At 36.5% G+C, this 68,089-nt stretch overlaps 11 protein-coding genes and 1 non-coding gene across 17 annotated transcripts; 6 read left to right on the top strand and 6 right to left on the bottom strand.

Moving 5' to 3' along the window:
* The first annotated feature begins 14,580 nt into the window (after positions 1 to 14,580).
* On the top strand, positions 14,581 to 18,154 carry LOC116113052 (transmembrane protein 53-A). Its single transcript, XM_031399200.1, has 4 exons — positions 14,581 to 15,387; positions 15,481 to 15,583; positions 17,098 to 17,306; positions 17,455 to 18,154. The coding sequence occupies exons 1-4, from the start codon at positions 14,777 to 14,779 to the stop codon at positions 17,717 to 17,719; spliced, it is 1,188 nt and encodes a 395-aa protein (XP_031255060.1). The 5' UTR covers positions 14,581 to 14,776; the 3' UTR covers positions 17,720 to 18,154.
* A 4,184-nt stretch (positions 18,155 to 22,338) lies between these two features.
* On the top strand, positions 22,339 to 24,587 carry LOC116113118 (phosphopantetheine adenylyltransferase-like). 2 transcript variants are annotated; one of them, XM_031399266.1, is made up of 6 exons: positions 22,339 to 22,570; positions 22,652 to 22,718; positions 23,267 to 23,326; positions 23,639 to 23,733; positions 24,049 to 24,118; positions 24,211 to 24,587. In XM_031399266.1, exons 3-6 carry the CDS (start codon positions 23,300 to 23,302, stop codon positions 24,349 to 24,351), a joined length of 333 nt encoding a protein of 110 aa, XP_031255126.1. In that variant the 5' UTR covers positions 22,339 to 22,570; positions 22,652 to 22,718; positions 23,267 to 23,299; the 3' UTR covers positions 24,352 to 24,587. The 2 variants fall into 2 exon arrangements, with proteins under 2 accessions (XP_031255126.1, XP_031255125.1); XM_031399265.1 differs by having other exon boundaries at positions 22,648 to 22,718.
* Positions 24,588 to 25,056: 469 nt separating this feature from the next.
* LOC116113117 (syntaxin-112) lies at positions 25,057 to 26,448 on the top strand. The gene is made up of 2 exons (XM_031399264.1): positions 25,057 to 25,127; positions 25,523 to 26,448. The coding sequence occupies exon 2, from the start codon at positions 25,549 to 25,551 to the stop codon at positions 26,446 to 26,448; it is 900 nt and encodes a 299-aa protein (XP_031255124.1). The 5' UTR covers positions 25,057 to 25,127; positions 25,523 to 25,548.
* A 417-nt stretch (positions 26,449 to 26,865) lies between these two features.
* Positions 26,866 to 28,798, top strand: LOC116113173 (pentatricopeptide repeat-containing protein At5g66520). The gene has a single exon (XM_031399333.1). The coding sequence runs from the start codon at positions 26,889 to 26,891 to the stop codon at positions 28,755 to 28,757; it is 1,869 nt and encodes a 622-aa protein (XP_031255193.1). The 5' UTR covers positions 26,866 to 26,888; the 3' UTR covers positions 28,758 to 28,798.
* LOC116113175 (putative glucose-6-phosphate 1-epimerase) lies at positions 28,796 to 31,853 on the bottom strand. The gene is made up of 10 exons (XM_031399334.1): positions 31,734 to 31,853; positions 31,505 to 31,618; positions 31,297 to 31,410; positions 31,031 to 31,082; positions 30,471 to 30,608; positions 30,147 to 30,245; positions 29,757 to 29,854; positions 29,502 to 29,609; positions 29,322 to 29,403; positions 28,796 to 29,043 (listed from the first exon to the last, which is right to left on the bottom strand). Exons 1-10 carry the CDS (start codon positions 31,799 to 31,801, stop codon positions 28,978 to 28,980), a joined length of 939 nt encoding a protein of 312 aa, XP_031255194.1. The 5' UTR covers positions 31,802 to 31,853; the 3' UTR covers positions 28,796 to 28,977.
* A 660-nt stretch (positions 31,854 to 32,513) lies between these two features.
* On the bottom strand, positions 32,514 to 34,900 carry LOC116113055 (laccase-11-like). The gene is made up of 6 exons (XM_031399205.1): positions 34,781 to 34,900; positions 34,522 to 34,673; positions 34,162 to 34,406; positions 33,936 to 34,064; positions 32,895 to 33,818; positions 32,514 to 32,765 (listed from the first exon to the last, which is right to left on the bottom strand). The coding sequence occupies exons 1-6, from the start codon at positions 34,886 to 34,888 to the stop codon at positions 32,635 to 32,637; spliced, it is 1,689 nt and encodes a 562-aa protein (XP_031255065.1). The 5' UTR covers positions 34,889 to 34,900; the 3' UTR covers positions 32,514 to 32,634.
* Positions 34,901 to 37,810: 2,910 nt separating this feature from the next.
* On the top strand, positions 37,811 to 40,257 carry LOC116113038 (tubby-like F-box protein 5). Its single transcript, XM_031399175.1, has 5 exons — positions 37,811 to 37,942; positions 38,342 to 38,720; positions 38,821 to 38,908; positions 39,367 to 39,496; positions 39,585 to 40,257. Exons 2-5 carry the CDS (start codon positions 38,367 to 38,369, stop codon positions 40,255 to 40,257), a joined length of 1,245 nt encoding a protein of 414 aa, XP_031255035.1. The 5' UTR covers positions 37,811 to 37,942; positions 38,342 to 38,366.
* Positions 40,258 to 41,329: 1,072 nt separating this feature from the next.
* LOC116113043 (tubby-like F-box protein 5) lies at positions 41,330 to 42,228 on the top strand. The gene has a single exon (XM_031399184.1). It carries the CDS (start codon positions 41,354 to 41,356, stop codon positions 41,996 to 41,998), a length of 645 nt encoding a protein of 214 aa, XP_031255044.1. The 5' UTR covers positions 41,330 to 41,353; the 3' UTR covers positions 41,999 to 42,228.
* A 1,044-nt stretch (positions 42,229 to 43,272) lies between these two features.
* On the bottom strand, positions 43,273 to 45,574 carry LOC116113153 (anaphase-promoting complex subunit 10-like). 4 transcript variants are annotated; one of them, XM_031399308.1, is made up of 6 exons: positions 45,302 to 45,574; positions 45,163 to 45,223; positions 44,898 to 44,990; positions 44,684 to 44,754; positions 43,728 to 43,853; positions 43,273 to 43,625 (listed from the first exon to the last, which is right to left on the bottom strand). In XM_031399308.1, the coding sequence occupies exons 1-6, from the start codon at positions 45,454 to 45,456 to the stop codon at positions 43,556 to 43,558; spliced, it is 576 nt and encodes a 191-aa protein (XP_031255168.1). In that variant the 5' UTR covers positions 45,457 to 45,574; the 3' UTR covers positions 43,273 to 43,555. The 4 variants fall into 4 exon arrangements, with proteins under 4 accessions (XP_031255168.1, XP_031255169.1, XP_031255170.1 ...); XM_031399309.1 differs by having other exon boundaries at positions 43,732 to 43,853; XM_031399310.1 differs by having other exon boundaries at positions 43,728 to 43,832.
* Positions 45,575 to 47,763: 2,189 nt separating this feature from the next.
* On the bottom strand, positions 47,764 to 49,353 carry LOC116113012. The gene is made up of 6 exons (XM_031399142.1): positions 48,893 to 49,353; positions 48,726 to 48,821; positions 48,493 to 48,630; positions 48,333 to 48,395; positions 48,014 to 48,226; positions 47,764 to 47,921 (listed from the first exon to the last, which is right to left on the bottom strand). The coding sequence occupies exons 1-6, from the start codon at positions 49,280 to 49,282 to the stop codon at positions 47,856 to 47,858; spliced, it is 966 nt and encodes a 321-aa protein (XP_031255002.1). The 5' UTR covers positions 49,283 to 49,353; the 3' UTR covers positions 47,764 to 47,855.
* A 1,215-nt stretch (positions 49,354 to 50,568) lies between these two features.
* TRNAN-GUU lies at positions 50,569 to 50,642 on the bottom strand. The gene has a single exon. It is a non-coding gene; the product is annotated as a tRNA-Asn (tRNA).
* Positions 50,643 to 52,342: 1,700 nt separating this feature from the next.
* LOC116113046 (U-box domain-containing protein 5) lies at positions 52,343 to 57,965 on the bottom strand. Of its 2 annotated transcripts, none has more exons than XM_031399188.1 (6): positions 57,435 to 57,965; positions 57,013 to 57,085; positions 56,615 to 56,813; positions 56,051 to 56,158; positions 54,065 to 55,200; positions 52,343 to 53,442 (listed from the first exon to the last, which is right to left on the bottom strand). In XM_031399188.1, exons 3-6 carry the CDS (start codon positions 56,786 to 56,788, stop codon positions 52,659 to 52,661), a joined length of 2,202 nt encoding a protein of 733 aa, XP_031255048.1. In that variant the 5' UTR covers positions 56,789 to 56,813; positions 57,013 to 57,085; positions 57,435 to 57,965; the 3' UTR covers positions 52,343 to 52,658. The 2 variants fall into 2 exon arrangements, with proteins under 2 accessions (XP_031255048.1, XP_031255047.1); XM_031399187.1 differs by having other exon boundaries at positions 56,615 to 56,800.
* Positions 57,966 to 68,089: the final 10,124 nt, after the last annotated feature.

Below are 68,089 nucleotides of genomic sequence, written 5' to 3'. Positions count from 1 at the left end.
AGCAGAATTTGAAGAGAACTACCCAATTCTCTTTAGAATTGCTTGATGAATTCTAGAGACCAGAGGATGGAGGTTGTTAGTGAAGAGTTAAGTGAGTGTCTAAGATACTTAAGAGCTTTACCACCCTTAGGTCGTCCCGAGGGTAAATGATCAGAGAATTGGAGCTGTGGAGCCTCAGTCAACTCTAACAACCATGAAGGCCCTACACTTGAGCTCAAGCAACTACATCTATTTAAGGTATGCATTTTTAGAAGAGGATAAATTCTTTCCAGTCATTATTAATGCTTCTTTGAGTGTTGTAGAGGAAGACAAAGTTGCTGCGCATTTGAGAAGGTAAACAGACCTTGGATGGACAATTGCGATATCAAAGGTATCAGTCCTTCAATCTGCACGCACAAGATCTTAATGAGGAAAGTTTCAAGCCTACTGTCCAACCACAACGAAGATTGAACCCATCAATGCAGAAGTGGTCAAAAGGAGGTGTTAAAGCTTTTAGATGGGCATATTTTATCCAATTTCAGATAGTGCATGGGTGAGTCCAGTTCAGGTGGTACCAAAGAAGGGAGGGAATGACAGTGGTCCGGAATGACAACAATGAGCTGATCCGACACGAACAGTCACGGGATGGAGAGTATGTATTGAATATCGCAAGCTGAATTCGCGACTCGTAAAGATCATTTTCCATTGCCATTCATCGATCAAATGTTAGAGAGGTTAGCAGGCCATGAGTTCTACTGTTCCTAGATGGATATTCAGGCTACAACCAATTGCAATAGCGCCGGAAGATCAAGAGACGACTTTCACGTTCCCATACGGAACATTTGCCTATCGGAATGCCTTTTGGCCTATGCAACGCTCCTGCAACTTTTCAACGTTGCATGATCTCGATTTTTCCGATATGGTTAGAATCCATTGAAGTTTTCATGGCGATTTTTCTGTTTTTGGAAATTCTTTCGATGATTGTTTAACTAATTTGTCAAATGTTTTGCAGAGATGTGTGACACTAACTTGGTGCTCAATTGGGAAAAATGCCATTTCATGGTACGAGATGGGATCGGGTTGGGTCATCGGATATCAGCAAACGGCATTGAGGTGGATCGAGCGAAGATTGAAGTTATTGAGAAACTACCACCTCCAAATTCAGTGAGGCTGTAAAAGCTTCCTTGGGCATGCAGGCTTTTATAGAAGATTCATACAGGATTTTTCTAAATCTCTAAACCCTCTTGTGAATTATTAGCTAAGGATGTTCCTTTTAATTTCAGTCAGAGTGTTTAGATGCATTTAAGTGCTTGAAAGAAAAATTAATTTCTGCTCCTATTATTGTTGCGCCCATTGGGCCTACCTTTTGAACTCATGTGTGATGCGAGCGATTTGCTTTAGGGGCTGTTTTAGGACAGCGAAAGGTAAGGTATTGCATGTGATTTATTAGCCAGTAAGACGTTAACGGCCCTCAACGAATTATGCCACTACTGAGAAAGAATTTTTAGCATAGTGTTTTCTATTGATAAGTTTCGTTCTTATTTGCTATGTACCAAGGTTATCGTGTACACGGACCATGCTGCACTGAAGTACCTCCTGGCAAAACGGGATTCCAAGCCACGATTATTGCGATGGGTATTACTCCTACAGGAATTCGACTTGGAGATCAAAGACAAGAAAGGAACGAAAATCAAGTAGCCGACCATTTATCCCGATTGGAATCCAATGAAGAAGATCGAGAGGAAGAAAAGCCAATCAACGAATACTTTCCTGATGCTTTTTTGCTATTCAGGAAGGACCATGGTTTGCGGACTGCGAACTACTTGGCAAGAAAGGTTATGCCCCCTGGAATGAACTCCAGAGACGAAAGAAATTTTTTGCAGATTTAAAATACTACTTTTGGGAGGATCCATTTTTGTACAGCATTGCGCTGTGAAATGATAAGACGATGTGTGCCAAGGAAGAGGTGACGAATATAATTCGTCACTGTCATTCTATGGAAGTTGGTGGTCATTTCGTTCGACAAAGACCCGGCAAAAGTTCTTCAATCAGGATTTTCTGGCCTACTCTTTTTAAAGATGCATTTCAATTGTGATGAGTTGTGACGAGTGTCAACGGTTGGGAATATTTCTAGAGAAATGCTATGCCTTTAAATAATATCCTAGAAGTAGAATTGTTTGATGTTTGGGGGATAGATTTTATGACCTTTTCCTTCTTCGTTTTCTAACCTTTCATTTTGGTTGCTGTAGATTATGTGTCGAAGTGGGTGGAAGCTGCGCGTTGCCAACAACGATGCTCGTGTCGTTATCAAGTTCGTAAAGAAGAATATCTTTTCAAGGTTTGGCACGCCAAGAGCCATTATCAGTGATGGTGGCTCTCATTTTGCAATCGCCTATTCACATCACTGTTAAGCAAGTATGGAGTTACACATCGAGTTGCAACCCCATATCATCCGCAAACCAGTGGCCAAGTCGAATTTCGATATAGAGCTGAAACGAATCCTGGAGAAGACAGTGAACGCATCCCGAAAGGATGTGGCAACTAAGCTTGATGATGCACTATGGGCATATAGGACGGCATTCAAAACACAACTAGGAATGTCGCCCTATAGATGGTTTACGGAAAGCTTGTCACTGCCAGTGGAGTTAGAGCATAGTCTATTGGGCAGTAAAATTTCTGAATTTTGATCTACAAGCTGCGGGCCAAAACGTCTGCTGAAACTTATGAGATGGAAGAGTTTCGCAATGATGCCTACGAGAATGCCCGGATTTACAAAGAAAGACTAAGCAGTGGCATGACAACACATTGTGAACAAGGAATTCAAAGAGGGCGACAAAGTCTATGTTCAACTCGAGGCTGCACTTTTCCAGGAAATTGCGCTCACGATGGTCTGGCCCATTTATCATTCATCAAGTGTTTCCGCATGGGGCAATAGAGCTGCCCACCCACGAAAGCACATTCAAAGTCACGGGCAAAGATTGAAACCTTATATTGAGAATGGCAATGCAACGAGAGGTTTCAATTCTTCTTCGAATCCAAATTGATGACAGAAAAGAGTCGAGCTTAAGACTTTAAACAAGCGCTTTTGGAGGCAACCCAAATTTTAGATTCCGTTTGAGTTTATTTTATGTTATTTAATTTAATTTTGTTTTTTCAGTGCATTCTTTTTAGTTATAAATTTTATTTTTTATTTTTTTGTTAATGCAGGATTTCGGATTGGTTTTCAAGTGACTGACAAAACGCACTCAAGGATCAGGCAGAACTACACGATCGCCGCGGCGGTAACATACATCGCTGCAGCGAGCGTGATCTAAACAACGAGGGTCTGCATCTGGATAAAATCACGCTCGCCCAGCAACGAGTTTCATCGCTCAGCGAGCGTGACTTACAGCAACGCTGCGACGATAACAACGATCGCCGCGGCGACGCATACCATCGCCGCAGCGATCGAACCATGAAACAGAATCTGCGTTTAAAACCAGCAGTTTTCCTCTTTTGCTTTCATTTTACATTACGAACTCATCCTCCTCACACTGCTCTCCCAAATCTTTGGCTCAAATCAATCCTTTCCTTACTCCATTGATCACTAACACATTCCCTCTTCCATCCCATTTCGCAGATTAAAGAAACAAGCGGAGAAATTGCGAAAATACAAGGTTAGGGTTTTCAAAAGAGATTTGGGGATTTCGAATTTTCATCTAATCCATTCAATTCAAGGCGTTTTTGGACATAACACGTTTCAGTAGCGTTTCTCAACCATTTGCATTGAAATTTTGAGTGTGGAAGGGTGAAACCCATTGAATTGAGTTGTGTGGAAGTGTGGATGGTTGTGAATAGTGCTTGCGTGTTGGTGATTTTCGTGGGAGTGTTTGTATCTTGTTTATGACTATTGAAGAAGGGTAGTGCTTTTGTGGGGTGAGTTGATTTCGTGGGCAGTATTCGTGTTGACTGAATTTTTTTTGGGTGAGTTCGACATAGTGATAAATGGCACCCAAAAGAAAACTAAAAAGTGTAGGAGAGAAAAAGGTAAAGGGCAGGCTTCCGGTGATCCCTCGGTTTTAGCCGGCTGCCCAAGACGTATGAAAATTTTGCAAAACAACCGGCAGATTTATTGAAGAACGAGGGCTGGTGTTTACAGAAGCTTTGGAAGGAATCACTGATGTGATTCAAGCTCTGGGTGGGTGAAATTCTGCAAGGAGCCTCCGGCGCCTGCTGTTTCCTCTGTTGTAAAAGAGTTTTATGCCAACGCCCGGAGAGCACTGACGGAGAACCTTAGTTAGAGGCAAAGGATAGTGTTTAATGCCGCTGCGATCAATATTTCTATGAGCTGCCGCAAGTTGGGTTTGATGACGATCCTATCCGCATTCAGCAGCAAGTGGATTTTGTGCAGTAATTAACACTCTGACTGAGGGAGAGCTACATGGTTTATTGCAGCTGGGGAACACATCCGTTTTGAAAGTAAGTTCCTGGACTCAATTCCCGCATGTGGTTATCTTTGTATCGTCCCGATTAATGCCATCCAAGCATATGAGTACTGTAGCAAAGCTAGGCAATCTTAACGTAGCTATCCGCCAGAAAATGAGATGAATGTGGGTGAAATTATCTTTCAAGAGATTTCTCATTCGGCAAACGTACCAAGACAGGCTTTTATTTTCCCCACCTGATTACTGCATTATGTACGAAAGCGGAAGTGCCATTGAATGCTGAAGAAGTTTTTATTCCCAAGGAGTGAGCCTCACTGAGCAGTTTATGCACAATTTACCAGTGGGGGCAGAGTAGAGGTAACCAGGACCAAATCATCTTCATCGTCAAAGCTTTCCCAAAAAGATCAATTGCTGAAGTTGCATGAAGACATCCAAATAGTGAAACAGCAACAGAATCGTCAAGAGGCCTGGATGTCATGGATGAGTGGGCAAATGCGGGTACAACATGAGATGCAGAGTTTGCAACTTGCACATGCTGGGATAGTAGCCTGGGTGTGAATGGACTGATTTTGTGTACCCACAGATGAGGAGCAGGGTGATGTTCCTGATGAGGATTCTGAGAGAGTATGGAGGAGTAAACTTTTGTTTTTAGTATTAGTGCAGTTTATGTCGGTCGTTGTTTACTTTTCTTTTTTTTTTGTACTAACCGTTGTCTCCTGTGTTGTTTAGACATTTGTGAACTTTTGTCTGTTTGTTTTTTTTTATATTTGTTTATTTTTGTTTTCTTTGTTCCTGCTCCTTTTATCCATTCTTTTATTTGCATAACTCTAATGGTCGACAAAGTCTATTTAGCGGTTTCTCTGAGTTGATAGAACGACTGGTGTTACGACTGGACGGCTTTATTTTGTCGAGGAATGTGGTAACGTTTTCTTTCTTTTGCTCTTACGCTTAACATTGGGGACAATGTTGATTTTATTCGTGGGGGTAGGAATTAAGAAATTTAAATTGAGCCCATTTGTTTTTGTCTCTTGATGAAGTCATATGTCTATGATAGAATGTAATTGTAATAACATAGAACTAATGGAGGAAATTAATTTTTACCTTTGCTTACGATATGTGTGAACATTAATGACATGGAGTTGAGACCCTAGTGAACTGTGGATTGAAAGTGGTTCAGTCACCTACTTAGAGACGTGTTATGTATGAATTTTCATGAATTTTATTGTGATTTCAACAAATTCTAGAACTCATTTGTAATCACTCAAGGCAAATCCTAGAATTCACATCACTTAGGAAATGATTTAGGCTGTTTTGGATCGATTGAGCCTTTCAAACCAACCCTTTTTATCATTATCACTAGTTAACCCTTTGAGCCTTTATTTTTAACATAATTTAGCCTTGTTTTTCGTCTTTGAACTTAATGTTTACCCTATCCTGATTTTGAGCCTAAACACAATCCGACCCGCTTTATCATTAAGAGACTTTTTGTTCTTCAAGCTTATTACGAGTTTTGTTAAGAAAGTGTGGTTATCACAACCCATGCGTGCGAAGAATTGATTGGGGGTTGCGAAGTGTTTGTAAAATCAGTGGGGGATGTGCATGTTTCAGCATTCTTATTGTTATTACTATGAAAAAAAAAAAAAAAAGGGCATTCTGACTAGTTTAAGGTATTTCGGCTGGAAACCAGAACCCGCCTTAAAAACTGTCTAGCATACTTGGCAACCTCTGGTATAACAACGCCACGATACCTTAGACGCATCTCCCTTGCCTTATTTAAAAAAAAAAAAAAAAAAAAAAAAAAAAAAAAAAAAATTTTACAAGTTTGAGGCGTGTAAATTAGTGGACACACTGGTTGGTAGTTGAGAAAAGTGGAGTTCGATTTGATTTTAGAGTTGCATGAGGAAATTGAGTCTCTTACTTTGTTTTTCATATCATTTTCCTTGGACCATACCCTGCCTAAAGTTACAACCTTTACAAAGACCTATTGATCCCAGGGATGTGAAATTCTACATTGGGAGAGTGGTTTGAAAAGTGACCTATGGAGTTTGATTCATGATTCACATATAAGTCATAACCCGAATACTGAGATCAAATTTTATTCATGAATGTTGTGCATAACACCATCCGAGTTGTAGACAATGTGGTTGTGGTTGTATGGATGTTCTAGGGTCGATAACGAAAATGAAATGGATGTTTGCATTGTCTGTGAGTTTTAGGTGATTTTTATTAATCTATTTATTTTGTGTATAGCAATTTTTGAGATGTCTTATGATTGATCCAAGATTTTTCTTTTAAGAGTGTTCTTGTTATGTTTATGTTTTTGTTACTTTTGGAGTTAGGACAAGTTTGTGTGGATGTTTGTGGGTGTCGTCACTAGAAACCCTCGAGACTACAACTCGTCCAACTAGGGCCGCCTAGGGGTTTAAAGGCTTGTTGCATACGCTAAATCAATCGTGTCACCTACGAAAGTGGTTTAGAATAGTTTAGATATAGGTTTTATTGGTTGTTTTATTGTCAAGATTAGAGACTTATTTTATCGCTTATTTTGCTAGAGACTAGCAAAAAGCTGGTTGGGGTTGTGTGATAAGGGCTTGATGTTGATATTTTGTTAGTGATTTAATTGGTTTATTTATAAAATGTGCTTAAAGTATGGAATTTGGATTATTCTTTCATAATACCATTATGGGATCACGGTGCACTTTAAGTGTTTTTCAGGCTCAACAGGTTATTGAAGGAAAAGAAATCACGATAGGATTCAACGCCAGCAGAACAAACGGCACAAGAATCGGTTCGAAATGAGAGTTGTGGTACGCGAAGATGTTACGAAAACTGGAAATTCTTCATCATGAGTATGCCTCGATGTTTCTATCATAACTTGAGCTGTTAGAAGTCGGAATTTGACGATTCTGGTGGCGTTGGAAAGCTTATTCAAAGACTACAATGTTCGTGTTGATTACTTCATCTAATTCTGAAGTTTACAGATTCTTTGGATAGAAGAACGATCGCCGCGGCGATCATTCTCACCGCCGCGCGATAGGTTGCGGGTTTTGTTAATTCATTATCCTAATCCAAATCTGAATGGGCCGAGTTTTCTAATATTATTCCTAAGCCGACCAAACCCAAGAGGATATAAAGAGAGTCTTGAAGAAGTTAAAAGGACTTGGGAGGGGAGAGAAAGAGCGGCTACCAATTGGAAGATCGGGATCCTGACAGCTCTCGTTCACCGATTAGAGAAGTTTATCTTTTTCTTAGATCGATGTATTAATCAGAATGATGGGTTTTATTATTTTGATATGAACTAACTTTCTTGTCTAGGGCTAAGATGTAGCCCGATTTTGAACATATGTTGACTTGAATGGTTTTCATCCTTATGAGTTTATGATTCTAAGTTTTTATACTATCATAATGCTTTCAATTCTCAAGGGCCCAGGGTTGAATGATTGTAAGGGTTAGGTTGAGATCGAGGAGAAACCTGATTTGTCTTAGGTAATAAACCATAGATTGAGCGAACGCTAGAGATAGGTTACCGCGATCTGTGAGGCTCCGGTAATTCCATAGAGCTTAATGATCTCTTAGCTCCTAACTCCAATTTAGAGATATCTGGTTATTGTTTAAGGGTTAATTTGCTAATTGCTCAGAGAGAGTTAGTGGAATAATGGGATTTGGTTTTAGAATACACTCGATTAGGTTAACACAAAATCAATGTATAGGATTAAATTGTGTGAAATCTATGCCCTAGTTTAGTCATATTGATTTTTATTTCAAAGTGTTTACAAGTTTCACTTCATTCAGTCATTAATTTTAGTGGTTAGTTTGTTTACTTTTTCATAAAATCATCCTTAACTTCAGTTTAATCAAATAGTAATAGAATATAATAGTTTTGTACTTGGTAGGTAGTTCTCTTGGGATTCGACACTCGTTTACTCGAGTTTTACTACTTGCGCGATTTCGTACACTTGCGAATAGCCTGTCACCAGCCAATAGATCGAATGTAAAAAACAACCAAGCACACTTTTATCTTCTCTTATCAGTAAATTCAACTGTTTCTAGCCTTTTCTCTAGTACCTGTGCTGTAATAGACTTAGCCCCCTGCAAACCTTATTATAAAACTGTTTGGCTCCCCGACTATTCTTGACTGCCTCTGCCTTCTTACCTGGCACTTCCCCACATTCTAAGCCCGTCACTAGGGCATATCCATCATGCCAAAACGTAGTGGCTTTTCGCCCACCACAAACCACATTTCTTTTTTTATTGCATCTTACTGAGTGCAACAACATGTAATGCACCCCTGCCCCAAAATGCCTTATTTCAATGATTTCCGAGTCCTAAAAACTGACCGAAACAAGTGCGACTGAATTCTCTTTACCATTCCTAATTCCATCTAAAATGTCCTGTATTTTGTCAAAAACTTCCCAACTTGACCTGACCGTCACCCTTACAGAGAAGTAGGGCACCTTATCGCTTATAAGGTCCAGCTCGTAGTCTGTGTGTTTACGGTCCGCACAATCTGCACAATCGATATAAACAAATGTCAGCAACAAAATTAAACAAAACAACTAATAAACAAAATATCAGCAACAAAAAATTATGACTGTGGTTGGTTAAGCATTTCAGATCGCTTAAGAGATCTTGACCTCTGCCTCGTGCAGATAGGGTTTAGGGTTCAAGAAATCGATTTTAGGGTTCAAGAAATCAATAGAAAATCGTGACTTATCACCGAAAATCGTGACTATATTCCGTTTAGGTCAAGAAATTGAGTTTACGATTGAATATGGTGTGGAAATTTGCGGGTTGGATCGGAAATCGCTTGTCCTCCTTTGGTTCAGAAATCGATTTTGCCCTAAGAATTTCGATTAAGCGAGGTGAATAGTTAGTGGGGCTTATTTTGAGAAATTTCAAATTTTAAAAACTTTTTTATGTCTATTCGGCCCAAATATGTTTTAATCCTTTCATTTAACCTATTTTAGTGTTTTAGTTAGTGGCTTGGTCGCTTAAGCGATCTCTTCCAAGGCAAATAAAATATGCCCCAGATCTATGATTGCTTAAGCGATCCTCTTGTATCGCTTAGGCGATTCCTCGGTTTTACTCTTGGTCGCTTAAGCGATCTCTTCCGAGGCAGAATAACATCTGCCGAGGTCTATGATCGCTTAAGCGTCCTCTTGTATCGCTTAAGCGATTCCTCACTTTACTCTTGATCGCTTAAGCGATTTCAGATCACTTAAGCTATCTCTTCGAGGCAAATAAAATCTGCCTAGATCTATGATCGCTTAAGCAAGCCACTAGTATCGCTTAAACGATTCCGGTTTTACCTTGGTCGCTTAGCGATTGAAGATCGCTAAAGCGATCTCTTCCGAGGCAGAATAAATCTGCCCAAGTCTATGATCGTCGCTTAAGCGTTCCCGTTTTACTCTTGCTTGCTTAAGCGATTGAAGATTGCTAAAGCGTCTCTTCTGAGGCAAAATAAATCTGCCCAGGTCTATGATCGCTTAAGCGATCCCTTGTATCTTAGCGATCCTCTTGTATCGCTTAAGCGATTTCTCGCTTTACTCTTGGTCACTTAGCGATTTCAGATCGCTTAAGCATCTCTTCCGAGCAGATAAAAATCTGCCCAGATGATGATCGCTTAAGCGATCCTCTGGTATCGCTTAAGCGATTATTCGCTTTTACTCTTGGTCGCTTAAGCGATTTGCGATCGCTTAAGCGATCATTTGAGAAAAAATCTTGGTCCTTAAGAGATATTGTGGTCGCTCATATATCGCTTAAGCGATCATGACAAAAAGAGAAGATCCTACATTTCTCCTATATATGTAATAATCTGTCATTTATAACTAATTTTCCTCCCAAATTCGAAAAGAATAGCAGCAAAATGAAGTCTTAATCAATCTAATCCATCACAGATCAAAATATAGAGAACATCATGTAATTGAAGTTTAAACTTAAAATCATTCATAATAGTGCCAAAATAAATAAATCCTAAGCCACTTTGACAAGTTTTGGAATTCGGTATAATCATTTTCTGAGATCATCTTTGGTACCATGCCTTGCCGCAGCCTTGATTGCAGATGCCGCCATTTTGAGAAGTTTTCAAATTCGGTATAATCACTGTCTGAGATTATTTCATGGTCCCATGGCTTGCCAGCAGCCTTGATTGCAGATGCCTCCTCCTAGCCAGCAGCCTTGATTACAGATGCCTTGCCGGCGCCTACTCTGACAGCCCAAGCCACTTTGAGAGTTCCCTCTCATTGTTTGCCACAACTTACAAAATTATCCGCACACCTGCAGCCACGTCACTTTTCTAAATAAAACACAAAAAACAAACGTTTTTCAGGCTAATTTGTTAATGAAAGTTGGGATGTCCGGGAGTAAAATTTTCTCTCTTCACGAACCCAAGTTATGGAGTGCAAGATTGAAAAGTTCACTGAGTCTGTCTATTTCGGTAAAGCTGTGTATAAGCATGACACCTGCAGCATCAGCACCACAACCCAAGTATCAATATCAACATCAACATCACTAAACTACAAAATTAAAATACAAGTTCCAAACATTTTCTTGGGTTGTGGTCACTCAAAACGGATCCATTTCCCATGGAAGCACTCAACAGCCCAACGCTCCCGAAAGATGGTCATTGTTTTGTCATTCAATCCGTCTATCGGGCTCTTGGTCATGTCGAACTGAATAAATTCAGGGCATATCCCCACAATCAGCACTGCAATAGAAGATGACATTGCATTAGAATCAGCTATAGAATAATTCTATTATGTAAGTTAGTTTTATACAAATTTACCTTACTCATTTTTGGACGGGAGCGCGCTTGAGTGGCCACTTTCCCGTCAATGCTTCATCACCGAGGTGCTCAAACATCACGCTCTCTCGTACAGCCAGGGGAACAACACGGACAGGGGCTCCAACTCGGCCTCCAACTGCTTGTCTAACAAATTGTTGGGTTGCAGTCAAGGATCTTCACAACCTCTCCTCTAAGAGCACTATGACTGCTATCCAGTGCATTCCTTGACCAAGATGATGCAGTAGACACTTTTACCTTTGCCAAACTGTGGCTATATTTGGGTCTGTCCCCATTACATCTGCATCATCCTGTCATCAAACTTAAAATCATTAGGGACGCAGTCCAGTCTTCTGTGCCTGATTGTTTTCGCTTGGCTCCTTTTGCTATAATGTACCAATGGCCTTTTTCTATAAATTACATAGTCGATACCAGTGTTTGGCCAAAGGCCACATCATTGATGGCCCAATCGGGATATAGTAATCACCATTGCTGGTTTGTCGCAGCCTCATCATTGCCAATACTTCATCGATGTGCTGCATCAAATAAAACAACATGATAAGTATACAATACCTCATGGAAAACATAAGCAAAAATAAGGAAAATTAGCGAAAATACTCACCGAGTCGTGAAGCCAGCTGCTCATCGTCAAAATCTTTTCAAACCATCCCGAGAATAATTCCCGGTCTTACACTTTACAAGGACATCACTTCCAGATTCATTGAATAGCATAGAAGGTTTTTTTCTTTCCTCTCTATTGGCCTATACAAACGATAGTGGACTCCATTTTTGCTTGCCCGCTTCCTCCATTTGTACATCCCCGCTTCCTTCGCCTCCTACTCAAACTCCTCCATATAACTGCCCCACTTCCTCCAGAATCCTCTTTAACCCCCTCAATTTTGGCTTCTTCCTCAATTTGTTTCTTTGTTTTCCTCTTAATTCCACGTGTTACTACGGTGTAAGCGATTTCACAAACCTGCTCTTTCGACCTTCTCTTTTCAGCCCAGGTTGCACTTTAACCGTCTTCAATACTCCACCACTTCCTCCTACACCCTACCAACTTCCTCCTCCACCCAACAACTTTCTCTGCCACCTTATCACTTTCCCTCCGCCACCCCTTTTCAATTGCTCTTCCATCTTATCAAACAAACTCTTTATGAGGTCAACCATCTCACTCTCCCGACCCCGACGCCTCGGCAAAGCGGTACTTGTTGTACCGGTTTGCTGAGGCATACGAACCTCTTCCTCCCTCCCCTCCTCCTCCCTCCCATCGATTGCGCCTTCATCCTCCTCGGCGTCAACCACATTCTCAAGCAGTGGCCCTGCAACTGCCCTCACATGTGTGACCCCTTGTAGGTCTCGCGTCAGGCGGTCTATCTCTTCATCCCTTTGATCCTCCAATGCTCGGAAAGATGTAACATAGTGCTGTTGCGCTTCACCCCCGGTAGCGATGAGGAAGGGACGGACAACCCCCTGCAATAAGAAACAAAATCAATCAGATTTAATCGACATTTTAATGCAAGTGCATGTTCAAGCTTAATCCTTTAATCTTACCCGAGCTGATTGAATTTCAATCTCTATTTGCTCATAATCTGAATGGGTACACTTTTTTTCTTGCCATCTCAATATCCTAGGAAATGTCTGTTGCACAACCGAAGCCCTAATCCTCCCCCTTGCCTTAGCCAGAACAGGGATGGCCTCATACATCCAAGCCTACATTGTAAAAAAACAGTCCATATCATAATTCAAACTCATATATTAAAAAAAATATAACAAAAAGCTATTAATATTTACCTGCATTGCCCATGGGAAGCCAAACAAATTGTACATCGCCGGTCTTTTCTTCTCGGCCCATTGGGAGTGCTTTAACACCAGGTCTTTTGCTTACAAGGACTCCATGGTTCGCTTAAATGATACCCGTCCCCACGGATAAGCATTAAAGAAGTTTAAGTTGCTTACAAACTTCACCCAATCAATATCAATGGCTTTTGTTGAGTCACTAGCCATTAGGATCGAATGTAAGAACAATACCAAGCACAGTTTGAACGTCTCTGAATCGTTAAACTCACCATCTTTTAACCTGTCCTCTAATTCCTGTGCCTTAANAAAAAAAAAAAAAAAAAAAACAAAGGTTGGGCAAAATGTCAAGTTTATCAATTTTCAAGTAGGTGAATGCCCAATTTTGCATTTCTCCGGTCCAAAGAGCTAGAGAATGTTGGTAAGGTAACGGTTGTGAATTCGATAAGTATATCAAATATGAAGATTAATAATATGTGAAATAAATCACCAATTATACAAAAGACAAAATACCAACAGTTGTGAATTCGCGGAAGTGTATCAAACATCAAGATTAATAATATGTGAAATAAATCACTAATCACACAAAGGACACAATATTTAAGATGGTTCGACATAAAGTCTATAACACGGATGAAAAAAGAACATACAGTTAAACCTCTTTATAGTCATAATGATAAGATCAAACTAATTTATTACTATAAGAAGGTTATAACTTAATAGAGGTGTAGTTATAAAAATTACTATTTTAATTTCTTATTTTATAATGGTATATTATAACATTTCAATTCATTTTTTTTAGCGCTCCACCATTAATGCATAAATATGTATACCCAGCGCCAAGTAGCATTGTCAAAACGCTCTCACGAAGATCATCGATTAAGAATCTCTCCAACTACGGTGGCTGCGCTGTAAGCCTGTAACAGTAAAAAAATCTCAGGGGGTTTACAGTTATTATCACATTGTTTTGAATTTAACATTATAACGTTTAAATAACAGTGGGTTTATGATATTGGGTAAACTCACTTTTCAGTGAGTTATCACTACCTCAGGGGGTTTACAGCTATTATCACATTGTTTTGAATTTAATAATTATCAAGCCATCAATTAGGTTAAAAATCTGGTTAGCCAAAAACTCTTACCCTTTCTTATATAGTTAAAAGTTTTTATGTACATTTTTATAATATTATGTGAAAATAATAAACAAATTTAGATCCGAAAAAAGTGGGGCAACTTTGAAACTAAAAAAATGTAATTTTAAAGTAGTCGTCTTGAAATAGTTTTATTAAGCCTATTTAGAAATAATTTGATTTAATTAACAGTAATATTATACTCACAAACTTTTTTTATTAATTTTTTCTTATAAACACGACGTGTCAGTTTATAATTAGTCAACTCACAATAGATCATATCTCTCCCATAATGGGTCATATTTGATCAAATATGAATTGACCAATTACGAACTACCATATCAACGTTTGTGAGAAATATTTATTAACTATCTATATTCTTTAATCTAGGATGTAGTTTTATTATCAGTTAAATAAAATAAGATATGATGAGTCAAGACAAATTAGACAATATGGCCAAGTTCTAATAGTTGACCGTCGGTAATCCATTCTAATTTCTGATTTTGGTTAACGTCTATCAAATGTTACTATGACGGGTAGGCAAGACTCTACTGCCGGCTTAATATTCATGTTACCGGCTACGGCTAGCTCTTTCTTTTTCGATTTAGTCGAGGCAGTTTAATTCTGAATCACTATAAACTCCTCTGCTTTCTTCATTTCAATCCATGGAAGCTTCTGTTAGGCTCTTCAATGTCTCCACTCTCAACCGTCGTCTCTTCTTCACCACTACTGCAATCAAATTCCCTCCAAAGCTTTCTGTAAACGACGTCGTTCCTCGACGCACCTTGTGCCACTCTCGTATTTGTTCTTCATCTTACCCCCTCAATCCTAACCCCTTTAACCTCTTCCTCTCACTTTCTTCGTCTCAACACTTTAATTACTCTCAACTTCCACCCAATAATAAATTTAACCCCTTCTCCCACCCAAAAGACATCGGTTTCAGATGGCATCTAGCTCCGAGGAGCGTGACTGACGGCGAAAATGTAGCTCTCTTTGGGGACAAACAAAGGGTTGTTACGGTGGTCTTGTTAGGTTGGCTTGGAGCCAAACCCAATCACTTAAGGAGATATGTAGAGTGGTACAATTCGATAGGATTTAACGCAATTACATTCGTCATTGACCCCGCTGAGGTGTTATGGTTCGATTTAGGACATCGGGTTGAAAACCGTGTCTCCCAGTTGGCAAACGAGGTCGTTTCATGGGTCTCAGATAAGGAAGAAGATGGTAGAGATAGGTGTTTGGTTTTTCACACTTTTAGCAACACTGGTTGGTTTGTGTACGTTGACTAATCATTCTTGTGGTTTTAAATCCTTGTGCTTGTCACCTATGTTTCTTTTTTTGGTCATTAATTTTTTCAATCTTTTTGCAGCTATGGTTCCATTATTGATGGTTTGCAGGATAGGCAGGAGGTGATGGACAAGATCAAAGGAGTTATTGTTGATTCTGGTGCAGCTGAACCATTTAATCCTAAGGTTCTGTTTAATTCATTTATAGATTCTATGCTTTTGCAGTGAAATTTACTTGCTAGTAAAAATGTTAATCTTTTATTATTATTATTCAGTTATGTTTTACGTTGTTGCATTCCTTATTTTACAATGTTTAGTTGTCAGCATTATTTGACAGTTATGTTGATTGAATTTGTCTATTAGGCTAGGGCTCCAAAGTCACATTTATCAAATTGCTAAGCTGGATTCTTAATTTTCATGCACTTGCTTTTTTGTCATATGATTCATGCATTGAATTCGGAATCAACTTGCAGTAGGAGTACTTGGGTAATTTATCAAGTATTAAAGAATTGAGAAGTAATGTGGATAGTACTCATCAAATTGTTCTTGTATACAGCTGCTAGATAGATTTTTTTGTTTACTTGTGCCAAAAATTTGACATCGCTTATCGATAATAGATGTGACTGTATTACCACTATCAGCAAAAACTAATTTTTACCACTTGGGCTGTAATTAGGTGGTGACCTCTGTTGTGGTCTGCCCTTTCCTCTGTGACTATAATTCCCTGCCGTCTATGCAATCTCCTTGAGCTTCTCTTTTGGCAGCTCCACAGAACTTGGAATATAGGGCTGCTTTAAATGAATAACCTCTTGCAGTCTAAGTGGACCATGACTTAGCTGATTTAGAATAATCAGGATGAGCCCTACATCTAAAAATTTTGGGGATTGGTCTCACCAGGTAGCCATTCTTTGTGGCTTTATTAAGTTTTCCATTTGTACATTTATTCTAAACTTTTCTAATTCTCTGAGAAAATTAATTTGGCTTTTTATGTAACTTATATCATTGATATACATATGGTTTTTCTAACAAGGAAAGACAAGGCTAGGGGGAACAAATAGAAACAAAAGAACGATCATTTACATATTACCTCTGGTAAGGAACATTGACTTGAGTGTGGGTGAAAAATTTATTTATAATTTTATATAAACTAGAGGCAGGTATACAAAAAGTGGTGTGAGGCGCAAGCAAACAACTGTAGAATGACGGTTAAAAGTTCCCAACACACTAATGGAATGTATTGTTGATAGCTAAAATTGTTTTATTGTCTTGAGTAATTTTATGGTTCTGTAACTAGAGAAATGTGGCTGCCGTATAAGAATCCCAATTTGGTAAGATTATAGATTAGTAGAATCTTAATTTCGGAGTGGGAGAATTACATTATGTGGGAAAGTCCTTAGATGAAGATTTTCTTCTACTTTTCTTTTTGTTGCAAATACTACAAAGCCTAAAGTAAGCTACACATACAGTGTAATGTTTAAGCTCTTGCTTTAACATGTATGCTCTGATGTTCACATATTTGATTGGAATTCCTTTGCTCACTGGTATCTTTTGAAGCCAGACTTGTGCGCACAGGGAGTAGAATTTGTCCTTGTTTATTTCTTCTGGTTATAGATCCTGTGATTTCAAATTTCATAGATTAGTTTGCAATTTAGCTAGATGTTGCATTTCATTCTTTGATAACTTCTTTTCAATTATGACAGGTCTGGGCGGCCGGATTTGCTGCCGCTTTTCTGAAGAAACGTAGCTCTTCAGCAAACCCTATAGTAGAGGTCGGAAAAGTCAATGGATTAGAAAGTGAAGTAAGTGCATCCAAAGTGCAAGAAAAGGGGCCAGAAATGATAGAAATTATGCTGTTATCATTATTGGAGAAGCTCTTCTCTTTTCTTTTGAATTTGCCTGATGTGAATCGGTAAGTTTTTATATGTGGCCCTTTACTTCTATGTTCAATATGAATGACGAAATTCTGATGATAATTAATTGTCTTTCCACATGTCAGAAAATTTGTATGTCATCAATAATTCATTTTTTATTGCAATTATTTCTTTCTTGTTCTGCAGGAGATTAACAAAGGTTGTTTCTGCTCTCAAAAAGAATCAGCCATCTTGTCCTCACCTTTACCTTTATAGCACGGGTGATAAGGTGGTACCATTTAAGTCAGTAGAATTGCATATTGAAGAGCAGAGGAAGATGGGAAGAAAGGTGTTTTCCTTAAACTTTGGGTTGTCTTCGCATGTAGATCACTTTCGGACTTTCCCCAGCAGATATTTATCAGAGCTCCGTAATTTCTTGAAAGAGTGTTTTACAACTGTAAAGCAGAAGTGAATCCTGCAAATGCAGATTACTGGGTATAGATTTTTAATTATAATTTCTTCCACTGCTACTGGGTGGCAGTGAGACATGTTGTAGTAAGATCACTAGGAAATATATGTGAAGTAAATCAATCATCTTCCAATAATGTTGTGGGAACCAACACTAATTTTCTTTTGAAAATGGAAAAAGTAAAATAAAAATAAAAATTCTTGCTTATATTCTGAACCTACTTCAGTCAATTTAGTCTCCACTGTGGAAATGGTGCAGAAGGTTGTTGTTAAAGGAATAGTTAAGCGGGTGGGAATTTGAACTGTTGAACTGTCCGATGGGCTTTATGGTTTGTATTGGATGTAGAATGTAGGACCAGTTCTTAGTGGTTGGAATAATGCCCTGCGGATTGGATACAAAGAATTTAAGGATCTTGTAAGTTGTTATTCTGATTATTAAATTAACATCTAAACAACGTAATCGAAACTTGTGATTTAATTTCTTTTGGGTTGTGAATGAGTAATGACTTGATCATGGGATTCTATTGTTGAAGTCAGTAGTCTTGAGAGAGATTTTAATGTTGGGATAATGATGTGTTTGTCAAAATGCTTGAATGGTAAAATGTGATGTTGGTGATCATCATCTTATGTTAATTCGACTGTTTTTTTAAACATAAAACCAAATTCACTTTCTCAAACTAAATCGCCAGTCGCCACCCGCTACTGCTGAATACGCATGGTTGCCATCACTATCCCTTGCTTCACAGCCAGTTTCTGCACCTCCACCTTCCATTCACCTTTGATTCACGCGTCTCCACCTCCGATTCGCAGGCCACCACCACCAACTTCGCAAGCCATGGCCGTAGTAGGTACTTGACATATATTTTCTATATTATATACATTGGCTTCTCTTTCCTATGATCCCTTTTTTATATTATATAAATGTTTATATTCCTATAATCTCTTTTCTTGACAAGATAAAATTGTGGTTCAGTGTATGTTTGCAATAAGGAAAAAGTTCATAGCTCGAAAAGACTGGCTTGTTTGTGATTCTGATGACAAATTTATTCCTGTCTACAATTACAACACCATGGAAAAGGTTAAAGAATTCGAGCCACATGGAGATTCTTTAGGTGTGTGGTTGTTCATCCTCCATTCCCATTTGTGTTATCGTCCTCCAATGACAAGCTTATAAAGCTTTGGGACAGGGAGAAGAGTTGGGAGTGTACCCAGATCTTTGAAGGGCATTCGCATTATGTAATGCAGTGGCATTTAATCCAAAAGATCTCAATACTTTTACAAGTGCATCACTTGATTGCACCACAAACACAAAGGTATACTTTTATATTGCAAACTTTGGTTATACATTTTCTTTCTTCTATTAAGTCTCCTATTTATGCTCCAGTATTGTTCCTCTATTTAGATTTGGAATCTAGACTAATCAGCTACGAAGTTTTCATGTGACGCACCTTCGAAACGGATAAATTGCGTAGATTACATCATAAGTAGTGATAATTTCTCATAACTGGTTCTTATGACTATAGTACTAATGTTTGCAACACTGAAAACTTGTTCATCAGGCAAGACTAGTTTATGTTCGTGTTGGGAATGAGTCTAGTAATATAACATACTAAGGCTACACAATGTTACTGCGGTGTGCATCCATCCTGACTTTCCCATCTTAATTACAGTCTTCAAGGATAAGACTGTCTGCGTATGGGATGCTACTAATTACAGGTATCGTGTGTTCTGAACTTGTGATTGATAATTTCTAAATTTCAAATTACATGACTGAGCAGTCAGCCTAGTTCATGCTTGCTCTATCTTTTCAAAAATTTGACGAATGTCCTCTCGATTTCTCTCTAACTTGTTAGTTACAAATATTGCACTGTCAATATCTTTTATCAGTGTTTTTGCAATTTGTCATTAATTTGCAGGCTTGAGAATACACTAAACTTTGGTCTTGAATGAGTTTGGGGTGTTGGATACAAGAAAGGCTCAAACCAGTTAGTTTCTTGCTTATTTTTCTCAGGAAAATGTTTAGTGGTGTATGACATGTTTCGCTTACCGATAAGCGTACTATACATCATCTGCATCTTTGAACGAGTTGTCATGATGAATCTATCATTTGATTTACCTTATAAAACAGTAAATGACCTGCTTCTGTTACTTCTCTTAACAGGATTGCATTTGGTAGTGACAAAGGAAACATAATGGTCAAGATTTTTAGCACTTGAGGTTGCAATTCTGAGAATTCTTTGCTTGTGAAGGGGAAAAAAGAAGGGTCAGTATTATGGTGTTATGAAGAAATAACTTTGCCTGTCTCTGAGTCTTTGATATGAAGAGAAGATCAGAAGGAATAATGTATCTTTTCTTTGGTAGCTGCTGATGCAAGGAGGAATGACGTCTAATGGCCAGTATTGTACTACAATATTATGTCTCTGTTTAATCTGGCTTTGGTTCTTCAAGGCTCAAATAAATTTCCTTGACGAAGAGTAAGTTCTATATTTAGAGTCTTTTTAAGATTACAAACAACAGAAGAACAATCATAAAGAAAATGTGACAGAGGAGCAGGGCAACCATGGCTGGAAATGATACTGAGAATGTTATCTTTTTAGTGGTTATGGTGATGATGATGCTCTCAGAAACTCCGGTCCTGGACGAGTCAAAATCTGCTCAATCCTTCGCTTCTGTTTTAATGGTCGCTCAATCCTTCTCTCCCGACTCTAAATATGAAGAAAAGAGAACTAGGCATCTTATTATTTCATAAATTTAAATAAAGGTAAATATTTTAAAATTAGTATTTTGATACATATATCTTTATTAATTATTATACATCTATATTTACCATTTAAAAATAATTGTAAGGTATTAATTATCAAGTTGTGAAAATTAAAATAATTATTAAATAAATACATCATTATGTTGTTTCAATAAATTATTAAAATCTGACTATAATAAAAATCATTCAAATAGTTTATTATAATTTAATCTAACAATTGTTAAGAATATAAGTACTGTATATATCAAAATTTGTTTTTCTCTGTGATAAAGTGGAAGAAGATCAATAAATATAATTAGAAACTTCGTATTAGATTTGAAATTAGAATAAATTTTAGAAGGCAATTAGGGAGAAAAAAAAATTAATTTTAAGATTTTCACCAAGGACTCTAACCGACATGTCGGTTTCTATTTTACAACTGACCGACATGTGTTGTATCCTTATAGCCGACATGTCGTTTCTATTTTCTAAAAAATGTCGGTTGTTCTTTTCTTAAAAACCGACAGGTCGGTAAACATAATCAACCACATGTCGGTTGATCATTTCTTACCGACATGTCGGTTGATCATTTCTTACCGACATGTCGGTTGCTCTTTTATAACCGACATGTCGGTTTCTTATTTTAACCGACATGTCGGTTGTTTAACAAATTGACCGACATCGGTTTCTCTTGCTCGAACAGACATGTCGGTTGTTAAATTCATGGAACCCCCTTCATTTTGAAGAATCATATAACCCCCAGTCTTTTATGAAAAACCGACATGTCGGTAAAAATAATCAACCGACATGTCGGTTTCTTAACTAATTGACCGACACGTCGGTCAAAAGAATCAACCGACATGTCGGTTGTTTAACAAATTGACCGACATGTCTGTTTCTCTTGCTCGACCGACATGTCGGTTGTTAATATCATGGCCCCCCTTCAGTTTGAAGAATATCATATAACCCCCAGTTCTTTTCTGAAAACCGACATGTCGGTCAAAATAATCAACCGACATGTCGGTTGCTTAACTATTGACCGACATGTCGGTCAAAGAATCAACCACATGTCGGTTTTTTCATGAATTGACCGACATGTCGGTTTCTCTGTATACCGACATGTCGGTTTCTTATTTCAACCGACGTCGTTGTTTAACATTGACCACATGTCGTCGTTTCTCTATTCGAACCGACATGTCATTGTAAATATCATGGAACCTCCTTCAGTTTAAGAATATCAAACCCCCAGTTATGTCAATCTGTGGACGTCAGTGATATTTTTCCTAAATAATTTTTAAATTTGTTTCTTGAAGACATTCGGTTAGAGGAAGCATGTATTTATGATTTGTCAATGCAATCGCTCAATGTTTTATAAAGAAGTATATATGAGTGGTATGATCAGAGTCATTCTCATCCTTAAAATTTGTTCTTACTCTCATATTTATACAGTCTCTCTCTCTAATCTTTGAATCATAAGCTTTAGATGAGTGACTATTGTCTCGATTCTTTTTCATGTTTAGTAATATATGACGGTTTAGTGAGGTACTTTTTTTAGTGCTTCTCACTTCCCTGTTAAATTTTTTGAGTTGGTTCTGACAAGAATTGAAACGATGTTTTTTGTTGTAAATGTAGTTGGCAATCAAATGGGGGTTTGTTATAGAAATTTTAAGTTGATTTGGTGTGATTAAAGTTTTTGATAATTGGAACAGAGAAAAGTTTGGAGAGTTAGACAGTAAAATCTGTTGGAAGGATGTTGAGGGTGTTTTTGTTTTTTTTTTTTTTTTTTTTTTTTTAGATAACGGAATGTTAAAACGTCAGATGAATTTTTAGTTTTAAAATTTTTTAGTAAGAGGGACAAGAACAAAATCGGATTTTTTTATTCCACTTATGTTACCTACTACTGCCAGCCACGAAGGAATGAAAGCCTTAAAAAGCAAATAAAAAGGTCTAGATACGGTGCACCTAACGCACTTGACTTTCCTTGTTCTTTGATAAGCTATGGCGATACTGGAAAATCGGTGGTGAATTCTAAGATTTCTCCGCCAAACTCATACGGAGCCGTTGTTCTTGGTGGAACTTTGATCGATTACATGACGGGCATCGCTCTTTCTCAAGGTACTTCTCTCTCTTTTCATTTTATTATTATCAGCCTCATCATTAGTTCAAGAATTGTTTGATTTGAAATAAACTAGGCAGCGGCGGAGCTGGCGAGGGATCGTATTGTCGTTGGAGTTTGTGACGGTCCAATGTTGCGAACAAACAGGTTAGTTTTATTTCTAAATTGAGCTATTGTTTTTTTCTTTGCGTCGACTCAACTGTTTTGTATTAACTCACCTATTACAGTTCCAATAATTATATGTAATTCAGCGTCCAATTCCAATAAATTCAATTCTGATTAAGTTTTAAGGCCTTGGCTGTTTAGATGGCATCAGTCACGTATTGAATTCTACTTTTGTTTTGGTTTTTAATGTCAAAAATCCATGTATGGGAGATAAAAGTTACGAAGACCAGTGAGTTTGTTTTATTTGTGTAAATCTTATTGAATTAAATGATTTTCGTGAATTTAATAGTTATCTCCATTCTATGTCAGTTTGTTTTGTTGCAGTAGTCAATTAGAATGGCTATAAGAATTATTTTGGTTTTGTCTTCAAAAAATTTTGCAGGGCAAGCTAGTGTAACTGTGAACTCTAATGATTATTGCCATTCAATTTCTTTTCTTAATCTGTGAAGGAAACAGTTTGCTGATACAAGTCTAGTTGTATTTGTCTTCTGATATGCCAAATTTAAAGTTCTTTGTCCCCATGCCTGCAGTTCTCCGAATTAATACAACCCATTGAGGAACGGATGCGTAATGTTGAAAATTACATCAAGGTATCTGGTAGAAGGAAGTATGTTCTATGCTCATTCTTAATTTTAAAGAGAAAAAAATATTACTGGGTTCTTAGGTTTCCCGACTTTATTCGAGTACTTTAGTATGGCAAATGATTTATTTATGTGAGACTTGCCTTGTAGACTAGGTTGGGTAGTGATACATATAGAATTAAGCCCTGTGATTTTAAATTGAATATATATGAAATATTCTATTTGGTTTCCTTTGGCATGGTCAATGTGTATAAAATCCTTCCACTGTTATGTGTTCTAGAATTGATCATTTTGGTTTTTTCCTTTCTGCAAAAACTTCAGTCTATCAAACCAGAGCTTAAAGTGCAAGTTGAACCTATTACAGATCCGTACGGCCCTTCAATTATTGATGAAAATTTAGAGGCTATTGTTGTCAGGTGTGTTATTGTTTACTATCTCTCTTTATCATGTTAGTTTTAAGATGTGTAGCAGATCTTCTTTTTGTTATTGCTTGCTTTAATGTTGAAAATCTCTTTCAATTGGGTGAGTCTTCTTCTTTTTCTTCAGTATTTTAATTGTCTTATGCATATTTCAGTTTAATTTGGTAGGTCCTGTAATTGAAGAACTGGAATAAAAAGAAAGATTTAGATTTTACTGGTTACTCCAAATTTCTTGAACTATTTTATTCTCGTACCTCTGAAGAAAGTTGCAGTCCAAATATTCTTGAGTAATTGTGTTTGATTTTCTGGCAGCAAAGAGACACTACCTGGGGGCATGTCAGTTAATAAGAAGAGAGCTGACAGAGTCCTTTCACAGCTGAAGGTTTTAGTTTCGGTTTTTGTGGATAGGTTTATTTACAATTTCCTTGGAAGCATTTTCGAAGATCAAACCATAACATTGTGGATCATGTGCAGATTGAAGTGGTGGATCTAGTTTCTGACGGATTCAGTGGAGATAAGCTAAGTTCAACAGCCTTAAGGAAGCTTGAGGCAGAGAAGGCAAAGACAGAGCACCTTGAGGCTGAGAAGGCCAAAAAAGAACAGCCTGCAGAATAGATGTTGGACACAGAAGGATTGAAGGAATTCTGCATATAAGCTTAGTTCTTGAAGCTGAGAAGGACATGATGAAACAGCTGTTTAGTTCAGAAAGACTTGTCATTGTAACAATGTGGTATCATTATCATCAAGTATAATTGTTCATTTCTGTAACAATAATAGAAAATCTAGAATTTTTATTAAAGGCTTAGTGCTGGCTGACTACTGAAATAATTGATTAGATCTATACTTATTTTTATTGTATGTTCTTCTGAGTTAAAAGGACGATGATCATCGATTGACATTTTAAATAAGAATTTGGATCTCGGCCTAATATATTATGATATTATAAAGAGATCATCGTAATAGTGTGCAGTATAAGCTTTTTAAAACCAATTATCAATTAGAAGCAGGTCTGTACTCAATAAAATGATAATTCATTTTGTTAAACCAACATTCCCACGATGCCGTTTTCAGCATAAAGCGTAACTGCCCTATTTTGGCGGACTACTCCTCTCCGGAGCATAACGGCTATATTAGAATTAACGAAATTTTGAATTTCATAAAACATAAGCGAAACGGTTGCGACGCGATCCTTCACTGTCTTTATAAAAGCACCCCATTGGAGAGTATCTTCTCTTCTAACTAAATTCACTTTGATCGTTCGTACCTAAGGCCCTGCCCTATCACCGTCACCAAGATCTCTCATTTACACGCACACGCACACATACACAGAAACTCTTGTTATTCTTGAAGCCTTGTCACTTGACAAAGCAATTGCTGTCTCCTAACACAAGGTTTTCTTGAAGCCCTTTTGCTGTTTATCAGTTTTACAACTTCGAAGTTGCATAGAATCTTGGTTCAAGACTTTTAGATCATGGTTTCTTTGTAGTTTGATGTTTATCTTTTCTCTTTAGGGGAACGTTTCTTGGTGCGTTTTCTTGTGTTCTTTCACACTCTATAGACTGTGTCTCTAATGTTTATGTTGGTTATCTCTTTGAATCAGGTTTTGTGGAGTAGCAGTAAAATAGACAATCAGAATTTCAAGGGGATTGTATCAGCATACTTAGATTGTTTTAGGGTACCTTCACTTTGTTTACTTCTCTGTCACAATCTTGTGGATTCTTGTGATTCTTGCGTTTTCTTTCAAGTGATTGAATTTCCGTTTTTGATTCTTGAAATTTGTTTACAGGAGGAATTTGCAAAATTCTTGCAAAGATGAATGATTTAATGACAAAATCGTTCTTAAATTATGTGGAACTGAAGAAACAGGCTCAGATGGACTTTGAAGCAGAAGTTGACATTGAAAGAGGCCAACTCAACCCCGAAGATGAAGAAAACCTCTCTCAGTTTTCCCGAGAAGTCGATGCAATAAAGGATGTAATGGAAGAGATTACCAATCTCTTGTACGATCTTCAGAATCTTAATGAAGGAACTAAGTCTACTCACAGCGCCAAAGTTCTTCGTGGCGTAAGAGACAGAATGGAAGCAGATACTGTCTCTGTGCTTCGTAAAGCCAAGATTGTCAAATCAAGGCTGGAATCACTGGATAAATCCAATATAAGCAACCGCAGAATTTCACATGCCTTTAAAGAAGGGAGTTCTGTTGATCGCACAAGGATATCTGTCACCAATGGTTTGAGAGTCAAGCTTAGAGATTTGATGAATGATTTCCAGTCTTTGAGAGAGAAGATTTTGTCAGATTATAAGGAAGATCTTAAGAGAAGGTACTATAATGCAACTGGAGAGGAACCAAGTGAGGAAGTAATTGAAAAAGTTGTCTCTGGAGGCGGAAAAGTTGAAATATTTGTGGACAAAACAGATGGTACGGATTTGAGGAATCAAGATAGGCATGAGGCTGTTATGGATATACAAAAAAGTTTGACTAAGCTGCACCAGGTGTTTCTTGACATGGCCGTTCTTGTTGAGACACAAGGGGAGACTATTGATGACATTGAAGAGAATGTGGTGAATGCAGGTAATTTTCTCAGTGGTGGTACTAACAGTCTTTACTATGCCAATCAGATGAGGAAGAAGAAGAAGACATGGGTGTTCTGGGTTTGGGCTGTGGGGTTGATTATTATGTTGGTTTGCTTTATTTCATTGTTGGCTTCTTGAGAGGAACAAATGTTATAGGAATTGTAGAGGCAATTATTTTCTATAAGGGGTCTTTAGGGTGGTCTACGGATTTCTTATTGCTAATTGAGTGTTCCTATGGTTGTTAAATATGGTATCTGTATCTTGATTTGTACATTCTAGATCCTTTTGTTTAAAAACAAAAAAAGTTCTTCAGGATTGATCCTCATTTACTTCCAGTATGACTTAATACAGCTAGTCCTTCTTTCTATGAAATTGCCAGAGTGGCAATGGGAAAACGGGACCAGCAAAGTATCTTAACAAAGATTTTACTGAAAAAAAATGAGGACCAATGATATTCCTATCATATATCAGGAACCTTATCCAAATAGCCAAGAACAATTGAAAGAAAGAAAAAAAAAGAGCCAATGTGCAGTTCTACATCATTGTGGCTCTGAAGTTTATTAAGCTGCCACAAATAAATGGCATTGGTCTCACTAACTCCAACAATCAAGTTATCTTGGGAACCAAATGCTACCCAGACCTTGTCTCTGCTCAATAGATGTTCAAACATGGAGGAACTAAAGCAGATTCATGCCCAAATGTTCAAACTAGGTCTTGCTAACGAGACCGTTCCACTAAGCAACATTCTAACTTTCTGCACCTCTAGAAATTCTGGCGGTTTATCCTATGCTCAGATGGTGTTTGACAGAGTTAACACACCCGATACTTTCATGTGGAACACCATTATCAGAGGATTTGCCAACAGCAGCGAGCCTGAACAAGCCTTGCTTTTGTATCAACAGATGCTTACTCATTCAGTTCCACACAATTCTTACACCTTTCCGTTCCTGCTCAAAGCCTGTTCCAATCTATCAGCCTTGGAAGTAACCCAACAAATTCATGCTCAAATCATAAAATTGGGGTTTAGTTCCGAGGTTTTTGCTATAAATTCCTTGCTTCACGCCTACGCCATTTTTGGAAGCATTGAATCTGCACGTCTTCTGTTTGACCGAATCCCCCACCGTGACATTGTTTCCTGGAACTCAATGATTGATGGCTACATAAAATGTGGTGCCATTAAAACGGCTCATGAAATTTTTAATGATATGAAAGCAAAGAATGTTGTATCTTGGACAACGATGATTTCTGGGTATGTTGGGGCAAGCATGAACAAGGAAGCATTGAATCTATTTCATGAAATGCAGATAGCTGGTGTTAAACCTGACAATATAGCTCTTGTAAGCACCATTTCAGCGTGTGCACATCTGGGAGCATTAGATCAAGGCAGATGGATTCACAAGTATATTAAAAAAATAGGTATTCAAGTCGACCCAATCTTAAGCTGTGCTCTTATAGACATGTATGTGAAATGTGGTGACATGGAAGAAGCCCTAGAAGTGTTTAGGAGAATAGAGAAGAAAGGTGTGTCTGCATGGACAGCGATAATTTTTGGTTTCGCAATTCATGGACAAGGAAGAGAAGCTCTAAATTGGTTTTCAGAAATGCAGAAGGTAGGAATTAAGCCAAACCTGATCACCTTCACAGCTATCTTGACAGCGTGTAGTTATGCAGGACTAGTAGACGAGGGAAAATCATTGTTTGAGAGCATGGAAAGGAAACATAACCTGAAGCCAACGATAGAGCATTATGGGTGCGTGGTTGACCTACTAGGAAGAGCAGGGCTACTAATGGAAGCTAAAAAGTTGATAGATACAATGCCTGTTAGACCAAATTCTGTCATTTGGGGAGCCCTACTCAAGGCCTGCCGGATCCATGGAAATCTCAACTTGGGTAAACAGATAGGAAAAATCCTGATTGAAAATGACCCTGAACATGGTGGCCGATACATTCACCTTGCAACCATTTACGCCATGGCAAGGGAATGGGACCATGCAGTTGAAGTAAGAAGACAAATGATCGACAAGGGAATCACCAAACTTCCAGGCTGCAGTTCGATTAGTCTAAGTGGTATTTCCCATGAATTTTTTGCAGGGGATAGATCCCATCCACATATTGATGAGATTAACCGCATGTGGGACCAAATTGCTAAGAGATTGAAACAGGAAGGATATAAGCCATCAACAAGGGGTTTACTATTAGATCTTGAGGACGAGGAGAAAGAAACAGCAATCCAAAAGCATAGTGAGAAACTTGCAATTGCATTTGGTCTAATCAAAACTCAACCAGGGGAAACAATTCGAATCATTAAAAATCTACGGGTCTGTGAGGACTGCCACACAGTAACAAAGCTTATCTCCAAGCTCTACGCCAGGGAGATCATAATGCGAGATAGAACTCGGTTTCACCTTTTCAGTGATGGAAAATGTACATGTGGAGATTATTGGTAATAAGCAAGAGACATAAAATACAATTTTATGATCCACTGTGAATGCAAAATTTAATAGATTCATCATGCGGACAATGTGGATACATTTAACTTGAAATGACATTATTAATGGCTCTATATGCGCCCAATTTCTGATTCACATCGCTGCAAACTGAAGAAACAAAATTAAAGTCAAGAGGAACTCCTCCTATGAACTTTGCAAAACTGCACACAGCCATCTTTTAGCTGATGCTGAGATGCTGCTTAGCTGTCCAAGATCGTTCAGGTTCTAGCTGGACATTTCCAATCTGGAGTGACAACAGAAAATAAAATGAGCAATTTTTTTTTTTTTTTAAAAATGAACAGTAATAAAAGAGATTTCTAGAAACAGTCGTTTAGTATCATGAAAAGCCTCTAAAACTGTTCCATTAGCATTTGATCTCTTTGCTAAAATTTAAAGTTAAAGACAACATTTAGAATCATTTTTAACTGAACTCAAATCAGCCATTAAAGTGTGATAGCAAGAAGGGAAACCCAGCCACTAAATTCAGCCAGTCGCCAGAGGAAGAAAGTAGGCATCTAATACCTTAGCATTTTCAACACAAACAAAATCTTTGTAGCATGCTTCCATCTGCAGATGTGGGTTCCACAAAACAGCATCTGACCAACTGTAAGTGTACAAGGTTAGAGCACAGAAATGTAAAGCAGATGAATTTGGGAAGTCTTAACCACATCAAATCATAAAAAGAGGTTCCAACTCATGTACTTGGTATTGCCGATAGATATTGTGTCACCCAAGCCATTATCAAGGTGCACTTCGTTGGGGGCATCAAGGTAAATGCAATCTACAAATCCGGGAAAAGTGATGACATCCCTGAATGGATAATGGAACAGTTAAAAAGAATCCAAAAGAAAAATGTCCAAAGATATTCGCAAAGGCAGTGAAGGACCTATCATTAACACTTCTCCAACAGCTCAAAATCAAATTTTATTCATAGTTAATATGAAAAATGCTACAGACCTTTCTTCCTTTCCCTCCAATGGATTGGCAGGATCTGGATCTTTATTCAAGGTTTTGCAACCTTTCAAACCTTTCACAGATGCACCAGTTACAGAAGCCTGCAAAATAATGTTCAAAATTTAATTTTAACCAAATTTCATTTCAATTCTTTTTTTCCTCACAACCATATAACAAAGGAATGTGTTATAGTTCACAGATACACATGGAAACTGTGCATCATATTGAATACATTCTTTCTCTCTTTTACATCCCACATTTCCCATCATGATCAACTCAAATATTTTATTAATAGCAAGAATTGGATCTTGATGTAAGAACTACGGTACCCATGTGAATGTATGCTTTCAAGAATTTAGTAAATGAAAAAGGTCCAAGCACAATTTAACTTACACTGAAGTATGTATGCAAAGCAGTATTAAATGAAAATGGCTTATTGTCTGTATTTTTAATAGTCAACTCTGTGGAAATACTCTTGGTATTTAGAATAACCTGAAAACAAGTAAACAGACTATAAGATTTAAATAAAAAATTTATAACACCTCCTGCAAAGTAAGATTGAATAGAGCCAATTGATTACAAATACAATAAGAAAACACAGAGATACAAGGCACATACCCTTAATATACCGAAAAAGCAGAAAGTGGTTTGGTAGATATCAAGCAGACTATTGTATTAGTGTCACCAAGCAGTTGTGAGGAAAGTGATTAAACTCACCTTGTATAAAGCATGGAAACTGAAATCCCACATGGCACGACTGTAAGGGCCATCTTTTAACTCAAGAGTTATAATAGGATTTCCTTCCACATTTTCAGAATCAACAATGGACCAATCCATATTCCGTGCAAATCCATGCTGTCAATTACATAAAGATCTCAGGACTTCAAATCAATCATAAGAAGCTATATAATAAAATAAAACAAAAGCACATACTAGTGATTATCAAAGACTTTTTTCTCACACTTTCACAGCATTTTACCTACTGCAAGACTAGCTAATAGCAGTGCGTCTAAAGGTAGGACTCCTTACAGATGGCAATAACCCTCCATTAGCATATTACTTTAAACAGTATGTGTCTGAAAAACTATTTAATTTATTAATACATGACAGCATGGTAGAAGTCATCAAATACTAGGAACTAAATTCAGAGAGCAAGAATTGGCTAACATTAGTCCACACTAGAATAACACGAATTCCAACAAACTCGTTGAATATGTAATACCGGGATCAAAGAAGTCAGTAACTAATGGGGAATGTGGGATTAATGATAATGATACCTGTTGCATTGGGCCAGGTCCAAACTGCGGGAAGCAATGTGGAATTCCTCCACTATTCCAATAGAGATAAGAGTCAGTGTGCGGGTCAAATCAAATATCTATTTCTCAATTTCTAAGGAAAAAAATTATTCAATTCAGAACAGGACAGTAAATCTCACATGAAACCAAACATAACAAAATCAAAAATACATTTTTGCTATTACAACTGAAAGAAACATAACATCAATTTATAAAGAAAAAGAAAATTAATTTAGAAAAGAGATAACCTGATAGGCTTCTTCTTATTAAAAACAGCATCAGGCCTAACAAAAAGGAGGTCTTTGCCATTAGAGGCCTTCCAAGATGTAACGCAACCTCCAAATAAATATAACTCAGCTTCACTGCCACCAAACAAGATTTCAACAAATCACAACAACTTAAAAACAAAAATTAATAAATTAAAAACAAATGAAGCTCAGGATGATTCCTACTCACCTACCGCCAGCAGAAGTGAGCACAACCTTGGGCAAATTGCCTTCACCTTCCGTAATTTTAACTCCTAAAGCAGTAGTTTCCTTGCTTACAGTCGCGAATGCCATACCAGAGTTTCTGCAGCAAAAGAATCGAGGGTTTTTGGTGTAAATTTTAGAAATTAGACAAAGAGAGATTTCATTTGAACAAGTGCATGATCATGAAATGCGGGAAATTCAAAAGAGAGACTCACCGTTTGACTCGCCGTAGATTACGAGAGTTGAGAGCGGGAAGAGAAAAGGCCATTGAAACTGTCGCCATATTCTACTCCTTTAACTAAATTTCTCTGTCCTTTCAACTTCACAATTGGTTATTCTAATTTGTATATATTCGCATATTCTTTTAGGATTTTATTTAAATAAGATTTCTTATTTATTCTTTTTGGATAGGGCATCAATGGGCCTAATTACTATGAGCCCATGGATGCTATTTATTACAATTTTATTTATTTATTTTTTTAATAATTGGGGTATTTGGGTCAATTTGCACACAACTCAATTAATCATTCGGGATCCTGAAAAAACTATATAAGAGTTCCAATGGTCATCTTTATTAAGGATTGAGATGAATCGTATCTCAACTAATCTCCCAATACCATAAAACTACCGACCAAATAAGAGTTTCAATGATCACATCTATTAGAGGTTGAGATGAATCACACCTTAACTAATCCCACAGGACCCTAGAACTAGCAACCGAGTAAGAGCTCCAATGGTCACCCTTATAAGTAGCCGAGATAAATTGAACTCAGGACATCTTGAATAATACACCTAAAAGTCTTAATTGACCATTCAGCCACCCAATAATGGTTCTTGGTATTTATTTCTTTTATCATTAAATTGTATTTGTATAAATATTTTTTATATTAGTTTGAAAAAATAGAATATTAATAATAACTGTGAAAAGGGGCTCAATGCATAAGAGAGTAAGGTTAATTGTAGAATTATTTTGAATTATCATTAGATTTAAAATGTAAACAATTTATGATACATTTGATGGATGTGATTACAATTTTGAATCTCCTGTGGCAACATTTTTTTACATACGTAAAAGTAAGTGCCTTGTTTTGGCTTCATGAAACACTTGAAGAAAATCTAACAAGGTGGAAGATCCTTGGGTGGAGGCAGAATAGATTGGTCTGCTCCAGGTCCGTCTTCCACAACAAATGCCATTTTCAATCCCCAACCAGTGTGTAGCTCTAAATGACAATGCATGAACCACACACCTGCACAACCAAAACAACAAACATTATGCAAAAAATTTCAACAATCTTCAACTTTAACATGGTTGAAAATTGATATGGTGTAAAATCTTTTCCAATCGTATGCTTTAGGATATGTTTATAAGAATGTACCTGGATTATCGGCTCTGAACCGAATGGCAGTCCAACCACCGGTAGGAACACCAACTGTATTTCTCTCAACAGGGTCAACCAAGTTGTATTTTGCTGGGTCTTTGGCAGGATCAAAATTTCCAATACCCGTTCCAACAACGAAGAAGTTATAGCCATGGAGATGGAATGGATGTGACTCAACTGTTAGCAAATTAGTGTCTTGCAACACTAACTCAACAGTAGAATTGAAGGCAATCTTGCTAAGCCTTGTGCCATGGGATGCCCCAAGACTGGCTGTTAGTGGTGCCCCGGTGTAATTAAAAGGTTTGGGAGGCTTATCCGGGAAATCAGTCTTGAATACTCCTTTGAGGTTGAAGTAATGAGCTTGGAGAAGGGCAGTTTCTGGCATCACAAAAGAGATATTGTTTAATGAAGCGAGGAGTCTGGTTCCATTAATGCATGTAGAGCAAGAATCTCTTCCTAAACCAATGGTGTAAAATAGTTTTCTATCAACTTTCTGTGGTACGGTAGCAGGAAAGTTAGGTGAGTTTAGGCTTCTAAGCTTCTTGTTATAGCTCAAAGCGAATGCTGTATCATTAGGCGCAGGCAATTGAGTGAGCGTTGGAAGAACAGTGTTTGGAATGCCTTTGTATTGTAGTATTCCGGTGGCTGTTTTGTTGTCTACAGGGATTGGAACATCCATGAAAGACCTAGTAGCCATGAAGTATCTGCCTGGTATTTGGTTGGCTTGAACCAGAACGTTTGTGGTCTGGCCAGGTGCAATTAGAATAGATTGAGTGGTGAATGGCTTTGTATAAACTGCATCAACCTCTACTACTGTCATGTTGTGACCAGCTATGGCAAAGAAAAGCTCGTCGTTGAGGGCGGCGTTGATGATCCTCAACAGGTATGTCTTCCCTGATTCAACTTCCATTGCAAAAGTATCTAACAAAAACAAATTTAAAAGCAATTACATTAGCAACAGAACTAGCTAATTATTTTCTCTAGTGCCAAAACTACGTCAAGACTTGAAGTTTTCTCTAACTAGCCTATTTTGCTTACGTTTCTCAGAACACGGAAAGAGAGGTCCAGGCTTCCCGTTGATTGTGTGTGCATCTGACATATTTGGTGGCAATCCCATTCTTTTCCCTTGATCTTCGATCGCTTCCACATCAGTGTGCCACCATTCTCCTACAACACACAAATTGAGGCAAACTTGGTTTGCTTAATAGACCAAATATTTAAAATCTGGAAGCCAGGCAATTAAATAGAATAATTTTAGACCCACCAAGGAGAATAATCTCTTCTCTGTTTGGCTGTGGGAAAGGAAATGGTGTCCCTTGTTTTGGCATGATGACAATTGCACCATAGACAGTAGCCCTTAGCCACAAAATATGTGCATGCCACCACAATGTTCCTCTTTGACCAGTTACATTGAAATCATAAGTGTAGCTATTGCCAGTCATGATAGGACATTGTGTTATGTAAGCCGGTCCATCCGCCCAACCATTGCGATATTGCTTCAGTCCATGCCTATAGATAAGAATCACAATTCACAAAGTGGAAATATAAACGCAAAACTTTGTACGGTTTGCATCAACTATTTATATATATATATAGATAAAGATTTCAGAATCTATAAATATACCAGTGAATGGACATGTTATATTGTGCGTAGTTAGTAACGTTGACAAGAACTCTATCTCCCTCCCTTACGTAGATAGTAGGACCTGGGTACCTCCCATTTACAGTTACAATGGGTTTTGCATGGCATAGTCTACTAACATTCTTCACTTGAATCTGAGAAAAATGCGACGCCACAAATTACATATCATCAAGTAAGAATGTATAGCCAAAGAAGCATTTGCATGTGAAGGTACAATATTTGCATTAATTTAATAACTCACATCAAATTGGTACTGATTAATGGCGGCTTCAGCCGGAAAATGAATAAACCCAAGAAAGACAAAGAGAAATGAAGCCAATCCAGGGAAGAAAGTGCCTCTGTTAGCCATTTTCTCTAGCTTCTGATATTGCTGTGTTTGTGTCGAGATGGATGGTATGAAGCATTAATTTATATGGATATGTAGAGTTGATGAAGGCTATGAACTTGAAGAAGAAAAGAGAATTAGGTAGAAATGGTGAAAGCTTGTAAGCAAAACACAGACAGAGACTTGAAGCTAGCCATTGACTGACGTAGAGGCTGGGATTCCTAGGCCAAAACTAACCAAGTATTCAGAAACATCAGTTTAATTTTATTTTTCATCAATATATATATATGTTTTAAGATAATTTAACAATACTGAAAGCTACATGAGGCCAAAATACACTACTAAGCTTTACCGTTAAGCGAAAGTATCAGCTTTACTGCTACTTTTATTAGCACCAGGTTTATTTGCCAAGGTTACTTTAAATTAAGGGCCCAAGATACAGCCATGGACCGCATTGTGCTTTCATCCCAATCAAAATTTTTTGTTTGTTAATATGTCACTCTCTCAAGGAGCTTCTGCCCACAGAAAATCAGTTTTATATCCTTGTCCATGCTTCTGCTAAAAAAACTAGATAGCTAATAACTTCTAAGCTTGTGTAGCATATTTTTGTACGCTTTACATATCTTGGGAGGGACGGAGGGACGGAGGGTCAACTTAAGTTTTAAATATTTTTGAATGAAAAATAAATTATAAAAAAACTCCAATCCATGGAATAAGTTAAACTCTCATTTTGTTTTTGTTTTTCTTTTTTGAGTAATATATTCAAGAGTCCCTATCGAATCACTTGACCACTCAAAGGTTAGTTTGTAATCATTATTTTCAAGAATTATTAAAAACAACCGTTTTAGTTAAGCAATTATAAACTTTGGTATGGATTAAAAAGTGAGAAAGGAAAGGCTGTATAGGTGAATATTGACAGAAATATGTGTGTATGTGGTATTTAATTTTGAGTTAATCAGAAGAAAGTAACATAAAAAAGATGGACATAAAAGATAAAACGACAACATAAACAAACAAAACTAAATTAGTTAAGAAAGGACTTCACTTTTTAATCAATCACTAATCCAGTCCATGGATATTCCATGTTCATGCATGGGATATATATTGACCATGTTTCTTAGCGAAATGACAAGTTGGTACCCTTAGTTTCAATTATTTCAGATTCCTACCCTTAAAACAACTTTGTTTCCTTTCTTTTAATAAATAACCTAATATCTCTCACACCCAGCCACCATCACCATCACCACCTACCATCCAGCCACCGCCTTTAACCCCCAAAGTCACTTCATTACCACCATCGCCATTCACCATCCACCACCATCACAATCCCTCCTAACCCAAAGTCATCCCTGTTGCCACCAAACAACCACCACCAAGTCACTCAAAAATTGAGCCACAAACTCAACACCAAACACAACCAAAAATTAGCACACAACCACAAGCAAGAGGTGACCTAGGTAAGGGCGAGATGGGAGGGTAGTTCGAGTAATTACAGTGTCTACATCTGTGTCAGAATCCAATAATAACTAACAGTGTTATTTTAAGGGTGAAAATCTAGATAAATGAAACCAGGGTATCCACTTATATTTCGCTGAACCTCGAGTGGGAGGAGTCGTTTTCTCTTACAAATTTCTAATCCTAGCCGCGTTTTGAGATTATTGAAGAGTAGTTTTCAAGTCACGTTCACTTTGGGGAAGGAAGAAGAAGGAGTCATCCCCAACCCAACCAAATCCAAAAGAATATATATAAAAAAAAAAAAAAAAATGAAGGAGACAAGAAAATCTTAAAAAGAAGACATGGGTTCCACAATGAAGGAAGGATTTATGATTCCATAGCTTAACTTTCAACGTGCATAGCATCTAATTAAATCCATTACACTGTTATTTTCCTCCTCTAATCACAAAATATTTCTTGTCTCTTGTCACTTTATATTGTGAAAGCATATACCATTACTATATTCCCATATTTTCATCAGTAATTATAATGTTATATAATACTAATAAATAATTATGAAATGAAATGAAAACAAGGTGCATTTGCAAGAATCAAGATTGAAGAACCTTGTAGGAGAGAATGTTGCAAAGTGTGCAAGATAATTTAAAATTCAACAAATTGTTTCATACCCAGCTGTGGTTGCCTAATCCCACATCGGAATCCGCCACCACTCAATTTCTTTTCATCTCGACGTGGCTCCCTTCATCCTAACCTGTTCTTCACCTACTCTATCTCCCATTATTTCTAAACTAATATTATTTTAATACCAACCCGTTACTTAATTTATGTTTTTAAATTATTTTAAATCAAAATTTAAAAAAAAAAAAAAAATGAAACTTTACTTAAATGCCACATTTATTAGGATAAACACAATACATAATGATAATGGTTTTTTAAACAAACAAATCAAAGTTTTTTTAATCCATTAATATATATAATAAGTCTTTAAACATTGTAAATGACAATATTAATAAAGAAAACGTGAAAATAGTTTTAATACAGTGTCAGTGAAGTACAGCGGTCAAAATCATAAATTCAAGTGGTTAACTTTAAAATGGTAACATCATTATCATTGCTGCAAAAAGTCCACTAAATGTACAAAAAAAAAAAAAAAAAAAAAAAAAAAAAAAAAAAAAAGGGGGAGTCTACAGAAACAGAAATCAAGATAAATCTCTTATAAAATGTTGTCACGCGTGTAAAATAGTACGAGCAAAGCAGAGAGTGAATTTAATCCATAAAAAAATTATAATATATAGTATGTGATTACATTATACAACTTTTTTAACGGACCAATATTGTTAACAATAATACAATAATGGAATATGTTAAATAAAATAATTATTTTAAGGATAAAAAGAAAAAAAGAAGCCAAGTGGGTTTGGATCCGTTTTAAGGGAGAGGGAGAGAGTTGATAGGGGGAGGGTGTGTGGGTTAAGCCGGTGGTGCTGGTGGCGGTGGCGGTGGCGGTAGAGAAAGGAATGAGAAGGGCATGTTGGGAATAGGATAGCTAACAAGACATGTTCTTAGTTTCTTCCATTTCTACTTCTTGGCTTGCTTCGTCTTCCGTTTCATCGCAGGTGTTTCCAGGTTGGTTTCATTTCTTTCATACATTGTGTATTTTTTGTTGGATTTTTGCGCAACGTCTGATAAATGAATCATTTTTTCATTATATTGTGCTCAATGTTCCTCTTAATGTGTATGTTTTTTTCTTGGGAATTTGATGATATTTTCAAGGAATTATTTTGAGGTGTTCTTAAATGTTAAAGATTTTATTTTGGGTCTAGAATGAATTGAATTGTACTTTTTAGCTTGACTTTCTTATTAATACAATGGTAGATCATAGATTCTATTTGAAATCTTGAATATGTCTAAACAAATGCCACCGTACCATAAAAATAAATAAATAAATAAATAAATTCAATTTGGTTTCTGTTTTCACAGCTTTTTAACTAATCTTATGTTTGTATGCGGCTTGTGTATTAAAGGGACTTGATATGTTCGTGTAAAGATGTCCTTTAAAAGCATCATTCGCGAGCTTAAGGAGATGAAAGATGGGATTGGGAGTATATCAAGGAGAGGAGTGGAAGGCAAGAATTGCCGTAACCGCAAAAAAAGTCATATAGCTCCCGATCAAGCGCTGTTCCCATCTGATTCAAATCAACAGAGTCAGTGGGCAAATCTACCACCTGAGTTGCTTTTAGACATTGTTAGGAGGGTAGAGGAGAGTGAGACCTCGTGGCCAGCTCGTGCAGTGGTTGTTTTTTGTGCTTCAGTTTGTAGGTCGTGGAGGGAAGTTACCAAGGAAATTGTTAAAACCCCTGAGCAGTGTGGAAGGCTTACATTTCCAATCTCACTTAAGCAGGTACTTCTTATGTTTCTCCTATTATAACTGTGTCTTTACTTGACCATGTTGCCAGTTTATTTTACTAGGTTTTATTGCTTCTATTTGTGCTTATAAACAGCCTGGTCCTCGTGACTTTCCCATACAATGCTTTATTAGAAGGGATGGAGCAACTGCTCAATATCTTTTGTTCTCCGGTCTGATGCCTTGTAAGTCCTCTTATCCTCTTAATTTCTATTTGTGCGGAATGTAGATTTGAATGCCTGTATATATTATTTTGCTGCTTAAGAATATCTATGTCTTCTAATTCATAACCTCATATTTGTATTCTTTGAGTTTTTGTTGTCAAGTGTATGAGTGATTATCCACACCACTCCTGCTTTAGCCCTGTTCTTGAATTGAATTGATCTAAAGAACCATTGAAATAAAGTTTCTTTTCTGTGGTTCAACTCCTAGAAACTTAATATGGCATTACCTTCACATAAATTTACATCATTATCAAGGGTTACTTAGTGCTAGGATAAAGTTGATTCTTTATTTTTTTATTTTTTTTTTTTGAAATTTCTAAAAGTATGACTCATTTAGTAGCTTGACTGTATACATTTTTGAGATGGAAATTTCATTAGTGGTAAGAGGTGTTCATTGGTGAATGGTGTTGAATTGACAGCTGAGGATGGAAGCAATAAGTTGTTGTTAGCAGCCAGAAAGGTTAGAAGGGCAACATGCACAGACTTTGTGATATCTTTGGTTGCCAATGATTTTTCTCGGGCCAGCAGTACATATGTTGGTAAACTGAGGCAAGTGTCTGCTCAATACAATTGTTACTAAAGTTGCTAGCCTTTTCTTCATTTTGCATTCAACAACTTACTGCCACCTTTTCTACAGGTCTAACTTTTTGGGTACCAAGTTCTCCATATATGACAGCCAACCTCCATGTGGTATAGCAGTTCAGCCAACTAATCGTATGAGTCGCAGATTTCATTCTAAGCAGGTCTCTCCAAGAGTATCTGCATATAACTACAGAATAGGCACCATCTCCTATGAGCTCAATGTTCTGCGCACTAGAGGACCCAGGAGAATGAATTGCATCATGGATTCTATTCCTTTCTCTTCCATCGAGGAGGGGGGCACCGCCCCAACACCATCATCATTCCCACAGTCTCTTGAAGAGCACTTTTCTTCCTTCCCAGATTTGAAGGAAAAGGAACCAGTGATATGTAGCGAGGCCCCAGGTTTGTCAGTTTCACCAGGATTGACGATGGGCACTCCTGAGCCACTGGTTCTTAAAAATAAGGCTCCTAGATGGCATGAGCAGCTACAATGCTGGTGCCTAAATTTCAAAGGGCGTGTCACAGTGGCTTCTGTTAAGAATTTCCAGCTTGTGGCAGCTATTGACCCAACCCAGAATGTGCCAGCTGCGGAGCAGGAGAAGGTAATTCTGCAATTTGGAAAAATTGGAAAAGATATCTTCACCATGGATTACCACTACCCACTCTCTGCCTTCCAAGCCTTTGCAATCTGCCTTAGCAGCTTCGACACGAAACCAGCTTGTGAATGACATTATTGCAGTGCTAGAAATGGATGCCATTGTCCCCTTAATTGCATCCTTAAATTTTCAGTTGATTTCCTACGCAAAAGATGATCATGCATGGTCATTTACAACTCAATTTTAGCAGTATGGACGATAATTTTCTGGTCATGCAATTCGACTTGTATTTTGTTCTTATCATCTTGTCGCAGCTGAAATTCAATTAAAAGAAGTTAAATGAATTATATTTTTATGATTTTGCAGTTTGTCCGTGTTATTGATCTAACGAAATTGTATAAGCTTCTAAGATACCATGCTTGTTTTTATCTATAAGGTGACATTACTTTTGCCCTTAGCACAAACCTAGCATTCTTAAGAGGATGGATTAATATGATGTGAATATTAGTTGGAACTTAAATTCTTGGATGGACCTTGATTTGCCTTTAACATCTGAAGTGTTATTGTCCTTCTCCAATTGTCCGATCTTAAATTTACCACCAAGTTATCTCTTCGTATTGTTAACCTCTTTGCTACTGCAGAAATCTTGAAAATATTTTTCGTTACCAATAATTCTGTTCAAAGCTTGAGCCCAACATACTTGTGTCTTTTCAGCTTGAGCTTTGCATATTTCCATTTCTTTCTCGCAACTTTTAACATGGGAGGTTAAAGAATGGTTACTATTGAATGAATGTACTGCAGAAGCTGTTATTTCACCAGTCTAATCAGAAAGTGTTTTCTTTAATAGCTTTGCTTCAGTGGAATTCATTGGGTTGCTGAAATTATCTCCTGAGCTTTGCAATGTNTGACTGTATACATTTTTGAGATGGAAATTTCATTAGTGGTAAGAGGTGTTCATTGGTGAATGGTGTTGAATTGACAGCTGAGGATGGAAGCAATAAGTTGTTGTTAGCAGCCAGAAAGGTTAGAAGGGCAACATGCACGGACTTTGTGATATCTTTGGTTGCCAATGATTTTTCTCGGGCCAGCAGTACATATGTTGGTAAACTGAGGCAAGTGTCTGCTCAATACAATTGTTACTAAAGTTGCTAGCCTTTTCTTCATTTTGCATTCAACAACTTACTGCCACCTTTTCTACAGGTCTAACTTTTTGGGTACCAAGTTCTCCATGTATGACAGCCAACCTCCATGTGGTATAGCAGTTCAGCCAACTAATCGTATGAGTCGCAGATTTCATTCTAAGCAGGTCTCTCCAAGAGTATCTGCATATAACTACAGAATAGGCACCATCTCCTATGAGCTCAATGTTCTGCGCACTAGAGGACCCAGGAGAATGAATTGCATCATGGATTCTATTCCTTTCTCTTCCATCGAGGAGGGGGGCACCGCCCCAACACCATCATCATTCCCACAGTCTCTTGAAGAGCACTTTTCTTCCTTCCCAGATTTGAAGGAAAAGGAACCAGTGATATGTAGCGAGGCCCCAGGTTTGTCAGTTTCACCAGGATTGACGATGGGCACTCCTGAGCCACTGGTTCTTAAAAATAAGGCTCCTAGATGGCATGAGCAGCTACAATGCTGGTGCCTAAATTTCAAAGGGCGTGTCACAGTGGCTTCTGTTAAGAATTTCCAGCTTGTGGCAGCTATTGACCCAACCCAGAATGTGCCAGCTGCGGAGCAGGAGAAGGTAATTCTGCAATTTGGAAAAATTGGAAAAGATATCTTCACCATGGATTACCACTACCCACTCTCTGCCTTCCAAGCATTTGCAATCTGCCTTAGCAGCTTCGACACGAAACCAGCTTGTGAATGACATTATTGCAGCGCTAGAAATGGATGCCATTGTCCCCGTAATTGCATCCTTAAATTTTCAGTTGATTTCCTACGCAAAAGCTGATCATGCATGGTCATTTACAACTCAGTTTCAGCAGTATGGACAATAATTTTCTGGTCATGCAATTCGACTTGTATTTTGTTCTTATCATCTTGTCGCAGCTGAAATTCAATTAAAAGAAGTTAAATGAATTATATTTTTATGATTTTGCAGTTTGTCCGTGTTATTGATCTAACGAAATTGTATAAGCTTCTAAGATACCATGCTTGTTTTTATCTATAAGGTGACATTACTTTTGCCCTTAGCACAAACCTAGCATTCTTAAGAGGATGGATTAATATGATGTGAATATTAGTTGGAACTTAAATTCTTGGATGGACCTTGATTTGCCTTTAACATCTGAAGTGTTATTGTCCTTCTCCAATTGTCCGATCTTAAATTTACCACCAAGTTATCTCTTCGTATTGTTAACCTCTTTGCTACTGCAGAAATCTTGAAAATATTTTTCGTTACCAATAATTCTGTTCAAAGCTTGAGCCCAACATACTTCTGTCTTTTCAGCTTGAGCTTTGCATATTTCCATTTCTTTCTCGCAACTTTTAACATGGGAGTTTAAAGAATGGTTACTATTGAATGAATGTACTGCAGAAGCTGTTATTTCACCAGTCTAATCAGAAAGTGTTTTCTTTAATAGCTTTGCTTCAGTGGAATTCATTGGGTTGCTGAAATTATCTCCTGAGCTTTGCAAGTGACCTTAAACTGAGATGTCATAAAAAGTTTTTTGCTGAGAAATGATGTTGGTTCTCTATTCGCGGAACAAATATTGCTAGGAAAGTAGCTTGGATTATTGGTTATTAGCATCTGGATTCCATTTCTTTAACAAAGTTTGGTTCTAATTAGATGTTCTGGCATGTGGAAAGAATAAAGGGATCGGAAATGGAAATGACAAAGGGATTAGGTGCAACATTTGCCTTTAATTTGGTATCTCACTTTACAAGTGGAATTGTTTTGCTATTAGGTCATAATCAATTAATTGAGGGCTGACAACTAAACCAAACAGCAAATCCACAGCTAATTCTCGAATATGAGCACTTTTGAGCCTCAAATCAACCGCTCTCACATATCTGAAAATCGAAATGCTCCATCTAATAGTCCAAAGGCCATTCTATAAATTCTCACATATTTAGGCTTTGAATGGAAATGATAATTGAATTTGTCATCAATCTGGCTGGCTAACAACCAATACAAATCACACAAGCACATAATTTCGTTGACTATAACGTTTGTCTGCAAGGTCTCTTTCCAGATAAAAGTTTACAGACTCACAGGGACACAAGAAATGATCAAACTGATATGGCCTATACTTCAAGTTGGTTTACATGAATTCCGAGCAAAAGAAGCAAAATGTAATCAATAAAGCACACAATTTCAACCCTTCTTGAACACCTTAATGCTGTAGATTCTACATGAATTGGAGAGCACTGCATGATTTTTATATAATATGATTAACTTCATGCTTCAAAGTCCCACATTTTCTTATCTCAGAGTAGAGTAAGTAATGAATTCCTTTGAAGTAAATTGAAATGGCTGATGTGGAATAGGGTTCCTGCACATAACATTAAATAGATTGAAATTAAGGTATTAATGATTGAAAACTAAAAGGGAAAAATAAAAATAAAGAAAACAAAGGAGGAGGAAGAAGACGCACGGACGAGGCCCATAAACTTTGATTTGGCGCACATGAGTATCCCTCCCATTAAGGTGGTTTGACAGCACAGCAATTTGCAACATAAAAGTATTGACAAAGGTTTCCCTGCATTGCAGGTGAAAATAGCTGAAAACTTAATCAATGTCGAAAGAAACTTACAAATCCAGAGAAGAATGTTGCTCAGTTGCAAGCTAATTAGTTTTCATATATCAACTAATCAACGAGCATTATAGTAAACTTACTTAAGGATTTCCATCGAAAACAAAAATCAAAAACAAAAAAAATCCCTTTATTTCCAAATAACTTTTGGCTCTGTGCTATTCACTTGATAGCATCCAGTATACTTAAGATAAAAACGATAAGGCATCACAAATTTCATTTTTTTCAGCAACTATAGCAAATCATACAACAGAAAGAATCTTAGTCAAAATTTGTTGAAATATAAGTGGTCAAATGTTTTCCTTCCAGATTTTAATATACAAAGGTTAAGATGGAGTTGGAACTAAATATTCATCGGTTTTCAAGTAAGACTCACTGTTGCTTAGACATACTTCCAATACTTGATGGTAGCTAATGCTATAAGGTATCAACTAATATTTGCCAGTTCAAATGGAAGTGGAAGTACCCAAAATAATGTTTTTAAACAATTACACTTTCATCTGATGCAAGAAGAAGAACAAGAAGAAAACCGAACTCTGATTCTTGAGATAGTCTGATGTGAATAATGGCTAAAAGGTTTAGAATTGTAAAGTTATCCACCAGTCGTTCTAGTATAAATTTCAGTTAGCTTGTGTGTCCCAGAGTCATTTTTCAAATTTGTGCACAATTACAATTATACAACAAAAAGTATGAATTAAATCTATTTCTCACTGTAAATCAGAAGAAACATAAAAAGATTGTTAATTAAATTGATTGCACATAACAACATTATAGTAAATAATGCATTCAAAACCTACCTAGGATCGTGTCCAGATAAGGATAGATAGACCCAGCCAGATGGCTTGTCAAGTTCCACAGTTTTTATCTCCTAAAACCATTTGCAAAATCAAACAATTGACCAGATACTTAACAGATAGCAAAAAAAGGCATTAAATTGCCACTAATGCAAACACATATATAGTTAGATTAATTAACAAAACATACTTAAAATCCAAAATTCATGGAAAATACCTTCAAGTTGTGGAAACCATCACCACCTCGAATAGAGATCTTACTAGGCGTATAACTCTCATCAAGCTTAAAATCCACATAAATCACAACCAACTTCCAAACACAACAAGTATCACAAGTCACAACTCATTATCAACAAAACAAACTTCAAAACCTAACAAGTCTCAGAGTTCATTTTCAAATATCAAAACACAAAACTTAACAACCAAGATTCAAATTAAGAAAGAGAGAGAGAGAGAGAGAGAGAGAGATAACAAATACCTACTTGCAACTTAACCTTCTTCTGGAACTGAATATTAACCAAATGTGGCTGGGGACCATCCGATCTAAAACCCAAAAGAGATCAAATAAGATAAACAAGAAATAGAATTTATGCAGAGAGAGTGACAGAACAGAAGTTATACTGCCAATAGGAGTTGAGATTATCGTCGCGTAGAAAAGAGACGCCATTGCCAGGCTTGCAAGAGCCGACACTCCAAACAGCTTTGCTGCCCATTTCTCTAAGGTCATCATCTACAATTAACTCTTTATTTCCTTCTCCTTCTGACTCTGCTGCCATTCTTCTTTCCAAAACACTCAATTCACTCAAGGACTATCACTCACCACTCACTGGATTTCAAATGACACGAAAAGGAGGGAACAGTATTTAAAGGAAAAGGAAAAGGAAAAGGAAAATGGAGAGATGTGGTAGAAATAGAGGGACGTACAGGTATCCCAAATTAAATATAGGCTGGTTTACATTTACCCACCCTAACTATTACAAAATAACAAATGCATGCCCCAAGTTCCGAAGACCATCAACATTTCACCCAGTTTTCAATTTCAAAACTTAAATTTAACGGTCAAGGGGTGTTTTGGTCTTTTATCCTAAAAAATCATTTTATCTAAATATATATATATATATATACACACACATACACAAGGCAAGATTTAGCCTAAGCCGTATGGCTTTCTCAGCACACGGTTAGGTTAGATCTTACCTTTAGCATGCAACTTCTCTCTCTACATTGTTGCCCCTTACCAACACTCCTATGTCCGATTTTATTGAATGTTGGGATTTTTTATTCTTGTACTTCTTTTGTTGTTTTTATCATGTATTCTAAGAGTATTTTGTGGATATCTTATTACCTTCCTTGGTGGAAGATTTTGGTAAAAACATTTCTATTGATACAAATACATGACTGAGTTTTTGCATAATTCTAGAGTTGATGAAGTTGTAATGAAGGTTTTATTCAATTACTGCAAAAGTGTGTTGTATTGAAATTTTGGAATAATTTTCGATTTTTTTTTTTTTTTTGTAAGGATCTATTGATAATTTTTTATTGATTTTCCCAGTGGTTTGTTGATAACTTTCGATTAGTTAAGATAATTACGGTTAACTTTGATATTAAAAATAATTAATTTTTTATTTTTTATTAATATATTTCCAAAATCAGTATACTTAAGAAATTTCCATGAATTAATAGTATTCCAATTTGAAGAAAATTTTAGTCAATTTATTGTTTAATAGGATTATATCGGTTATTTAACATATTTTTACAATATTTTATCTCAAAATACACATAAACTCAATTATAGGGGTAATTTCGTCTTTCCCGCAATATGTCAGGCACCAGATTTCACTGATAGACACTAACGACGGGTGGAATTTGATGGTTTTTGGAACTTGGGGTATGATTGTAGTTTTGCGATCGTTAGGATGCGTGCGTGTTAATCAACCTCAAATATAATAAAAATTTAATTACACTCATGAAGTCATCATCGAGGGTGAAACCGAGCCGCTGCGAACTCCTTGAACTCAACTCGAAGTTGACTTAAACTTAAGACGAGTTGGAATAGTTAATCGAGTTGAGTTCAATCATATCAGGACTTGACTAGTTATGTTCGTAAATATTTTCAAATTTGATAATTAAGTTGATAGTTTTTAAAGTAATAAGGATCATATGTAACTTAAAAGTTATAAAATAAATCCACCCTGTTAGATAAACACAAAATTGAGTTCAAACTCAATTAAAACTCAACTAAAAACTTAAAAAAAAACTCCAATTTCAAGTACCTGAGTTCAAACTTGATATCACGATCAAACTCGATACTGTAACAATCGAGTCGAGTTTAATTTACTAGATACTCATTCAATTTCACCCATGATCAATGATAAGTACTTTTTGATTAATCCTTAAAAAAAAATCTTTTAATTCATCGTATAAACTAAATTTCTTCAAGCAACGGCGATGACGACTATTACAGCAATGAGTTGTTTTGTTGTGTATGGCCTGAAGATGCTGTAAAACCATGAATCGTGGACTTGCCTCATCTTCTTTTCTTTTGAAACAACTCATCTTAACAGCAACTTCAGGCCATACACGGTTCAGTGGACTTGCATCATCTTCTTTTCTCTTCTGTTACAGAATCCGCAACAGGCCTTGGAAATGGAAACTTGAACAAAGAAAAAGATGTTTCGTTACTAGTTAAAGTGAATTAAGGATTGTACGGAAACTAAAGAGAATCTCAGTTCAGTTCCATCTCCATATTCAAAATGGTTGTCTTGGTCATTTACTTTCTTCTGACGAAACCAAAAACCATTATAACTAGTGGACATTGCAAACCATATCAAAAAACTGTCATTTTCATGAATTTTTATGCTTTGGTCACAAACTAAACCAGTAGTTAATATTAAATATCACGCCAATGCTAGTAATACATCTAAAAACACTGGATATAGTAGATTTTCTTAGAACCTACTGGGCGAAAAACTACTAATCCAGTTTTAAAAAACTTCACTTTCAACTGGCGATGGCGCTCAAAAGCCAAATGCTTTTCCCCCATATATATCTACATACATACATGTAACAAGGACTAGGGAAAATAACACGCACTAGTTGAAGCAAATTTGGACCGATATGATTCATTCCCCGGACGTCTCTCAAACGTTGGAGATCAAGCAGCAACTGATCATCCTCAACGGAGACACTGATTGACAAGCTTTTGTAATTCATCATCCCATGGTGGAAGAGTTTGAACTTGCTGCAATTAATTTTGATTCCAGAATAAGTTGACTGTACTAAGCCATAAAGAATAATGTGACAAATAGTTAAATATCAGATCAATTAACATACTTCATGAAGATCAGGTACAGGTTCAGGCAATGGCATTTGATCAGGCAGAGGGGGCAAACGCATTGAAGTTCCCTGGGTAAACTGACTGAAAAATCCCTGTCTTTCAGGTTGACCGCTCCTCGATATTTGGTGTGGTGGAGCCGGAAATATGAAGGGATACTTACTTTTGCATTTTGGATAAACTGGTTTAAAGGCTTGAATTTTACCGTATTGCTTCATTTGCATAAGTATTTAAGATCCAAGTCAGTTACACAGGAATCCTGAACCATAAATTCAACCAGGAAAAATTTGAAAAGATTCTGGGAGACTATATTCTTACCGCTTTTAAGCGTAATTCTTCACTATCCATGAATGTTTGTGGATCCACTCGCTGCTTCAAAAACTGCAATAAATTTAAAATCAGCCATATAAGTTTTTAATAGAATAGATATTTTTGGTTGAACAAGACTACATGACCATTCAAAAGATAAACATATTACCTCGCGTTTCCTTTGAAGACTTCTAACGTACTTCGCTGCGTCTTCAAGTACAGAAACTGTATCTAAACCTTTGGAAGAATTATCAGGGATCAAATTTTTCAACCATCTCAATTTATCGCTAAAACTTGGATTCGTTTCCTGTAAATAATAGATAAGACATAGAAAAGATGATAGTGAGGAGTACAGTTTTGGCGGACATTCTAAATAATTCTTCTTAAATTTGGAAATTTTACTTCTGGTGTAACGTTATCCTCAGTGGCCTGGCCACTTGCCGAAGAATTCAACCTTCTTCTTTTAACTTTGGCCGGTTGCTGAGCTTCCGACAGCGCCTGAAACACCGATAATATAAAATAGAAATTAGCGAGTAATGAAAAGAAAAGGTTAGAGCAAAGAAGCACACCTCTTCATTCGTGAATGTGGCTGTATCATTGCCTGGAATAGGCTCCATGTTATCAAGTATAACCAGCTCATCATCACTATCATTAAACATAGCTGCACCGTCTACATTGTTGGGAGCATCTTTTAAGGACATTTGAGAGGCCCTCGTCAGGTATTCATCGATCTCTGTTCCGACGAATGAAATATCGCTAACATTTGTTGACTGAAGAGCACCCAAATAAGTTTGGGGCATTAAATTCGGAAAATTAGGTATGTCTACTGAACTGCTGTCGGTCATACTCGTACCATACAAGTTAAACCCAGGAAAGGAACTTAACTCATTAAGCCTGGAAGGGAAGTTTTGTGTGGGGTTGGCAAAGCGTAACAAGTCGGATATAAAACTGTTTCTCATCTTACTGTTGAAAACAAAACACAAGAACAGAAATTCAGTAAGACATGACGTTTTAGTTCGTGCAAAAGGCACACTCACTCACGTCCATCAAAAAATAGTAAAAGATTGGGAAAACAAGCAGTTAAAAAGAAAGGAACGCTTAAGCTAAAAAAGAAGAGAGAGGATTGAGAGAAAGGAGAGAACTTACAAAGTTTGAGGCTGAGTTGAGTGGTTGCGTTAAAAATGCATGCGTATATATAAAGAGGGAGGATGATGATGATGATGATGATGATGATGTGAACGAAGAGAAAGAAAATGGAGCCGCGGAGGTTCATTAAGGAATGTAAGCCATTAACTAAAGCTGTGACTCTGTGAGCAATAAATGGACCCACACTTGCATTCATCAGTGAAATGACAACTCTACACCAAATTGTCTTTAAACCGGATTCGATTTCGTTGGGTTCTGGGCCTTCTAGCCTTGATCGATAGCTATAGGGGGTTTGGGCTTCTTTTTTCTCCCCTAATAAACGACAAAATAATTAATAAAAAAATAAAATTATTAATGAGTGATTTTGACATCTAAGAAATACTTAACTACTCAAATGACACATGTATATGAGATATTAAATCGAATAAAAGCTAAATAACGATATTTAAAGTGGTTCAAATATTAAGAAAGCGAATTTTATGTCCATTAAGATCGTATTAATATATTTGAGGTCAGGTCGCGTTTAGTAAATTGATTTACAAGAGATTACAAGAGAGAGAATATATGCTATTCCAGAGAGAAATTGATTAATTTCATAAACAGGAGAGGAACCTTCTATTTATAGTAGGATAAATTAAGGTAATAATTACTAAATCATAGAGTGGGTCAGATTGCCATACAAATCCTTCTTTACGTTTCGTTATTCACTTGCTCGAATGATTTATCCGACTCTTGTAGGGATTGGACACGTGGATTGTCTCCAACCTTTTACCAGTCTGACACACATCTACTGTACTAGCAAGAACATACTGCTTATATCAACATACGACGTAACTACATCTGAATGATTGCTAGACTTATCACTTACAAGGATAGAACTCTACGTTAACCCTACTTCTGTAGGCATAACAAAAATTAAAACGGGGTTTGATTTCGTTGGTTTATGGGCTTATTAGCTTTCATAGCTAGGAGGCTTGGGCTTCCAAGCAATAATAAGTAAAAGAGCATCAGCATGGGAATGGTGATTTTAAGGTGTATGCGTATCAACACCACAGAAATGACAACTGTAATTTTATATAGAAAGAAGCCCAAAAAGGGGCGCTAGAGGAAGGGCTTGAACCTTCGACCTTGTGGTTAACAGCCACACGCTCTAACCAACTGAGCTACTCCAGCTGCTATAAACGCGTTCATGTTATATAAAAAAATCGATTTTAATTACACAATTGAATACAATGCCACTGAAAGGAGTAAGTTTGGTCTTCAATTCTGATGTGATCGATACCTAATACGTAAACTAAAGCCGTTTTCTAAGGTAAAGAAGTATGGTTTTCTTAAATAAATTAGTAGGACATTAAAAAAATGTTTAGTAGGGAACAAATCCCACCAAACCCCGATTCAGAACCTGTAACTCCATAAATTCAGGATGGTAATAAAGAAAGTTTAGAAGGTGAAAGAAGCAATGTAGAATGGTAGGGGCAGAGGGGGGCCGTCCGAGTCTCCGAGCTGCAGAGTTTGATCAGAAAGGACCATGCCTCTTACTTCATGCGGTACGGCTTATAGTGACTAATCAGATCACACCACTCCTCCCCATCACTGTTAGCTTGGCTTTGCTTGTTAAAGTGGTTGATTTGATGTGACCCTTTCTTTTCGAAGTCAATGTGATTAATGTAAACTCTAGTACCTATAATCAAGAGACAAGACGCCCTTTACTGTTCAACATATTCACTATACCTATGTATACTGTTTTATGCAAATCTGGAAAATTGCTCGGCCGGGAATAATATGATGATGAAGATGGATAATAGAGAGAGCAAAGAACAAATTCCAAACCCTAAACCCAATTCAATCTCGTGTCTCCTTTGCCTTTGAATGGTTGACTCATCATCATTAGCATGCTCCATGCCCCGTGATCATTCTTCATGGTATGGTACATATGTTGTCATGTATGCATGTATATCTTCGAGTTCCAAAGTTTATGATGACAAAAGTTCCTCTCAGTTCTGCTATCATTGCTCTATATGAATCCCTGATGCTATATATGTTGTAACAATGAATATGACTGTCTGCAGCGGCCGCATCATACAATAATGGTCACGAGAATTTAAATATAGCTGAAAAAGGGTTCATAAATCAGGATGCATTGGTCAAAGTATTGCATGCTAATGCACCATTTTCAGCTTCAACGCCAGTTGAGCTGATTTTGGCCCTTTCCAGTGATGCTGCTACTTCTGCAACATTTTTACATCCAAATCCCAACTTAGATCTAATTATAATTTATAACACTTTTCCCCGTCTTGCATTAATTAAAAAGAAAGATGTGACAAAACAGGTTCAGTGGCATCATGGAGGAATCCCGAGATATATGAATAAGATTTAAAATTAATGATGCTAAGATTAGCAATAATCAAGGGGAGAAAAGCAGAAAGAAATGAGGGGGAGTCGAAATATATGCGGAGGGTGACCAATTGCTAAAAAAGCTCCATCATGACTAGACAATCTACGGCTACAAGCCTACAATGATGAGATCTTTCTGCACGGAGAGTGAGGAGAAGTGCAGATAAGGAAGATAATCCAAGTATTGGAACTCTAACAACTATGATGGCAGCTCGTGAATACAGACAATTTGTCAAGTCTCATCAAACCTTTTTCAGCCATTTTATGTATGCAGTCTACTTTTTTAACTTTAAGATATGATTTGCCATCTCATTACTCACCGTGAGAGTAAATCGAGGCCAATAATTTCCAATCTAATGTAAAATACAAACTGAACCTGAAATCCGAACTAATACTTCAGTCTCAGAAAGACAAGAAACCTGCAACTAGTTCGCTTCAAATTTCCTCTGTCTGCACAAAAATGAAACTAAAAATTGGACTCATCAAGACAAACAAACACACCATGTAGAACTGTACATTAAATTGGATCCAGTAAACGGCTGGATAGTGACAGCATATACATCATGGAAAACACTAAAAGCTTAAAAAAAAAAAAAAAAAAAAACTACATGTTGAGATTATAATTACAAGCAAAGTAAACAATTCATCATCTAAAACTAAATTGGCTATAATATGATGTGCCATACAAGCCCTCCAGCCTTGGTCAAAGAAGATCCTAAATCACATGCTATGTTATGTCTTGTATAATTGTATATGTATTTTGAGTCTACCACAAAATCAAAAATGGAAAAAGAGCTAAACTCCAAGTTTCGTTTCTTCTTTCTTGGTGCGACCGAACTGAGGTTTTGAGAACACTGAAAGTTTCCTTGCAAAAAATCCAGATGACTTTGAAGATGATTTCTTTTCTTTAGTGTAGTTGCTAGAATCTCTAGAATTGTCATGATCCAATTCAATACATTCTTGCTCATCGCATTGTTGGACGTCTCTTAAGAGACGAAGCAATTCCAACGCCATCACCTTTCCTTTGTCGTTCCCATTAACTGATATACTGACAAGGGAAGGTATAACACCTTCATTCATAACCAACTGACAATAATGAACGCGTTGTGAACATAAGGAAAGGAGAATGGTCACCCCGTGTTCCTGTTCCTCCTGGCTTCCCATTTCAAGTAGTTCAGCCACAGAAGCCAGACATCCACTGGTTTCAGCAATAGAAACTCTAGCCCCTTCAATATCACACAAGTTTTTCAACACTATTATACAGTGTCCTGCAAGGGTTGTATCCTTTAAAAAGGGAACCAATTTTGGGATGCACTCTGAAGGTGCAATCTGAGAACAAGTTTCATTGTCCGACGACAAATTATGCAGAATTTTTATAGCATGCACCTTGAGTTCTCTGTTCTCAGAGTCGAGGATCTTTACGATGGAGGCAAGAGCTCCAGATGATACAATTTTAGATCTACAATATCGATACCTAGATAACTCTTCAATGATGGCAAAAGCCTCTTCACTCACTTCCGAATCAAGAAAAAATGCCAACAGAACAAACGCATTTTCATCCAAGCATGCTATTCCACTTCTGCACGAAGCAGCATAATTAATCAAATCAATAAGCTACTCATAGAAATGTTATAAAAATAGAAGTAGACATGATAAGGATGATCAATCCGAGAAGTTAAAATTACCGCTATATGCTCAATTCAAAAGTTACATAATTGTGAGATTGAAATAAGAATCTAGCATATAGGCATATAAGCGAAGGACGCAACCAAAGATTAATGTCATAAACAATACTTCAATCAAAAAGAAAACTTTTCAAAAATTTCCCTTCAAGTTACTCTAAACCAAATAACTCTCAAGTCAGAATGAATAATTTATAAGACATAAAACAATAAAGATTACCATGAATCAAAAGATTAATCGCAAATGAAGAAATACAAGAGATGAAAAGTTACATAACGGTGTGGTTGAAATAAGAGTCAGACAGATTGACATAGGCACATGGGCAACAGATAACAAAAGAATAATGTCTTAAAAAAACACTTGAATCAACAAGAAATATTTTTGCAAAGTTTTATCTCTTAATTAACTCTAAACAAATAACTTAAGTCAGAATGAATGAATTTATAAGACAAAACAACAAAGATTACCCTATATTACAAGATTAGTCACATACGAAGAAATACCAGAGAACAAATTACCTGTTTTTGCTCACAAATGCCAATAACAATTGAGATCCAACTCTCTGGGATCTAATGTCATTTTTGTCTCGTGCATCCCTTAGAAATCTCATGAGAGGATCAACAAAATTCATTGATGACAGAGAAAAACAAGCTTCACTATTGTGCTTCAAAAGGCTTTTAACATTTTCAACCACCTTATATTGATCTTCCCACTTAAGTTCACCAAGCCTAGATAAATCTGCCTCATTTACGTTTGAGGAAGCTTGAAATCCATGAAAATCATAATTGGTCTCCATCGATGTCAAACTTAACCCATCTGTAATCTTATTGTGTGCGGTATCTGAGCTGTAACTAGTATCTAAAGATCCAATTGATACATTGCTAACATCCAATGGAAGCCGGAGATCATTCATAGAACTGCCAAAGCTAACAATGGACATAGAAGTATCCCATGAGTGCAGACTTTCTGTTCGAATGCTTGGATCAGGAATGGCAATTCCATACTTAGTACACCACTTTGATATTAGATCCTTCATGACTGTGTTTGGAGTCAATGATCGACGGACCAGTTTCATTTCAGTTTTTGGACATGTATCATTACCCTCATCCAACCACTTTTGTATCCACATCCTCTCAAAGGTTTGCCCAGACTCAATGATAACGGGATCATACATTAATTTTGAAGATAAGGGGCATTTAAACTCCTCCGGGGGTATAGCTGTACTTAAGATGTCAGTTTGAGCTTCATACTTCTCACGTCGTTTACGATATTCCACTTCAACAGGCTGACTGCAAACGGAAAATGATCCCTTATCCTGCGCACAGGCATTGTCTGTGTGCTCTTCCATAATTAAATTTCCATGCTTCTTCAATAAATGCAAAAGATACTTTAAGATCTTTTTCTTGGGTAGCTCATTGTCACCAACTTTATCCAGCAACTTCCTTATAGATCTTTTCTCTATTAAGATGGTCTTTGGGGTAGTAATATGAAGTCTTTGAGCAGCAAGTTGTAAAGCTTTGGTTTCTGAGAACTCCAGTGAATCTGATGCAGAAGCCCCCGGCTGGAGCAATTCTCGCACAGCCTTCCCAGCCTCTTCTTCAGATGAGTCCAGGACAAAAGTTGCAACCTTAAGATCATCAATAATTCGAGAGATCTGCAAATGAAATTTTGGTATCAATTATATGTAAGAACTAATGTGCAAGAAGAGTAAGAAAAGAACATCTAAAAGAAAATTTCAAAAGAACAGTTAGGTGGCCTAAGATAAAGAGTGGACAAATACGCAGAATTTGACTGTTTTACCCAAATCTTATGATTAACAACTAACTTAAAGAAGGCAAATTGAAAAATGTAATCATCAATTACTGGACTAAAGCCGGTAAGCAGGGCAAACAGGTCATGATTTCCAGTTTTTTATAAGGGAATCACCATTCAGAGAAATTGCCACATTATTGTATTGCCAAAGTAAGACCCATATTTTCCTACCAAAAATTAATAAGACCTGTATTTCAGGGAATTAACTTCCTCTCAAATACGGTTGTTCTACCAACTTCCTAAGAGTTGCTCAAAATGGTTAAAAGCAAAACAAATAAAAACAAGCTGTGCATAAAAACAAGCTGTGCCTAATAAGTTTGTTTCAAGGTTTGGTTTCATGGTCAAGAATCTTAAAAGTATAAATGAGACATTGCTCCAAATTAACATATAATAGCTAGGAATTATATATTTTCTTTTATATATTATGAATTTCCAAAAGGACCATTGTCCTCTGGATCAGTAAAAGACACTGGTTGTAACAAACAAGTGATAAAAACATTTTGGGTCTTAGAGAGCAGCCATTTATGCAGAAATGGTATGGTTAGGACCATTTCCTTTCAAGCCTTCCAGGAAACTGCTCCAGTAAAGCAACAATAGGTGATGGCCATCAATAAACTTATGTCCGTCATCCACTACCCATCTTTGTGGGCAAAACAGAAAGAGAGGTCCAAAGCATAAACAGTTGAACAAACCTCAACAGCCAACATTACTGGAACCATGTTTTGGATTTGGCTCAAACTTTGTTCCAACAAGTTCCTCGACCTCTGGCATCTCGAGGCTATAACATCCCCAGTTAGTGCCTGAAAGTAAATAAAAACATCTATCAACCTAAATTGAGAAGTAACCTGACAAGCAAAAGCCAACCAATATGTTGGATATTGAACAAAGAAAAACATGAGTTATTGAGTTACATTAGTTTCTGCACAACAATAATATTTCATGAGGAGCAATCTCAATATCGACATAAAGTTCTCATAACATATTGCACTGCAGGTAGTATTCTATCTTAAAACATAAAACAGATTCGATTTTTCTAGCAGATAACTGTGTCCAAGACTAGAACCAAACTATAGAAACCAACGTGAAAAAACTCCTAATTCTTGAACAACCATTGGTTGTGTTTCACTGGTTTAGAAAATAGTCCCGCTATTACTTTAATATTTGCTAAGATGATTTTAATCATATGGATGTCTTTTCACAGAGACTGTTCTTATTCTATAAACATTCTTTGCCCGAATTATAAGCAAGATGCATACCAGATAGAGTTTACTAGACTCGCTGCAATACTGAAGAATTAACTTGGCTTTTTCAATTGCATTATTCAACAAGCATAGTGCTTGAATTCCAGATGAGCATCGAGGCCGAGCTGCTTCTATTTGTGGAAATATATTCGCAGTTCTCTCTACCAATTTCATAAGTTCTGTGCACATGACACGATGCACCTGCAATAGTGAACTAAAATCCATGAGAATTTCCAGTCCAAACATGATGCACTGATTAAGCTCACTGTTAAACAATTGCAGAGAAAGAATTAAACCTCTTGTCGCAAAAGGAAACAAAATAAATAAATAAATAAATAAAATCATGCAGACAGAATTAAAGCCAAACATTGCAATTGGAGCACAAAACAAAGACTTCACAGGGAAATTTATACCTTGAAGGAATAAGGATATGGCAGAGTCTCAACTACCTCAGCAACATCGGTCCCCATTCAAAAGGTATATATCCTGAATCCATATATGCAATTAACATTAAAAGGGATAAAAACATAAAAACGATGAAAATCATCATATAAAACACGTCCATATCGTCTGCCATATTGAAAATTAAGAGGAGACAAATAACTATGAATATCTAAGGTAACCATATACACATTAACGACTACTTAAGCAATAGCATACCAGTCAAATAAACACTTCAAAACAACGAGATCGATCGAGTATTAAACACATATTCAGGGGTTAAAAAAAATAGAAAAATTTAGCATCAGACAAATATATCCACCAATCCTCAGTCATCATGAAGTTTCAGTATACTTAAACAGTTTTCAATCACTACAAAGAAAAAGCAAAATACCTTATGAAACCAGAACAATGATAAGAAGCTCCCCCTAAAAATCCCAATTCTAAAACCAGTGAATTAACTCAGTTTTCAGAAGATATTTCTTTTGAACTACAAATATCTTCAAAAGATATATACAGTTCCAATGAGAACTCAAGTCACAGAACAATGATTCAAGAATAGCCGTTCACATGAACAACTCCCAGAATTCAGGTTCATAATCTTCTTATAAATATAAACCTGGTAAAGGGTTGTGGATGAATGAGAAAACAAGCGAGAACCCAGAAAGAAAAATACACAAGAAGAAAAAACTAGAAATTTGATGTGAAGAAAGAAAGCATCTATGTGATGATAAAGTAGACAGATGAAAATGATTCTCTCAGGATAATGAAGTCTTTGCACTAAATATTAAAAAAAAAAAAAATAGATAAAAATGGTAAAAGAAACTAAAAGTGATTGGTGGGATTTGAAAACGGAGAGAGACTCGTCAACTAGCATAACTATTTTGGCAACAGAAAATCATTTACTTTTCCGGGTTATCTATGACCTCAAGAAAGAGTAAAGGTCTCAATGTTCCTAAAATAACGTACAGACACTCATTATAACTTCCTTATAGTAATGTGATCATTGTCAACCGTTGAATATTAGTGCAAGTGATAGAGGCCGTTGGATATATATATTACTTGACATTTCCGTGCCACGACAGAAAGTGCAGTCTTTATTGAACCTATCTTCAAGTCAAAAAGAAAGACACACACTTAGACCAACCAATCATAAATGTTTAACCCGTAATTACTTTGAGAAATATTGTCTTTTTCTTTCCCTCCCCTTTCTTTCTTTCTTTTTTAATACTCAAAACATTCAATGGTGACAATACGTGTTTTATGTAGGGGTAGTTGACGCAGTAATGAGAAATGATTTGCATATGATACAGGCAGAACGACTTACACATACCTAAGGTTTATCGAAATGATAAGTTGATACTCAAAAGGTTTTAAAACGACAAATAGATATCTTCTGTCATGTTCTGTTAGTGATTTTCGTTTAATAATCGTGAAAAGACTAAAATGCCCTTGAAAGTTTGATATTTTAACTTTTTATAAATTTAAAAATTTCTAAAAAACCTTCTAGGTTTGCTAATTTGACTAAATACCCAACTATATAAAAATTTTATAAAATAATAAAAATACCCCCGCCACTCGCAGTGCCAGATTTCGGCCACCACCGCTGGAATCTTGCCGAAAAATTGCGTTACGACATAGACCAGTCAGATTTGTATTGTAACGCGTAGATCTGGCATTTTCTGGCAAGATCTGTGGCTGATTTGATCGAAAAAGGCCAGATCTACAGCCAGATCTGGCCGTCGAGGCCGAAAAAGGTCATATCGACGTGTTACGACACAAATCCGACGGGTTTATGTCATAACACAATTTTTCGGCCAGATTCTGATGGTGGTGGCCGGAATCTGGCACTGCGGGTGACGAGAGTGTTTTTGTTATTTTATAAAAATTTTATATATTGGGGTATTTAGTCAAATTAGCAAATCTAAGGGATTTTTTAGAAATTTTTAAATTTATAAAAAACTAAAATATTAAACTTTCAAGGGTATTTTAGTCTTTTCACTATTAGCAAACGAAAATTACTAATAGAACATGACGAAAGATACATATTTATTATTTTAAAATCTTTTAAATACGATCTTGTCGTTTCGACAAACCTTGGATATGCGTAAAACGTTTGGCCTATGTTATAACCAAAAATTTGAACGGAATACGAGGTGAGTTGAGCGCTACACCGAAACACAATTTCATTAATTAAGGAGAAGGGTGTGCTGCCACTCTCCCATCATCCTAAATTCATTATAGTTTTATAATTTTTCTATGTTTGGACTTTGGACAAGAAATGTTGAAGTCGTCCATTACTTCAATATTAATGAACCGCGTAGATGCGTTCGGGGTCCCGCTGTCCTTGACTATGAGTGTGGTATAGGTTGGAGATTAAAGTTTTATCCATCAATAAGGAAACAGGAAATATAAAATGTGTTGAGAGGGGGAGGGGAATGAAATGATGACCATAAGAGGTGTGTTTGACCATTTGACTGCAGCCTTCGGTTTGGTAGTTGATGAAGAATATAAACATTATGGGTATGGTTATGCTTTTTAGAGATTCTAACCAATATAAGCATGCGTGTAATTAGATCAATTACATTTAAATAAACAAATGATTAAATGATTCATCACTTTGTTATCCAATTAGATTTGATTCTTATTCTATTTTGATTGATTCTCAAAACGATAATTTCCAACGCACTTATTCTGAATTATTTAATAATATTAAGATAGTAACAGTTGCAGTTCAGTGTATGTGAAAATCAGTAACAGATCCAGAAATTTCTTTTAAGGTAGACCAAAATAAAAATTTATTATACATTATTATTTTTATCCATTAATATTTTTTTTAGGGTGGACCAAAATATATAAATTTACATATTAATATTAAAAAAAAAATTGAGGGTGGGCCAAAAAGTGACTGGATCCGCCACTGTGTGAAATTACATACAAATAATACTACATTAACAACCCTTTCTCACAAACTTTCTCTCACAATCCTGATATAACAGTTTGTAATTAGTCAGTTCATAATAAATCCTATATAGGTCTCACTAATTAATTATAAATTGATCAATTACGAGCTATCACATCAAAGTTATGAAAAAAATTATTAATATAATATTACTCATTACATATATACATAAGTCTAATTCTATAAGACCAATTGACCAAGGATAATACTATACCAATAATTATCTTTTACAAATTTTCTCTTGTCATGATAATTCACAATTAGACAGTGTTTACAACCAGCATGTCCCTGGTAATTAATTGCAAGTTGACGTATTAATGATTTCTGACTGCAGTGTCGAGCCCAATGGAGCCTCTTGAAAGTGAAACAATTTGACAGCCAACCAAACACAAAATGCATGCACTTTTTGTAGTGAATAAGACCGGCTCCACCAATACCCACGTTTCAGTGGGAGACTACAGGGTAGCCTAAATGATCAAAAACTGACCTTTCAGTCAGTCTAAGGTAAATGGGATATGATTTCAAACAGCACCACATATATATTCCAAATCGTCTTATTAGTATGTATTCCAATTCAAACCATGAGCTAATTTTTCTGTCTTTTTATATCAGTTGGTTTAAACCAATTTATCCGTACCTCAATTAATTTTTTGAGATTATAAAATTACTAATCATATAAAAATCCCAATAACCATCTATATTAATATAAGGAGAAAATCAAATTCAATTTCTTATGAAACTCGTTTTGCTCTTTTAGCTTTAGACACCCAATGGTGGTTTGTTTGAGAATAATGTTGGCATCCCTTTTTCAGCATGAGTGCCCAAAAGTGTTTTCTTGTTGGGTTTGTGTACATACTCATTCTTCATAATCATATACATTATATTTCTTTTTTGTTTGATAACATCTTTCTATATTATCAAAATATCATCACTTATACGTTACGACATAATCATCTTTTAAAAAGAAATTATTAAATAAAGCATGATTGTGATGATATAGAAAACCCAATTGACAAATAGACTGCTGATTTATGGTTGAAATTGCGTGGAAGGTGAGCTATAATTGACCCAAAAGTTACAGATTCCAACTAATGGTGGCCACATTCTAGGCAAGTAGCTTGCTCTTTCTTGAGGTCCGTTAAAAATGTAAAGACAACTATCTGTCAATTAGTTGCCTGGTTCATGTGACAGACGTGAGAGGTGGTGGATCATGGGTATTCCACAGGCTGTTGACTTGATGAGACTTAGGTATCCAGTATTCGAAAGAAGAGAGCAGAGAGCAATTTGACACTTTTTGACCAAATAAAATTTAAACAAACGATTAGGCCCATTCCCGTTGCTATCTAACATTCAAAGCTGCTCTTCGGCCCATTTTTTTTTTTTAATTTAAATAAAGTTTGATCAAGTGATTTTATAAAAAATTAAATTAGCTGACAATAAACACTTATTTAACTTTATATAAGGGTAAAAACGTAATTGAATAAATTTAAATTATTCTTTTTACAAATTAAAAACTAACAAAATTAAGTGTTTGTTTATTATCATCAAAATAAGACCATGATGACTCCTTGAACCAACATATGACCTTTACATGATGAGTGCAGTATAATCCTTGGGCCTTAGGTGTTGGTGGATGGGAGAAGTGATAATTTAAGAATTACAGATAAAAACCTCTGCATGTTAAGAGATTGGTTATTAGATTTTGAGTAGAGAGGATTTAGGGAAAAATGGATTTCATTAGATTGCCAAAAGTTACAATCGATTACTGTACAATAGCCTTTTATACAAACTCAACTGCATTAACTAATCAAGTAACAGTCCTAACTAACTTCAGTTAACTATAGTTAAACTAATCTTTAAACTAACTTTAGTTAACTAAAACAGTTAACTGTGTTTGACTATTCAATGCTGAGCTAGAAACTGCTGAAGCCTGGAAGCTACTGAAGGATGCTTGAGTTGGAGTGCTTGCTGGAGTGAAGTTGCTGAAGCTTCAGTACCCCCCCTCAAGTTGGTGAGTGATAAAGGTTAAACACTCCCAACTTGGACAGAAAATGATGATGTAGCTGACTACCAAGGGCTTTGGTGAGAATGTCTACTCTTTGCTGGGAACATACTTGGTAGTAATGATGCCAGCTTGAATCTTCTCTCACACAAGATGACAGTCAATGTCAATGTGTTTGGTGCACTCATGGAACATGGGATTGGAGGCAATATGCAATGCAGATTGATTGTCACATAGAAGAAGAAGAAGAAGGATAACCCAATTCTGAAAGTAACTGCACTATCCACACAATTTTACAAACTATAGAGGCCATTGCCTTGTATTCAGCCTCTGAACAAGACCTTGAAATAGTGACATGTTTCTTAGATTTCTAGGATAAGAGAAAACATCCGAAAAAAACACAAAAGCCAATAACATATCTTCTGGTAAGCAAGCGAGAGGCCCAACTTAAATCATAATAGGCAGTGAGATTCAAAAAACCATCAGATGGAAAAAAACAAACCTAAACTAGGAGCAGATTTTATATACTTTATAATCTTCAAAGCTGCCTACATATGAAATTGTTTAGGAGCATGCATAAACTGACTTAGTAAGTTGACAAAATAGCTCAAATCTGGTCCAGTTATGCATAGGTAAATAAGTTTTCCTATAAGTTTCTGGTAAATAAAAGCATCTGCCAATAAAGGGTCCCCAATAAGGCCAAATTGTTTATCATAATCGGAGGAAGTGAACTTCATATGTTGGTCAAGAGGTATAATGGAAGGTCTAGCACCTGATAACCCTGTTGTAGAAATCAATTCCAAGGCATATTTGCGCTGGGAAAGAGTGATACTTTTGTTGGACCTTGCAATTTCCAGACCAAGAAAGTGCCTGAGTAAACCCAAGTCTTTGAGCTTGAAATTTGCTTGAAGTAATTTTTTGGCAGTATCAATGAGGGTTGAACTACTCCCAGTGATGACTATGTCATCAACATACATTAGCACCATCATAATGTGAGTTCCATGCTTTTTAGTGAACAATGAATAGTCTGATATGGATTGGGTAAAACCACCTTGAATTAAGGCAAAAGTTGGTTTGAAATTCCAGGCCCTAGAAGCCTGTTTCAAACCATATAATGATTTGTTGAGTCTGCATACAACATTCTTGCTTGCTGGTTTAGTAAAACCTTGAGGCAAAGACATATATATTTCTTCAGTTAAATCACCTTACAAAAAAGCATTGTCAATATTAAGATGATATAAGGGTCAATCATGAATAGAAGCTATGGACAAGATGATTCTTACTGTCACCATTTTAACCACAAGGGAAAATGTTTCCTCATAATCAATACCTGCTTGTTGTGTGTAGCCTTAGCCACCAGCCTAGCTTTGTACCTTTCTAAAGTACCATCAGTATTGAATTTCAACTTATACACCCATTTGCATCCGATTGGGTTCTTGCCAAGAGGCAAAGGAACCAATGACCAAGTGTGATTGTCCTCTAATGCCTTTATCTCCTTTGACATAGCTTCAACCCATTTTGGATCTTTAGAAGCTTGGGAAAAGTTGGTAGGTTTGGTTAAAGTGGATAATTTGCTAATGCAGGCTAGATATTTGGGTGACAAATGAGAATAGGTGACACAATCCGAGATGTGATATTGGACACAATGAGTTTGTGAGGTAGAAGGTATAGTGGGACAGTGAAAATCAATAGTCCAGATAGGTGGTCATGTATGTCTATTTGATCTTCTTAAGGGAATAGAAATAAGTTGAATTAAGGCTATAGATTCAGGAGAGGAATTTGGACTGAATGTGTCCTGGTCAGCAGAAGAATGTGGTATAGACTGTGATGGATCAGGTGAAGGATTAGGACTCACAACTGATTATGTATTAGAATGCATATAAAAAAAAATTTCATCAAAAAATGAATCTAAAGGAAAAATGGACATATTTGAGACTGACCACTTAAAAGGAAAAATGTTTTCGTAAAAGATAACATCCCTAGTGACTTGGACAGCATGAGTTAGCAAATTGTAAAGTAGGTATCCTTTTTTATCCAAAGAATCACTTACAAAAACATAGGGAATAGACCTAGGAGAAAATTTGTCTTTTGGTGTAAGGACAGTAGAATAAACTAGGCAACCAAAAACCCTCAAATGAAGTAAGGATGAGGGCTTATCAAAAAGTTTCTCAAATGGTGAAATACCCTTTAAGACAGAAGATGGTATTCTGTTTATCAAATATATTGCAGTATGCACACAATATCCCCAAAGTGAATCTGGCAAATGAGATTGAAATTTTAAAGCTCTAGCAACCTACAAAATATGTATATACTTCCTTTCCACAACCCCATTTTGTTATAGAGAGTAAGCATATGAACTTTGGTGTTGAATGCCTAAGTCTAACAACAACTCTTTACAATTTTTATTTTAAAATTCCAGACCATTATAAGATCTGATGCATTTTGGTGTAATGGAAAATTGATTTTGAATTACGATGAAAAAATGCTTGAGTATTTGAAACATATCAAATTTGAATTGCATCAACTATAGCCATGTTACTCTAGTACAATCATCCACAATTGTGAGAAAGAACCTAGCATTACCATAGGTAGGTACTTAATAAGGACCCCAAACATCTAGGTGCAAAAGATCAAAGGGATGTTGTGAAATGCTTTGACTTAAAGGAAATGGTATTCTAGTTTGTTTTGCTAATGGACAAACTGAACAATGTGAATTAACATCAATTGGCAAAGTTCTATTAATCTATCTAAGAATAGGATTTGGTACATGACCTAGTCTTTGATGCCAAATATGAAAATCAGTTAGTAAACTAGAAGATACAGATCTTGAGCTGGAATCTGAAACCTTATTCACTACTGCATTACAAACTGTGCTTGAAGAAAGAATTTTTGCAAGTGCATGAATATCAAGATTGTGTGACAAGTGTTGTGTAAGAAGAACATGAAAGTACAAGCCTTGAAATTTTTTACCAATCCCCTTCAACTTGCCACTCCAAGGGTCCTGGATTAAGCAAAAAACAGGGTAAAATGTGACTGTACAATTATGTGATGAAGTGAATTTTGAAACTGAAAATAGATTGTATTTAAAATCAGGCAAATGTAAAAAATGATCAAGAGTAATTTTGTCATCCAATTGTACAGAACCAATTTGCCTAATCCTAGTTTTGGTTCCATTGGGTAGGCCAACAAAGACATTTGGGCTGAATTCCATATCAATAGGAGAAATTAGGCTAGATAATCTACTGGTCATATGGTCAGTTGCCCCTGAATCTATTATCCATCTATCATTTTCATATATGCAAGATAAGAGTGAAGTTGTGTTACCTATTATATTGGCTAAAGCTGACATGTTTTCTTTGCCAAGGAGCTAGAGAAGTTGAGAATACTACTCAGCTGAAAGAATGGTTCCAAGAGAACCTTTGGATGAATCTGCAGGAGTGTTAGAGGCAGGAACAAAAGCTGCTTGAACAGTTGGTTGCATAGATTACACCTAATTTGCTGATGATCTGTTCTTAGAGCCAATCATTTTTCCTTTATAATCTGCAAGGTAGCCATGAATTTTGTAACAAGTATCATGTTTATGTCCTGGCAAGTGACAAAAGTCACATTCTATGTAAGGCTTCTTGCCCTTATATTTTGGGTTGTGATTTTGCCTCTTTTGAGTGTTCTGAGCATATAGGGCAGTAGTCACATCTGTGCCAATATTATTTATTCCTGCCAAAATCCTTTGGCTTTCATCTTGGTTAACAATTGAGTATGCTTGCTTCACTAATGGTAATGGTGATATCTGACTTTTTACCATAGAGTAAGTGTCATTGAGCCCCATCAAGAATTGCAACAATTTTTGTTGATTCCAATGATCAAAATAAGCTTTGGCAGCTACACTATCTAGAGGTGGTAGGCTGACCAATGAACTCAATTCATCCCACAAGGATTTCAACTTATTATAATAGATTGCAACTGACATATTTCCTTGTGTCAAGTTAACTATTTCCCTCTGTATTCCATAAATTATAGTTCCACTAATTTTGTGGTACTACTCTTGGAGATCCTGCCACACCTGATGTGCACTAGTGGAATAAACTATTCCATTGAAAATCTCTTTTGATACTGTATTGAAAATCCAGGCTAAAACTAATGAATTACATTTCTCCCACTGTGTACCTAGGGTTATATATGCTGGTTTCTTGCATGTACCATCAACAAAACGCAATTTATTTTTGTCTCTAAGTGATACTGTCATAGCCCTACTCCAGATACTATAATTTTCAGGTCTTGTGAGCTGCTCTATTACTAATATTCAGCTTGGAGTATTCGATGAGTGAATAGACATTGGAGAGTTTGAATCCGTATGATTCACTGTTCACTGCTAAGGTTCATCATTTGCTATAATTTCTTCTAAAATAGTGCAAAAGAAATAGATCTTATAGCAAAGCTCGAAAAGTAAGTTAAGATAAACTCGGAACTGACCTAGATCAAGTAAAATCAAGTGATTGAACATTTAACAGATTGAGCTAGTAGATCAAACTGACCATTAGAAGAGTTGAGCTAGCTGATTATTAGTCAAGCAAACTCATTAAATCAAGCTGGAATCTTTAAATCGAGCTGACAGAGATCGTTGAATTTTGACTAGATTTTAAGCTTTATCAAGAACATTAGTGGAATCAAACACACTCCAAGAACGAATTTGACAAATCTCTTGGTGTAGATTCAAGAAATAATCCCGTAGCTTTGATACCATATTAGATTTTGAGTAGAGAGGATTTAGGGAAAAATGAATTTCATTATATTGCCAAAAATTACAATTGATTACTGTACAACATCCTTTTATACAAACTCAACTGCGGTAACTAACTCAAGTAACAGTTCTAACTAAGTTCAGCTAACTATAGTTAAATTAATCTTTAAACTAACNATTAAACACATATATCTATATATATGTTTTAAACTACAAGTTTATTCTTTAAATAGGATTTTAAAATAAACTTCTTTCCTAGGCGTGCGTTTTCTAGGTTCTCAATGGCCAAGGGATACTTAGGAAATACCCGGCTAGGGAGGGGTTTTACATTGCAACTGACATATTTCCTTATGTCAAGTTAACTATTTCCTTATGTATTCCATAAATTCTAGTTCCACTAATTTTGTGGTACTGCTCTTGGAGATCCTGCCACACCTGATGTGCACTAGTGGAATAAACTATTCAAGTGAAAATCTCTTTTGATACTGTATTGAAAATCCAAGCTAAAACTAATGAATTACATCTCTCCCACTATGTACCTAGGGTTATGTCTGTTGGTTTCTTGTATGTACCATCAACAAATCCCAATTTATTTTTGGCTCTAAGTGACACTGTCATAGCCCTACTCCAGATACTATAATTTTCAGGTCATGTGAGTTGCTCTGTTACTAATATTGAACCTAGAGTATCCGACGAGTGGATATATAGTGGAGAGTTTGAATCCGTAAGATTCATTGTCATTTCACTACTAGGGTTCATCATTTGCTATAATTTCTTCTAAAATAGTGCAAAAGAAATAGATCTTATAACAAAGCTCGTAAAGTAAGTTCATATGAACTTGTTGAACTGACCTAGATCAAGTAAAATCAAGTGATTGAACATTTAACAGATTGAGCTAGTAGATCGAACTGACCATTAGAAGAGTTGAGCTAGCTGATTATTAGTGAAGCAAACTCATTAAATCAAGCTGGAATCTTTAAATTAGGCTTATAGAGATTGTCAAATTTTAAGCAAATTTTGAGCTCTATCAAACACATCAGTGGAATCGAACACGCTCCAAGAAGAATTTAACAAATCTCCTGCTGTAAATTCAAGAAATAATCTCGTAGCTCTAATACCATGTTAGATTTTGAGGAGAGAGGATTAAGGGAAAATGGATTTCATTATACTGCTAAGAAGGTTTCAATTGACTACTGTACAACAGTCTTTTATACAAACTCAACTGCAGTAACTAACTCCACTACAGTAACTAACTCAAGTAACAGTCTAACTAACTTTAGCTAACTATAGTTAAACTAATCTTTAAACTAACTCTAGTTAACTAAAACAGTTAACTATGTTTGACTA

Source organism: Pistacia vera, unplaced genomic scaffold (genome assembly GCF_008641045.1).
Source record: "Pistacia vera cultivar Batoury unplaced genomic scaffold, PisVer_v2 Contig673, whole genome shotgun sequence".
In the NCBI taxonomy this organism is placed as follows: Eukaryota; Viridiplantae; Streptophyta; class Magnoliopsida; order Sapindales; family Anacardiaceae; genus Pistacia; species Pistacia vera.
Note: the sequence above shows the minus strand (reverse complement) of the source record. Positions and strands in the feature narration are given on the sequence as shown.

Excerpts from the sequence above, each read along its gene's own strand:
- LOC116113052 (XM_031399200.1), top strand. The coding sequence starts at position 14,777 with ATGGAAGCTTCTGTTAGGCTCTTCAATGTCTCCACTCTCAACCGTCGT. Across the intron at positions 15,388-15,480 it reads AGCAACACTGGTTGGTTTGT|CTATGGTTCCATTATTGATG; the intron begins GTACGTTGACTA and ends ATCTTTTTGCAG. Across the intron at positions 17,307-17,454 it reads AATTTGCCTGATGTGAATCG|GAGATTAACAAAGGTTGTTT; the intron begins GTAAGTTTTTAT and ends CTTGTTCTGCAG.
- LOC116113118 (XM_031399266.1), top strand. The coding sequence starts at position 23,300 with ATGCGTAATGTTGAAAATTACATCAAG. Across the intron at positions 23,327-23,638 it reads ATGTTGAAAATTACATCAAG|TCTATCAAACCAGAGCTTAA; the intron begins GTATCTGGTAGA and ends CAAAAACTTCAG. Across the intron at positions 23,734-24,048 it reads TTAGAGGCTATTGTTGTCAG|CAAAGAGACACTACCTGGGG; the intron begins GTGTGTTATTGT and ends ATTTTCTGGCAG.
- LOC116113117 (XM_031399264.1), top strand. The coding sequence starts at position 25,549 with ATGAATGATTTAATGACAAAATCGTTCTTAAATTATGTGGAACTGAAG.
- LOC116113173 (XM_031399333.1), top strand. The coding sequence starts at position 26,889 with ATGGCATTGGTCTCACTAACTCCAACAATCAAGTTATCTTGGGAACCA.
- LOC116113175 (XM_031399334.1), bottom strand. The coding sequence starts at position 31,801 with ATGGCGACAGTTTCAATGGCCTTTTCTCTTCCCGCTCTCAACTCTCGT. Across the intron at positions 30,609-31,030 it reads GACCTGGCCCAATGCAACAG|CATGGATTTGCACGGAATAT; the intron begins GTATCATTATCA and ends TGTAATTGACAG. Across the intron at positions 29,044-29,321 it reads TTTGTGTTGAAAATGCTAAG|ATTGGAAATGTCCAGCTAGA; the intron begins GTATTAGATGCC and ends TTGTCACTCCAG.
- LOC116113055 (XM_031399205.1), bottom strand. The coding sequence starts at position 34,888 with ATGGCTAACAGAGGCACTTTCTTCCCTGGATTGGCTTCATTTCTCTTT. Across the intron at positions 34,674-34,780 it reads TTAATCAGTACCAATTTGAT|ATTCAAGTGAAGAATGTTAG; the intron begins GTGAGTTATTAA and ends CATTTTTCTCAG. Across the intron at positions 34,407-34,521 it reads TATAACATGTCCATTCACTG|GCATGGACTGAAGCAATATC; the intron begins GTATATTTATAG and ends TCTTATCTATAG.
- LOC116113038 (XM_031399175.1), top strand. The coding sequence starts at position 38,367 with ATGTCCTTTAAAAGCATCATTCGCGAGCTTAAGGAGATGAAAGATGGG. Across the intron at positions 38,721-38,820 it reads TTCCAATCTCACTTAAGCAG|CCTGGTCCTCGTGACTTTCC; the intron begins GTACTTCTTATG and ends GCTTATAAACAG. Across the intron at positions 38,909-39,366 it reads GTTCTCCGGTCTGATGCCTT|CTGAGGATGGAAGCAATAAG; the intron begins GTAAGTCCTCTT and ends TTGAATTGACAG.
- LOC116113043 (XM_031399184.1), top strand. The coding sequence starts at position 41,354 with ATGTATGACAGCCAACCTCCATGTGGTATAGCAGTTCAGCCAACTAAT.
- LOC116113153 (XM_031399308.1), bottom strand. The coding sequence starts at position 45,456 with ATGGCAGCAGAGTCAGAAGGAGAAGGAAATAAAGAGTTAATTGTAGAT. Across the intron at positions 44,755-44,897 it reads ATGGTTTCCACAACTTGAAG|GAGATAAAAACTGTGGAACT; the intron begins GTATTTTCCATG and ends AAATGGTTTTAG. Across the intron at positions 43,626-43,727 it reads AAAGTTTATGGGCCTCGTCC|GAACCCTATTCCACATCAGC; the intron begins GTGCGTCTTCTT and ends TGTTATGTGCAG.
- LOC116113012 (XM_031399142.1), bottom strand. The coding sequence starts at position 49,282 with ATGAGAAACAGTTTTATATCCGACTTGTTACGCTTTGCCAACCCCACA. Across the intron at positions 48,822-48,892 it reads CCACATTCACGAATGAAGAG|GCGCTGTCGGAAGCTCAGCA; the intron begins GTGTGCTTCTTT and ends TCGGTGTTTCAG. Across the intron at positions 48,631-48,725 it reads AGGATAACGTTACACCAGAA|GAAACGAATCCAAGTTTTAG; the intron begins GTAAAATTTCCA and ends TATTATTTACAG.
- LOC116113046 (XM_031399187.1), bottom strand. The coding sequence starts at position 57,069 with ATGGGGACCGATGTTGCTGAGGTAGTTGAGACTCTGCCATATCCTTAT. Across the intron at positions 56,159-56,614 it reads AGTCTAGTAAACTCTATCTG|GCACTAACTGGGGATGTTAT; the intron begins GTATGCATCTTG and ends ATTTACTTTCAG. Across the intron at positions 53,443-54,064 it reads GCATTTGTGAGCAAAAACAG|AAGTGGAATAGCATGCTTGG; the intron begins GTAATTTGTTCT and ends TGCTTCGTGCAG.